This window comes from Protopterus annectens, chromosome 2.part1 (assembly GCF_019279795.1).
Source record: "Protopterus annectens isolate FY-2018-M chromosome 2.part1, PAN1.0, whole genome shotgun sequence".
NCBI lineage: Eukaryota > Metazoa > Chordata > Ceratodontiformes > Protopteridae > Protopterus > Protopterus annectens.
In genome coordinates this window covers 1,435,439,143-1,435,511,231 of record NC_056729.1, presented here as the reverse complement: position 1 = coordinate 1,435,511,231, position 72,089 = coordinate 1,435,439,143, and positions in this window count along the sequence as shown.

Below are 72,089 nucleotides of genomic sequence, written 5' to 3'. Positions count from 1 at the left end.
CTTGTATGTCAGGCACATGTCACCTCTGAGCAGACGGTATGCGACTGAATAGAGCTGGAGTTTCTTTAATCTGGCAGCATATGACAGATTTTGGAGTCTCTTTATCCTTTTGGTGAGGAACTTTTGGGGTCTCTCCAATTGCTGCAGATGTCGGGTGAGATACATCCCGAATGGGGCATTGTACTCGATCATTGGTCTGATAAGTGAAGAGTACAGGGGAACAATGACCTCACTAGATCTGGATGTGAATCCCTTCATGATCAGGTGGGCAATGTAGAAGGTCTTTCTAACCACTTTAGCAACGTGAGTGTCAAAAGAAAGGCCACTGTCAACCTGGGTCCCCAGGTCCCTGATAACCTCTTCTGTGCTTAGTGGTTTGCCGCCTATATGGTAGCTTGGGGTTACCTTGTTTTTCCCAAAGGGTATGACTATACATGTTTTGGCGTTTAACTTCAGGCCATGGCTCTGGCACCAGCTATCTGTTTCCGTGAGTCCCTTCTGAAGGATATCCGTGTCCGATGCACTTTCCACTATGGCGCCCAGTTTGCAGTCGTCTGCAAACTTTGTCAGCCAAAGTCCTCCCATGTTGGCCTGTACTTCTGAGAAGTAGATGCCGAACAATAGGGGGCCAAGGACCGAGCCCTGTGGGACACCACTTGTGACCGGCTTGGAGTCTGACATAGCGCTAGCAACTCTAACCCTGTGGGTTCTGTCCTTAAGCCAGTTTGCAACCCATCTTGTGACATATGGGTTTACATTTAAGCTGGTAAGTTTTCTACAATACCCGAGTGGGGTATTGTGTCGAAAGCCTTTGCAAGGTCAAGGTAGGCTGTATGGACTGCCTTTCCCTCATCAATGGCCTTGGTGACTGTTTCGAAGAAGTCGACCAAGTTCAAAAGGCATGATCTGCCCTTGACGAAACCAAACTGGGTCAGGTCCAATGTCTGCAAGTCCCCTATATCTTTGTTTATGAGCTCCATTATGATCCTCTCCATAGCTTTGCAGACTAGACTTGTTAAGCTTATGGGGCGGTAATTACCAGGGTCTGTAGAGGCACCGCCTTTGTGGAGTGGGACCACAGTTGCCATATGCCACTCCTTGGGCACGTATCCTGTGGTAAGGCTGAGATTAAACAGCTGCCTTATGTGCGGGTTTAATTCCTCATTTAGCTCGTGTAGCACACAGCCGGGGACACCATCTGGTCCCATTGATGCTGTGTTTTTAGCTTTAGAGAGAGCAGCTTTCACCTACGCATTTGAGATGTCTGGGAGGCTACACTCCGCTGGGATAGTTATCTCTCCTTTAGGGGAGAGGGGTGAAGTTTGCACTGAACCTGTCTGCCAGTATGTTGGCAATGTCTGTGGGTTCAGTGATTTTTGTATCATTTTGGACTAATTCTGAGCATATCTGGGAGTTTCCACCCAGGTTCCTAACATAGCTGAAAAAGGCCTTATGATTGTCCTTTGAATCCATGGCAATTTTTCTGTCAAAATTGGCCTTAGTTGATTTTATGAGTGCTCGTATTTTTTTACTAATAATGATCAGGGGTGACTTCCCTTTTATGGATTTTGTTCTATCATGTAATAGCTTTCTCCTCTTATAGTAAAGTTTGTTAATGGCTGGGGTCCACCAGACTGGACGTTTGCCCTTTGTGGAAAGAGTCTTGGTTTTATTTGGGATTGCCTGATCCATGCAGTCCTGGAGGTGTTCATAGAAGACATTTGTAAGGGCTTCCGCAGCTTGGGTTGTGGTTTCCACTGGCTCAGGGGCCTTGAAGGATACCACACCAGTCTTGAGTAGTGTGAAGTTTGCTTTAGAGAAGTTCTTCACTGTGGTCTTTTTTGTTTGAGGTGGGGGCGGGATGTGGATTTCCAGTGAGATTAGTTTATGATCAGATCTCACCAATGAGGGATATACTTCGTGTGGAGCATTTTGTCCCCATGTTTGTGATAATGAGATCTAGTATATTTTCTCCTCTCATGGGAACAGTGACTAGCTGTTCCATGGCATTTGAATTTATGAACTCCAGGAACCGTTGGGCTAGAAAGTTAGGGCTTGAGTAATGTTCCCAGTCTATATTCGGGTAGTTGAAGTCACTCAATATGATGGTGTTTGGAGATACATTTATACCCTCCAGTGTCTTCAGGAAGGCTGTGTGGGGTTCCTGAGTTTGAGAGAGTGGTCTGTAGCATGCTACAATTTGTAGAGCAGTTTTGCCTATGGTTAGTTGCACCTGGATGGTTTCTGAAGCTTCGTGCGTTGCCACCAACCTGGAGGTGTGGGTATCCTTTATGAATATGGATACACCCCTCCTTTTGTGGTGTGGTCCGGGTTTTGGGGCCGGAACGCATGATATGAGGTAAAACCTAATAGTGCCGGGGTGCTCTCAGGAGCCTTGAACCAGGTTTCAGTTACAGCACAGACATCAATGTTCTCCATACTGAGAAGGGCCTCGAGTGCGTGCATTTTGAGATTTAGACTTCTGGCATTGAGCAGCATTACCCTCAGTTTCTTCCCATTTTTGTTTTCTAGGGTGGTAGGTTTAGAATTTGAGCCTTGCCTAAAAAGGTACTATGGGGTGGCAAGAGCCTTAGCCAATATCCGAATCCCAGGGGTGACAGGTGCAAGCCGTCCCTTGAGAAGCAGCGTGGCTTGTCAAGCATGTCATCCCAGGCAGACAGACACTGGATCCCCTTTGAATGACACCAGACATTAAGCCAATTGTTAAAGCTGATCATCTTGTCTCTATATTGTGGCATCATTCTTGGTGAAGGAAGGATACTGCTCATGGTCAGGGTCATACCTGCCTGGGCTACATAATCAGAGAGCTCCTCTATGTCTCTTTTCATGTAGTCCAGGGAGGTACATCTCAGGTCGTTCACACCAGCATGGACAATGACTGTGTCATATTTGTACTTGCCGTGGAGTGACCCGAGTGCTTGTGTTATGTGGCGGATTCTAGCGCCCGATAGGCAGCTTACTGTGACCCTCTCCTTGTTCAGCCTGGTGAGTGGGACGTCAGTGTGTCTGACTATGGAGTCACCTATGACAAGTATGTTTGGTGTTGTATTTGGCCTTAAGGGCTGTGACTGCTTTGCACACTGATTTTGTGGTTTATGTGTTGCTTGTGGGGTGTCTTGAGGTAGCAGTTGTTTGGGTGTCTGCTTTGGAGTCCTCTGCTGTTTAGGTAAATTTTTACTCAGAGCCTCCGAGTATGTCTTTGTGTGTTTATGTGTTTGATTCAGTGGTGTGGTAGCATTATGTGAGGCTGGTTTTGTGGTGTGTATTGTTTCCTTCTCCTCCTGTCTGGTCTTGCCAGTCCTGAGTTGAGAGAGCTCAGCCTCCAGTTTGGCTAAATAGCTGCATCTCTCGCAAGTATTTGTGTTATGTGGGAGGAGGAGAGGGTTGTCTGTGTACATGAGGCAATTGTAACATTGCCTCAATATTCCCAGATTCACCAACTGGGCAGGAGAGGACGCCAGCATCTGGCACTTCGACATGCTAGAAAAATTAAGAAGTTAGGTATGAGACTGAATAAGAGAGGACTTAGTAAGGAAGTGGGTACTCCTGGGGGGGTTTCACAAGTGAGGGACTTTGTATAATATAGAAGTGACAAGTGCTGAGCTTTTTTTTTTTTTTTTTGAGAAAAAAAAAAAAAAACTTTTAGGAACAAGTGCTGCGCTTTTTAGTCAAGGGATATACTGTTTAGGTTACTAGTAGAGCAGTTCTAAGGGAAAAAATGAAGAACAGACTTTATGGAGCCAGAAAAAGTTTAACCTTGTTAAACCGGCGCTGCCCGATGCTGCTCTAGTGGCAACTCCGCTCTAAATCCCGTTAAAGCACGCTAAAGCGTGCTTTATAGCAGGGGGCTGGAAAAGGCAGGAAATGACCCAAAATGGCCACTGAACTACAAGTTACTGTCTTAAACCACTCCTCTGAGGACAAACAGGCAGCTCAGTACTCCCCACTCCCACTCCCACTGGTGAGTAAAGAAACTTCCCCGTGACCAAACAAAGAAAATGGAGAAGTACAGGAACCAAGACAAAGCCCAGGGATCAGCAAAATCTGATCACTGGAACAAACTAGCCAGGAAAGTTAGGAGAACAAGAATATATATTTTTTTTTTCAAATTTTTTTCACAGACAGCACAGAAAACACAATAAATGCTTTGCTTTTCGATTAAATGCTATCAAAAGCTAGTACACTTGAGTGTATTAGCCTGTAGTTTAACTTTTAAGCAAACTTAAACTAAGAAGTGCAACCAACAATTAAAGCTTATAAAAACAGGAAAAACAGGTAATACCACTATAAAATAGACAGAAACAGTCGTTGAATAACACAAATGGTCGAAAAATGCAAGAAAAAATACTTAAAATCTGGAAAGTTGCCTTTTTCTTTCTCTGCTGCTCTAGGAACTCTGCTGGATGCCACGAGGAACTGTGCTGAGTTCTCTACAGCCAGAAAAGCCTGCCAAAGCGTGCTTTATAGCAGGGGGCTGGAAAAGGCAGGAAATTACCCAAAATGGCCACTGAACTACAAGTTACTGTCTTAAACCACTCCTCTGAGGACAAACAGGCAGCTCAGTACTCCCCACTCCCACTCCCACTGGTGAGTAAAGAAACTTCCCCGTGACCAAACAAAGAAAATGGAGAAGTACAGGAACCAAGACAAAGTCCAGGGATCAACAAAATCTGATCACTGGAACAAACTAGCCAGGAAAGTTAGGAGAACAAGAATATTTTTTTGTTTTTTTCAAATTTTTTTCACAGACAGAACAGAAAACACAATAAATGCTTTGCATTTCAATTAAATGCTATCAAAAGCTAGTACACTTGAGTGTATTAGCCTGTAGTTTAACTTTTAAGCAAACTTAAACTAAGAAGTGCAACCAACAATTAAAGCTTATAAAAACAGGAAAAACAGGTAATACCACTATAAAATAGACAGAAACAGTCGTCGAATAACACAAATGGTCGAAAAATGCAAGAAAAAATACTTAAAATCTGGAAAGTTGCTTTTCCTTTCTCTGCTGCTCTAGGAACTCTGCTGGATGCCACGAGGAGCTGTGCTGAGTTCTCTACAGCCAGAAAAGCCTGCCAAAGCGTGCTTTATAGCAGGGGCTGGAAAAGGCAGGAAATGACCGAAAATGGCCACTGAACTACAAGTTACTGTCTTAAACCACTCCTCTGAGGACAAACAGGCAGCTCAGTACTCCCCACTCCCACTGGTGAGTAAAGAAACTTCCCCCTGACCAAACAAAGAAAATGGAGAAGTACAGGAACCAAGACAAAGCCCAGGGATCAGCAAAATCTGATCACTGGAACAAACTAGCCAGGAAAGTTAGGAGAACAAGAATATTTTTTTTTTTTTTTTCAAATTTTTTTCACAGACAGAACAGAAAACACAATAAATGCTTTGCTTTTCGATTAAATGCTATCAAAAGCTAGTACACTTGAGTGTATTAGCCTGTAGTTTAACTTTTAAGCAAACTTAAACTAAGAAGTGCAACCAACAATTAAAGCTTATAAAAACAGGAAAAACAGGCAATACCACTATAAAATAGACAGAAACAGTCGTTGAATAACACAAATGGTCGAAAAATGCAAGAAAAAATACTTAAAATCTGGAAAGTTGCCTTTTTCTTTCTCTACTGCTCTAGGAACTCTGCTGGATGCCACGAGGAACTGTGCTGAGTTCTCTACAGCCAGAAAAGCCTGCCAAAGCGTGCTTTATAGCAGGGGGCTGGAAAAGGCAGGAAATTACCCAAAATGGCCACTGAACTACAAGTTACTGTCTTAAACCACTCCTCTGAGGACAAACAGGCAGCTCAGTACTCCCCACTCCCACTCCCACTGGTGAGTAAAGAAACTTCCCCGTGACCAAACAAAGAAAATGGAGAAGTACAGGAACCAAGACAAAGTCCAGGGATCAACAAAATCTGATCACTGGAACAAACTAGCCAGGAAAGTTAGGAGAACAAGAATATTTTTTTTTTTTTTCAAATTTTTTTTCACAGACAGAACAGAAAACACAATAAATGCTTTGCATTTCGATTAAATGCTATCAAAAGCTAGTACACTTGAGTGTATTAGCCTGTAGTTTAACTTTTAAGCAAACTTAAACTAAGAAGTGCAACCAACAATTAAAGCTTATAAAAACAGGAAAAACAGGTAATACCACTATAAAATAGACAGAAACAGTCGCCGAATAACACAAATGGTCGAAAAATGCAAGAAAAAATACTTAAAATCTGGAAAGTTGCTTTTTCCTTTCTCTGCTGCTCTAGGAACTCTGCTGGATGACACGAGGAGCTGTGCTGAGTTCTCTACAGCCAGAAAAGCCTGCCAAAGCGTGCTTTATAGCAGGGGGCTGGAAAAGGCAGGAAATGACCCAAAATGGCCACTGAACTACAAGTTACTGTCTTAAACCACTCCTCTGAGGACAAACAGGCAGCTCAGTACTCCCCACTCCCACTCCCACTGGTGAGTAAAGAAACTTCCCCGTGACCAAACAAAAAAATGGAGAAGTACAGGAACCAAGACAAAGCCCAGGGATCAGCAAAATCTGATCACTGGAACAAACTAGCCAGGAAAGTTAGGAGAACAAGAATATATATTTTTTTTTTCAAATTTTTTCCACAGACAGAACAGAAAACACAATAAATGCTTTGCTTTTCGATTAAATGCTATCAAAAGCTAGTACACTTGAGTGTATTAGCCTGTAGTTTAACTTTTAAGCAAACTTAAACTAAGAAGTGCAACCAACAATTAAAGCTTATAAAAACAGGAAAAACAGGTAATACCACTATAAAATAGACAGAAACAGTCGAATAACACAAATGGTCGAAAAATGCAAGAAAAAATACTTAAAATCTGGAAAGTTGCTTTTTCCTTTCTCTGCTGCTCTAGGAACTCTGCTGGATACCACGAGGAGCTGTGCGCTAGGTATGCAGAAAATAGTTGCAAATTTATGAAATGACATCCGTAATGATGTGCTAGTTATGGTCATTTACACAATATACAGACTAACATGAATATATACTGCTATGGGGCATCTTACTTCCGGATTCAGCTAATTAGGAAATTTTGAGACATTTAGGTCTTATGAGGTACATTAGTGTGAATCAACCTCATCAGTACAAAACTGCCCAGAAAAAGCATCCAGCATTGATGATAGATTGCCATCGCTGTTTTTGCTTGCAAGCAAGCTGAATATATACCTCTCAACCTCTTAGAGCAAGAGATTCTGGCAAAGTCATAACTAATGGGGAGACAAAGGTCCAAAACTGGGACAATTTTTAAACATTCCTCTTAAAAATGTAGGAAGTTGATATAATAACAGGTTTTGCAATAACATACATTTTCTGAGGAGTGCGAAGTCTGAAACTCAAATATCTGTGAATATTTTCTGACTTCAGTCCTCAATGATTTGTCAAAGACTGGCCTGAAAAACAACATTTTATGAGGAAGTGAATAAAAATATGAGGCAAAAATCTGGACATTTTGTGAAAATCTGGATAGTTGAGAGGTATATACGGCTGAATATTACTTGAATAGTTCAACATATTACCTAATACTGTGACTGTCTACCTTCAGTTTTATCTCACACTCTTACTCTTATTTGCCATTGTAGTGTTCTGATAATTATTCTGAGTTTGTTCAGATATCCTTTTAGTCATTTCTAGGGCCATAAGGCGGACACAAGACATACAAGAATACAGGTTCATAGGTTCATAGGTTCATACTAGGCTATCTGCCCTAGGGCATTTATAAGCCTAGCCAGAGTGTGTATGGCTTTCGCCACCCATTTTAAATTTATTTTGCTATGCCCTTTTTCAAGGTTAGTATACTGTGCCTCTGTCTAACAGTGACACAGAAGTGATACCCGGGGTAAACCTACGATCTCCCGTCCACTCATCAAGATTCCTCTTGAAGAGAGTCAATGAGGAACTCTGCCTAACCTGGCCTGGGATTTTATTCCAGAGTGAATGGAGCCTCTGGGTTATGAATCTGTCCCTCCAGCATGTCCTATTTATTTCAGTGCTGAGGTTTAAGTCCCTCGAGCGTGTAGCTCGATGGGATTTGGATTTTCTGAGGTGCAGCATGTCCATTAATTCCGGGTTGGACATGGCTTTATACATCAGGCACAGATCGCCTCTGAGCAGGCGGTATGCCACTGAGTAGAGCTGGGGTTTCTTTAACGGGCAGCATACGGCATCTGTTTGAGCCCCTTGATCCTCTTGGTGAGGTACTTTTGGGGTCTTTCCAGTTGCTGCAGGTGTCTAGTAAGGTACATCCCAAAAGGGGCATTGTACTCAATTATGGGCCTGATGAGGGATGAGTAAAGAGGCACGATGACCTCCCCTGATCTAGATGTGAATCCCTTCATGATTAGGTGGGCTATATAAAATGTTTTTCTAACCACTTTGGCCACGTGGTTGTCAAATGAGAGATTGCTATCAACTTGGGTCCCCAGGTCCCTAATTACTTCTTCTGTACTTAATGGATTACCACCTATGTGGTAATTTGTGGGCACTGTTTTGCCAAAGGGGATAACTATACACTTTTTGGTGTTTAGCTTGAGGCCATGGCTCTGGCACCAGTTGTCTGTTTCTATGAGGCCCTTTTGGAGGATGCTTGTGTCGGCTGGAGAGTCTATTATGGCACCCAGTTTGCAGTCATCTGCGAACCTGGTCGGCCACAGTCCTTCCATGTTAGCCTGTACCTCCAAGAAATATATACCGAACAAGAGAGGTCCAAGGACTGAGCCTTGTGGGATGCCCCTTAAAACTGGTTTGGAGTCTGACATGGCTCCAGCTATTTTAACCATGTGGGTTCTGTCCTTGAGCCAGTTTGCAACCCATCTAGTGACATAGGGGTTTATATTTAAGTTGGTGAGCTTATCTATAATGCCCGAGTAGGGTATTGTATCAAAGGCTTTTGCGAGGTCCAGGTAGGCTGTGTGGACCACCTTCCTCTTGTCAATGGCCTTGGTGACTGTTTCAAAGAAATCAACCAGGTTTAAGAGGCAGAATCTGCCCTTAACAAAGCCGAACTGGGTAGGATCCAGTGTCTGTAGGTCCCCAATATCTTTATTTATAAGGTCCATGATGATCCTTTCCATAGCTTTGCAGACCAAGCTAGTGAGACTTATGGGGCGATAGTTTCCATGATCCATTGAGGCACCACCTTTGTGGAGAGGGACCACTGTTGCTGTACGCCAATCTTTGGGTATATATCCTGTAGTAAGGCTGAGACTGAACAGTAGTTTTAGGTTTGGGTTTAGCTCTTCTTGGAGTTCATGTAGGACGCAGCCCAGGACACCGTCTGGTCCCATTGCTGCTGTGTTTCTTGCTTTGAAGAGGGCAGCTCTTACCTGAGCATCTGAGATGTCAGGGGGGCAGCACTCTGCTGGGATAGATATTAGCCCTTTTGGTGGGGAGGGGGGGGAGAAGTTTGCGCTGAACCTGTCAGCTAAGATCTTGGCAATGTCTGTGGGTTTGGTGTATTTATTGTCATTTTGGACTAATTCTGAGCATATCTGGGAATTCCCACCCAGGTTCCTAACATAACTAAAGAAAGCCTTGTGATTATCCTTAGTGTCCTGTGCAATTTTTCTCTCGAAGCTGGCCTTAGACGATTTTATGAGTGCCCATAGTTTTTTGCTAATACTGATCAGAGATGCCTTCCCTTTTTGGGATTTTGCTCTATCATGTAGTAGCTTCCTCCTTCTATTGTATAGTTTGTTTATGGCTGGGGTCCACCAGACAGGACGTCTGCCTTTGGAGGATTGGGTCTTGGTTTTATTTGGGATTGCATGATCCATGCATTCCTGAAGGTGTTCATAGAATGCGTTTATAAAGGATTTTGTGGTCTGGGCAGATTATCCACAGGCCGGGGCTTTGAAGGATTCCACCTCGGTTTTGAGGAGTGTGAAATTTGCTTTAGAGAAGTTTTTCACTGTGATTTTCTGGGCATGGGGTGGGGTCGGGATGTGAATATCCAGTGAGATTAGTTTATGGTCTGATCTTACCAGTGAGGGATACACTTCTGGTCTGGAGCATAGGGTCCCCATGTTGGTGATGATCAGGTCCAGTATGTTTTCCCCTCTTGTGGGAGTGGTAACAAGTTGTTCCATAGCATTTGAGTTTATAAATTCTAGGAACCTTTGGGCTAGGGTGTTGGAGCTAGAGTAATGCTCCCAGTCTATGGTTGGGTAGTTGAAGTCACCCAATATAATGGTGTTTGGAGAGACCTTCATATTTTCCAGTGTTCTCAGGAAGGCTGAGGGGGGTTCCTGGGTTTGGAAGGGTGGTCTGTAGCAGGCTATAAACTGGAAGTCCAAGAAAAATACTGCTAATGCTCTTGCCAAACACATAATTGATAATAGTAATCACAAATTTTTATTTATGATAGTTCAGAAAATTACCAAAGATCCTAGAGGAGGACCTTGGAATTTGTTATTAGAGGAACAAGAGCTGCTTTGGCAGCTAAAAACTAATGCCTTTGTTCCCCCAGGTCTCAATGAGTCCTGTTCCATAAAATGTCTTCTGAAACTTAAAGCTCTTTTAAGATAAATTTAGAGCTGTTCACAACCGTACAATAAGTATTATTTATTCATTTATATACATATTTTTTGTGGCCATTATATGAATTGTGTAGCATTTATATGTTTGAGTATTTATTAATAATGTAAAGTAAATATATATTCTATATACAATGTAGGAATTTTTTGTAGGTGTTGTTTTGGTTATTGGAACATTTGTTTTTTTAATACGAGGTTTTTATTTGTTTAGTTGAATAATTGATTTATGAATTTAATTATCTATTTAATTGAATGATTGACACTCTCAAGTATATATGCTGGATGTGCTTGGTTTGTCAAATGGTCTGAAGAAGTGCGAGGATTACCCGCATGAAAGCGCTAACCATTTACCATTTTAATAAAAAGTCTTACGTCTTCATCTTGCCTGCAGTTGGTACCGGTTATTTTGTTTTACTTATGTGTTGCACATGTTTTGTTTTGGGGTAGCGGTTGCTTGGGTGTCTGCTTTGGAGGTCTCTGCTGCTTAGGCAGATTTTTATTTAGAGCCTCCGAGTATGTTTTTGTGTGTTTATGTGTTTGGTTTGCTGTCATGGTAGGTCTATGTGAGACTGGAATTCTACTGAGTGTGGTTTCCTTCTCCTCCTGACTGGTTATGCCAGTACTGAGTTAAGAGAGCTTAGCCTCCAGTTTGGCTATATGGATGCATCTCTCACATGTGTTGGAATTTGTTGGGAGGAGGAGAGGGTTGTCTGTGTACATGAGGTAGTTGTAACATTGCCTCAAGATTCCCATATTCACCAGCTGGACTGGAGAGGAGATTGACAACTGACCTTTGGACATGCTAGAATAGTATTGGGAATTTCTTTATAATTGAAAAAAAATGGCCAATGGGGAGCAAGGTACTCCAGGGGGAGTTTGGTGAGGTGCATTTTTAGTTTTTGTAATTTAAAACTGTATTTAAAGATTATTGTTTTTATGACTGCATTTGACTGTTGTGTTGAATCCAGATCCATCCTGAATATTTACTCCACATTGCCGAATTGCACTTTATCTTGTAAATTAACAGTGCTGTGTCCTTACTCTCTGCTTAGTGCCTTAGATTATTGCCAAAACTGTTTACTATAAGTTCCCATACTTCTGATTGGTTTTATATTAGTAACTTAGTTAATGTCTGCAGACTGCGTTTTTACATTAATAAGACTTTGGCCTGCCCTGCAGTGGCAGTAGATGGTAGCCTGGTTTCTTCTGAGCAGGGAATCACTCTTTGTGATCCAAAGTATGTGATTGCTATTGGTGAGAGACTTAGCTTGTTTGGTGGTTGTTTTTCTCTTCCTGGATAACGTTGGGACATTTGTGCGATATTACTCATCTTGCAATGGTGATTAACAGTGACCTATATAGATTCAGGTGCTTAGAAATGCAAATTCCTTATAAAAACTACCCCCTAAGAGTTCCTAGCATGTTGTTGCTTGTCAGGCATGAGGTTTGCATGAAGAGGAGCACCACTCTGTGAAATTTGTAACCAACTAACACCCCAGCATATCTGTTCTTCCTGACAGTGGTTACACAAGAGGAGCATAAATGATGCCGCACCCCTTGAAAAACACTACATTAATACCTGGAACCATGGATCAGCACTTTCCTATCTCTGTAGACAGTGGTAGAAATGGGAGCAGTGAGACAATGTAGCAATTGTCTTACATTTTCTGACATCCAATTAATTCTTAAACAATCTGATACAATATGTGAGAGACGTACTTATACTCTGTCTCTGGAGGTAAAGCTCTTAAAAGTAATCTGCCCAAACCAAAACCTCAAAGGTATCCCAGACACAGTAATTACAATAAATATATTAATAGAACATTCTTGTTACAGTCACATGGATTAAAAAAAAAAGAATTGTTTTCATTATGTATGTCTTTTACTGGATTAAGTGCATCACATGTTTGGTGGTGCTTGATTTATAAGGAAGTGGAATGGGGTGGATATAGTCTTGTAAGAGTGGAATGCAAGAGAGCACGTAATGTAATTAAAGAACTATTTGGATTGACAGTTGTTCAGCATGGGTTTTTTGATATTTAAAATGCAGTCTAGTGGAGAACAAATAGAGCCACGAACAAATGATATATCCATATTATATCATATATGGTGTCACAGCTATATGCCAATGGGAGTTTAATCGGGTCTATATCACATTATCAAAATTCCAAAATGTCGAACACCGTAAGCTCGACCTTGGAATTTCGAAATATGATATACTCGTACGCTCAGAACAGCGAATTTTTTCCAAGGGAAAAAATTCACTGTACTGAGAATACACAGACACAGCACAAGCACACCAATATACATAATCCACACATACACACTTCACAGAACCCTACACTAAACCGTACATACACTACTAGCTATCCACTTACCTTAACCCAACCCTAACCCTAAGGTCCCTAACTAGCGCACACTCACCTTACCCACTCCCTAACCCTAAGGTCCCTAACTAACGCACACTCACCTTACCTACTCCCTAACCCTAAGATCCCTAACTATCGCACACTCACCTTACCCACTCCCTAACCCTAAGGTCCCTAACTATCGCACACTCAACTTACCTGCTCCCTAACCCTAAGGTCCCTAACTATCGCACACTCACATTACCCGCTCCCTATCCCTAAGGTCCCTAACTATCACACACTCACCTTTCCTCGATCTGTTCGCACACTTACATTAACCCGGCCCGTCACATTCGCACCACAGTCGAGGAAATAGTGAAGCCACAGAAATGGCCCACCGAATACTTTCCCTAGAAAAATATTCGGTGTTCTGCAGCTTCTCTGAATTGGGGTCAATATTATAACATTCAAAGTTTTAAGACTTCGATGTTATAATATAGACCCGTTTAATCAACACTGTAAGGCTGTAGAGAAAGAATGAAATCTAAGCATTTAAATCACATTATTCCAATAAAATACACATGATCCCAAAAGTCACTCTATAAGGTAGAAGGTTGGAATGGCTCTGGAGAACAGAAGGGGCTCTAGTAAGCTTGTTTTTTATATGTACACAGTTGTTAAATGTTTTCAAAATCTAAATATCTACAGTATTAAACAGGCCTACATTATGCAAAGACACAGTGAAAATGGACTACAAAACTGTTCTGAAGTGATTCACAAAAAGCAGGAAAACCTTATCTTGCAGAGGCAGAATTGGTGACCTAGGGGCCCATATTGTAGTTTATAACTTCTCCCAGAATCTAATCATCACTGGGCAGTTTCAGAATAGATAAACATAGACAACCCTTCCTTATTAAACCTCTAGCAGGCATTCTCCTATGAAAACTCTAGTCTTCTGAGTCTAACCAGGGAATTATACTGTGTGTATATGGTTTTAAAGGAGCAGAGAACATCTTAGTTTAAGAAGCAGTTAATGATTCCCATTGGGTTTCTGAAAGGGCAAGGCCTACATCAACCTCCAAGCCATGCTTCATATACTGTGTAGAAACATATTGTATATCCATCAGAAGTTAAAAATAGAACTTAAACCTTTAATGGTACCTTAAGCATGTTGTGTATATACAATAATTTGGTTTTAGGTTGTTCTAGAGGAAAGCGTTCAGCCCCATGGAAAAACAATAGACTTTAATTTTAAGAATTTTCACATTAGTGGCATACTAAGAACTTTATCCTGCAATTTAAAAAGGATTACACTACCCAAGAGTTGATGTTGCATAGGTTTTTATAGAATTCCCCTGTAGCCTGTCTATCCATGTAATCATACTCCTGTCCAGTAAAAAAAAAGCATATTGAATTTCATTATTTAACAAATACTCAAGAAGAATCCAGGGTCTCATCTCCATGTAACCTGTGTCTTATGCCCTGTCCTCATCCCCATATATCTTTAGTTAATGTATGGAAATAGCCACTTGGATGTTGGCTGGCAGCCAGATAAGTCGCTTGTGTTTAGCACATACTAGAACACTTAGGAAAGAGGTCAAACTATGCATTTTAAAGTTTGGAAAATCCAGTCTTCCTATTAATGTAACCACCACTTCTGAAGCACAACAGCACCACCACAGTCCCCAAATACAAGCAATTCCACTACACGAAAACTGTAAAACCAGCAATAAATTTATTCCACTCAGTAACCACCACAGTCCCCAAATACAAGCAATTCCACAACACGAAAACTGTAGAACCAGCAATAAATTTATTTCACTCAGTAATGTAACATTTTACTGAGTGGAATAAATTTATTGCTGGTTCTACAGTTTTCGGGTAGTGGAATTGCTTGTATTTGGGGACTGTGGTGGTGCCGTTGTGTTTCAGAAGTGGTGGTTACGTTATATCGAGTTGAACTGAAGCACAGTTACTTTGTTTTCAGTCTTCCTATTAAGAATGGCATCATCAATTTCCCATGGGAATGTCAAGGCCGACTGAAGTCCCAAATAAATCCAAATACATTGTTTTGTAACTTGTTACATTTTTCTTTTATGCAAATTTGGAGAATGTTTCTGCAAAGGAAGATGAAGTATGGAAGAAGCATTATTTTTGTTGCCTTGGTTTTCAACAACAAGAAAAGTTTCAAGGTTTTTCATCCATCAAATTTCCTTTTGGTTTCTTCTATAAATATGTCTGAATTCTTAGTTCATATGTTAATGCTAGGTTGCTTATGCAGTGGACCATTTGTAACCTAGCTATAAGATCCCATTTCAAGTAGTAAGTTCAAATAGTAAATGTTTGTCTAGACATAGCAGATACCTACCAATTTATATGCTGTGGTAATTAAGGGCTAGGTCTTGGTTAACCCCTCATATAGTATTATGCTTTCAGTGTTTAAGGTGAAGAGATGAAGCTTAGTATTACTTTCTTGACCAGATACCAGACCAAAATCCTGCATTTTACTCCTGACTATTCTGAAATTATGATTTGTGTGGAAAAGCAAAATTATGCAATAATCTGCAGATTAGATTGTCAAGAGTGCTTCTCTTGAGCCAAAGGAAATACCAGTATATGGAAGCAACTGCCTGAAGTAAATAGTAAGTGTCTGTACTACAAGAAGGAATAGAAGTGGGAAGGGGGGTAGTGGACACTCCTGTATACTTCCTCTGTGTAGGGTAAATAGAAGTGATGTGAATATATTGGTGCAAATCTGAAATATAAGATTGCCGTTGAACAGTTGTTATCATTTCTGAAAATCCAGTCTGGCCCTATATTTACCCAAAGTCTGAATGGCCACTTCATGGGGTCAGAGGCCTAGCCAAAGTTAAAAAAGAATGTTACCACTGGGGCATTGTTTCTCTGTGATACTTGGAAGGTGTGTAACCATATCATTATTGGGATTTAATCAACTTTATTCCCTTTATAAAGCAATGCTGTCTATGATGCATCAGGGAGGGGGTAGTCTTCAATTCTCATGGCCAGTATCTTGGCTAAAATGATAATATCCAATGGCAAGAGAGAAAGAAGGCAATAACATTTAAGATGTCCAGAAGGTCTGATTTCTTGCAAAACAGGATGGCATTTTCCTTACTAGCCAAGGCATGGAGGTGGCTTTTCATTTCCACTAATTGATATAATTGTTACATTGTATGAACCAGTGTGGGGGTGTAGGTCTTTGTGGATAAAGACTAAATTGCTCTAATCACATTGGAAAAGGTAATACATTTGGCCAAACCATCCTCTATGATGTGAGAAAGTATTACAGAGTGCAGGAAGATGGTCATGTACTCCTGAGATGTAGGGAGTCTTGACTGGTAGAGTGCAGAATAGCATTCTTTTCCATTTAATCATGAGGGTACTTTTCTTGGGTATCCTGCAGCACCAACATGTACAACTCAGCTGTCCTTTCATAATGACATTAGGTCAGCAGCTTAGCCAATATTATATCCTTGGGTCAGAGAAAAATGCTGCATCATCTCACATTTCTTGTGAATAGACTGAAAAATATTTTATTACACCCTGCACATACTGTTATCCTGTTAACAGTTAAGTAGTAATGGGACAAAATGCCAAGGGGGTAGCTGGTGAATATTCAGCCTTTTAGGTCTATCTTGTCTATGCTGTAGTCTGAAAGAGAATTTTAAATGGCTTCATCTTCCACATTTCCAGTAATTATTTTGGGATTGACAAACCAGTAGTCAGTAGCCTCTTGACCCATGTAGGCTCAGTGCCATTGTGCTAGATATAAGATCCTCTGTGAATCCTGTAGTACAGGTTTCTAGATAACACCATGAAGATAAGGGGTAATCTGGGAGAGTGCATTCTTCATGATGGGATAAGGGCAATATTACAGTGAACTGCTATATTAAAATCAGCACTATAATTAGTGGACATTGATCCTGAATTAAAGAGAGGAGGGCATTGGTCATGCATAGAAGTGGTTTGACATCATCAACATTAGTCATATAAAAGTTGGCTAAAAGAAGGTTACCCACAGGAATTTTAACATTACATATCATCAATCTCCCTGGTGTGTTTACACTAGTTGGAACTCAAAACTATTTTATTGAAGTGTATGTTTTGGATTTTTTGATTAAGTTAACTGAAGATACTACACTCCTTATTTTGTTTAAGCAGTTTCTCTGTATTACACTTCTTCAATTTTGTTTCTTTCAGAAAGAAATCTGAAAGGGCATTTTTGTTATTGTGCCTCTGATGTACGGCAATTTTGCAGCCACATCCAAGTCCTTAGTATTCCATGCAGCTAGCTGATATTTATGGAGGTCATTGCAGTTAGATGAGGTCATGCATAGTTTCCTAAATTCATAGGTCAGTACTAGACAGAGAGTTTAAGTAACCATATGTAGCCTAGCCATGCACCCTAGGAAGTATCTCTTTAGTAGGCTTACCTCATTTCTTGAGATGGGCCATACTGGTAATCTCCAACATAACTTTATGTAACTCAGTGACCACAATCCCACTTTTATCCTTAGTCATAAACTTAAATCAGTAAACATCCCCTCCCTACTACAAACCCGTTGCCACAAAAACTTCCCCACAGACCACTTTTTAGAAGCCTTAGAATCCTTCAACTGGTCTCCCATCAAAACCCTTCCACTAGACAATGCAGTAGAATATTTCAACTCCACATTTCTAGACATCCTCAACCATCTAGCTCCAATCAAAACAATTAGAATATGTAGCAACCCTGCCCCTGGCTACAAAACACCACAAGCGCCTTACTAAAAGAGAGGGATAAAGCTTGGAGAATCTGGCATCAACATAAAACACCCACAACTAGGCAAGCCTTCCTCGAACTTAGAAACAAAGCAAAAAAACAAGTTAAGGCTGACAAGCCAAAACACTACACTTCCCTGCAAAGAAAACACAGTAATAACCCTCAAAAATTCTGGGCTGCAATAAACAATATCCTCCAGCCCAGTAAAGCCAGTACATCCCCACCTAATATAAAAGGCTCAAACTTAGACATAGCCTCTAGTTTCAATGACTACTTTACCTCCTCTATACTTTAACTCATAAACAATACAAACCCCACCAACCTCCCCCAACCCCCTAAACCCCAGACAAATATTACCCCCTTCACACTCAAGCCAGTATTAACATCGACCATCCAAAAACTTTTAGCAAAACTTAAACCAACCATTCTTGCTGCTGACAGTCTTCCTGCCAATTACCTCCAACTCGCATCCAGGGCCATAGCTTACCCCATCACATACTAATAAATAGATCTATTCTAAACACTCCATTCAAACCTTGTGGAAAACCTCTTTCATCATCCCCCTTCACAAGGGCAGTCCCTCTACTGATCTTTCCAACTACCGACCCATTGCAATCCTCTCACCCCTATCCAAAATTCCAGAAAAGTGCATCCACCATCAATGCCTCACCCAGCTTCTCTCAAACAACCTTCTGTCCAATTCACAACATAGCTTCCACCCATCCACAGCACCACCACAGCCCTAATTAACTTCACCAACACCATAAACACACACAGGAACCAAAGTAAACTTGTCTCTGCCACCTTTCTAGACTTATCCAAAGTATTCGATACAGTTTCTCACAATACACTCATAAGCTGCCTCTCAGATCTCAACCTTCACAGCCCCACCCTGCTCTAAACAACTGCCATCAGACTGTCAAATGGCTTATTTCTCTTTCACTCTCACTCCCAGTCACAGTTGGCTTACCCCAATTTTCTATCCTCGGCCCCCTCCTGTTCAACATCTTTACTAACCAACTCCCCTCAGCAACTGCAAAAGCCAATATAGTCCAATACACCGATGATGCAACCCTGATCTGCTCCGTATCAAACATAAAACATCTCCAACATAAAACCCAACAATACTTCACTGAAATAGAAATCTGACTAAACAAATCTCAATTAATGTTAAACCCAAAGAAAACACAACGTATGCTGTTCCACCCAACAAAGACCTATGATACTACCTTCTCCATATCCTTAGCTAACAAGACCCTCATCACTCCAGTCCCAGAAGCAAAAGTGCTAGGATTTACAGTAGATCAACAACTAAAATGCAACAAACATATATCCCTCACTGTCTCCAAAGTCCACAAGAAGCTAGGGACCCTCTATCTCTGTAAAAATTACCTAACATCCGAAGCTTGAATCGCTATTGCCAGAACCCATCTGCTAGCAACACTACTGTATGCTTGCCCAGTGTTAACAAACCTAAATAAAACTGACCTTAATAAACTCTCCACATGCTATAACAAAATCAACAGGTTCACTACCAATGCCAGATCACTCTCCCACCACTGCCAATCTCTATATACACTACACTGGTTAGAATTCCCAAATTTGCTGTGATATCACCAACTCCGTCTAGCACACCAGATCTTGTATTATCCTGAAAAAAACCCTGCCCTGACCAACCTCCTAAACTTCTACAATTTAAACAGACAGTTATGCTCCAGTAACAAAGCTCTGATAGAAGATATCCAGTGTAAAAACAGTTCTGGGTTATCTCTCTTCCCTCACAAAGTTGCTAAAACATGGAATACCCTGCCTCCTGACCTCAGACTGCAGAAATGTATATCCACCTTCAAAAACCTTCTAAAATCTTATCTATACACCAACCTTTTATGTAACTGCAATGGACCCCTCCCTTAAAGTTGCACCATGCTGGAGGAAGTTTGGTATTGATGCTTTAGTCAAACAAATAATACTGTGTTCCATTCATTCTCACTGTACATATTGTAAATATTGTCTATAAGTCTATACTGTACTAATGCACTGTAATGTAATAACACTGTACATACACTTGACTATAAAGTGTATAATCATACATCTATACTTCATCTCTGTATTAATACCCTGTTAACCTTTCTACATGTGTTTCCTAAACTTTGTCACATTGATTGTTATTATTAATTGTTCTCTACTCTGTAATTGTTTGGAGATTTTCTCCCCAGGACTCTGCTGAAAATGTACACCATCTGGCCAACCGGACTATCCTGGTAAATAAATGTTAAATAAACAAATAAATAAAGAAATAAATGTGAATCTATTAAATCATCAAGACTCAGCTTGAAGGAGGCTATGGTGTTAAACCTCTGGCATACTTGTCAAGTCTGTTCCACAGGTATGGGATCCTTTGGGTAATGAACCTAAGAAGCCTTATTTATGTTGCAGTGTAACTTGGGAATTTTTGGAGTCAGTATTCCTAACATTATTAGTGCTTTAGAGATGGAAAAGATCTAGTAAAACAGGAGCTGTTATTGTTCAAAAAGCAGATAGGATTCTTTACAAGATGGAAAAAGTGAAAGCTGTTTTACTCTATATAGATGACTAAGACCCCTTTGTTTGGTAAGGTACACACCAGTCAGAGCATTGCAGTTAATGCTTGGTCTAATAATGGTAATAAGGGACTAAGCCCTGTTGTATCTTGAGCATATACCTTTGATAATTAATGAGGCAATGCAAAAAGATTTCCTTACTGTAACTGACACTTGATAATTGAAGGATAGTTAATTTTCAGTGAAAGTGCCTAGATCTCTAATGACCATGTTGACCTTACGTTGGGTTAATTTTATGTGATAATCTGTGGGAAAGACTTATCTCTCAAGCTGTACACCATTGTCTTCATTATGTCTAAGACCATGCTTACAACATGACTTCATGTAGCCCTTCGTGGAGCATATGAGAGTCTATGGGGAATCAATAATGGCAACCGGTTTGAAGTAATCTGCACACTTGGGCAACCATAAACCTCGTACATATGTCTTCACATTAATGAAGGAGACCTAGAACAGGGAAATGAGGGACTCCACTAATGACTAATCTATTATATGAAAAAGTACCCTTAAGTCTCACTTTTTGTGTATGATCAGAGAGCCAATTGGCAAACCACTGAGCAATATAAGAGTTAATAGTCAAGATGGTACGTCTATCAGCAACGCCTGCAAATGGATCCATATGCAATGCCTTAACAAGTTTAAGATAAAATAATGAAGCCCAACAGAGCCAATGAAGTTTCAGTCCCCATCTCACAATATTTGTCTTTCATAATCTCATGTCCAGTTGAATTACTTTCTCCGTCTGGGTAACAGTTACTTCTTTATTATCTGACTGTTACAACATCCAATAAACTTTCTTTCTCCATTTAGATGATGGTTCAATGTCCACCATCATTAGGGAAACTTTCTAGTCCGAGCCATACAATCACATGACTTACACTACTTGCTCATCCTGTCAAATATGTTTAATAAATGGAAAATAATTATACTTCCCTGTCTGTACTTATGTAACTTAACTATATACCTAACAACCTTTCTTTTCATGAACTTTTAACAATGTTACTACCCTATGCATTGCTCATACTGCAGCCTAGCACTGTTACTTCTAACAAAATCTTTATTCACATGACAGCTTAACAACATTCCTTCTATGAAAGCCCTGTTCATCTAACAATGACTTATTCATTTTGCAGCTTAACAATACAGTTATGCTGTTCTACTTTAATTTACTATAGAGGTAGCAGCAGTATAATGTCTAAAACAATTATCTCCTTTTATTATAAAGTTATTTATTAGACAGCAGCACCACAGGACTTTATCCCTGAAATTTTCAGTATAGTTATGTTTAATAGGAACTGTCTTATCTATACATACTTTGAGATGACAGTTAAAATTAGGGCTAAATGTGGTACCTTGGGTACCTATCATTTCATCGAAGCTTCAGTTCGCCAAACGTCTATTCATTGAACTTAAAGCATTGAATACCATTTCAGCGAAGGATTACATCAATGGCATTTTTTTTGACAATTTTTTGCAAGAATAGGTGTTCGGTGAATTGGGGCATCGATGAAATGATATAGACCCAGTACTTTTATTAATTAGTCAGGTCCCAATGGAATAAACCACTTTTAAAATTCTTTAGGTTCTCAGATAGAAATATACTTTTTTGAACTGGATTCTGATTGTAGTTAAAATTTTGGGTAATTTAGAACTAATTTTGAGGAAGAAGATGACAGTTTGGGAATAAGATGTAATTATGGAGAGGATAACATCAGTAGGTGTATAGGCAAATGCAGCAGACATATGTAAAAGCTATTATATATGTCTTCCTTTACCCTGTGATGGAGAGGAATAAAGCCCTGACTATGCTTCAGATGACCCATCATGTTCAAGTAGTGACATGAGTGCTGGATGGACCGAACTGAGGAGTAGGAGGATAAGAGTGAGTGGACATCACTGGCTTGCACATCCTGATAAAGGGAAGCAGACTGGCTCACTGCTATAGCAGTGTGAAGAATGTGGAAAGTTCTGTGCTGCAAGTGTCATGCTGTAATGGGGTAGTGGATTAGGACATTCTTACTTGCTGGTAGTATGACACTAATCTCCTGACTTATTCTGGACGTACATGAGGTAGAACCCTGGAGTGGCTAAGACAGGTCTCATTGACCTAGTGAACGAGGACAGGAGGTGGTGGCAGCTGATGGTCAGCTGCAGGGAGCTGAAAAAAAAGTGTGTTTCTTCTTTTCTTGGGAGTTAGGGCAATTGGTCTACTGAGTTGGTATTAAGGAAATCTAGGAAATCATAGCTGCATTAGTGGCAGTTGGTGCAGAGGGTTAAGGCTGTGAACCATAGTTCCTGTGGTATAGGGTTTGATTCCCTTACTCCTCATTTACCTATTTTTAGACCTTGAGCAAGTTGCTTAACCAGTCAGTGCTCAGAGGCAACTTGGGATTTGGAATATGCTCCTCACTGGTCCCCTGGTCTGCAAGCCTAATAACTATCTATGAACCTAGGTATTGCTAGATATGTAAGACTCACAGTTGATGAATGGATAGTTGAAATTGACTAGAATAAGGATATTGGGACTAATACCTATGGAATCCAGGTTGCCTAGGTATTTACTGTGGCCCTCAGATAACACTGAAGGGTATTTATAGTTGGCAATGATGCGATAACTGATTTTATCAAATATGAACAGAATTCCCAGGTGTTTAAGTATTGGTTCAAGTTAAAATTTGAGTGGATAAAACAGATCCTCTTCTGCAGCCCTGAGGTGTTCTGAAAGAGTGATCATGACATACCCTGTTATAGAGGGTATGCTATCAGAACAATGAAACCTAGTTTCTGTAACAATACATAGAGAGTGTGCTTGATTTATTGTTCAGACTCCTAGCATTGAGCCGAGTCACCTTAATTTTGGCAGGATTAGAATTTGCTAGGATGGAATGACTTTGCCTAAAAAAGGGACTATGGGGCAAAAAAAGTCTTAGCCAGTATGCAAGACCCCTGAGGAGAGAAGTGAAGGATGTACTAGGTAAAGTAGGCTAGCTTATCTATCATTACCTTTCCTGTTAATACATATTGGATCCCCTGGAATTATAGCATGTAGTAGCCATTTGTTGAAATTAATTAGTGTTGTCTGAAATGGTGGCATTTTTCTCAGAGAAGGTAATATACTCCGCACTACAAGTGTCTTACTTGCTTTGGAAACAAGAATACAGAGCTCAGCTGTATGTCACTGCATCTCCTCACAGTAGAGTATCTCACGTCATTTACTCTGAAGTGGGTGACAACGGGATTATACTCATGCTTTTCAAAGGGGAGATGTGCAGAGGGTCTTCCTAATGGGGGAGATTGTTAGTTTCCCACAGCACTGAGTGATGTGGCTGAGCTTCTCAATCTCCTATGGCCATGCGCTTTGTACAAACCCATGAACCTGTGAACCTACTGGAGTGAAGGAACATAAGGGTTCTGGTCACATTCTGAATCCTGGCTTCAGAGAGACAGCTGATCATGGCCTATCCCTGCACAACCTGATGTATGGAGTATCAGTGTGCCTAACTATAGAGCCACATTTTACTAATGCATTCTCATATGTGAGTACAGACTCTGGAGTCCTCATGGAAGTATGTTTGGAGCCAAAGTGATTCACTTTAGTTGTGGGGAAAGTGGAACTGAAGACATTTTGTAGTGTGAGGTGCTACATGGCTAATGTTTGTTCAGATGAGACCCTGGTTGCTTACATAATGATTTCTGAAAAAATCTCAGCATAAGTGCATCTATCAGTTTAATTTCTGCAAGTATTTTGGGTTTCTAATACCATGATGGGAATGGACCCCATTCCTACGTCAGGGTATGATTGAAGTTCTTGAAGTTAGTATTGCATCATTCTTTGATGTTACCCAAGAGTGCTCCTCCCGGCACCTACAATGTGCCCAGATTTGCTTCCTTTTGTAGTGCATATGGGGTTACATGTATTGGCAGCAAATTTAACTACAGCTGTAAATTATTTTTTATTAGACATGCTGTTTCTACTACTGTTGGCAGTATATGGCTGTATTTCTTCTTCATTGCACTTGTTTCTGCCTGTAAATCTGTTTTTTTTTTTTTTTTTTTTTTTTTTTATGACTTTCCATTTCTCTGTACATAAGACAGTGGAATCACTGGGTGTAGCAATTTCAATGATCAATGCCACTTTTGTCTTTTTCTTTATGGACTACTTTATTTGGTTTTCTCTCAACTGTTTTTTGAACTGTTGGTAATGGGTGACCCCACATGATGTAGAAGTCATCATTCCTTATAATGCTTTGTGGTTTATGTTTCCAGTGCTTCTTGGCTACTTCTATATTGTATTGTTTGCACAATTCCCAATGCAGCCTACAGTATTATGCCTTTCAGTGTACAGAGCCTCTGCCATGAGTAAATTACACACAGCAACAAGGTGTGCAACTGCTTCCAGTTTGTTTTTGCAGAACCTACATGTGTCTGTTTCTCCCACATGTCAAATGGACTTTGTAAACAAATATGTATATAGTCCACTATCGTGAGTTTCCATTATCAGCCTTTCATCCTTTGGTTTCAACTCAACTCTCCTTAACCATTCCTGTGTCAGATCCTGATCAATATGAGGTTGTTCCAGGAGATCCCTACACTTGCAACTTTAGTTATGGCTTTTCCATCCTTTTCCTTCTCATCTGATCCTTTTCCTTAAATTATTTCTTTTGTGTTTGACAATTTCAGTTGCTGTCTGGATTTTGTATACGTCTGTTTTTATTCCATTCCCACTTGACACCAAAATACTTCTGATAGACTAAGCGAAGATGTTGTCTTAGACTTCTTCTCCTCCTTTTTAAAACTTTCGCTATGTTTAGATCTGATGAGGTCAGTACATATGTATGCAGTCTCATTGTTACAGATCTACACCTGTAATCAATTTTAAGGAGGCCCATACACCCTTCAGAGCAAGGAATATATATACTTTCGCTGTACTCTGATTTTTATATATCATTTGATAAGCATGAAGCATTTTTCTTGTTTTCATGTCCAATCGATCCATTACTTTTTTGGGTCTGTCAATCACTACAAAATGTAAGTTAGAACAAGAAGAACAAATTGATTTATACTTCGGACTTTATTCCTAGATGTCAAGGTAGTTTGAATATCATGTTTAGTCCTCTATAATACTCCTTACCATGCTTTATTCACCTTTTTAATGTTTTATTGTTTATTCTTCATCTTTTCCCAAATATCCATACACTCCCTTCTGTTCAAGTTCCTTTATATCACATTCCTGTTCCAGGTTGATATTTTCTCAGTGCCACAAAATTCCTGTTTTAAATGTTGCTTTCACGTATTTATCAAGACCAAATATCATTCTTATATCATCATAGAAAGTTGTAACCATTTGTAGTTTTGTTTTAGCTCCAATTCTGATGATCTATATAGTTTTAAGTCATCCACAAAAAATAGATGAGAAGTGTTTAAACACGGCTGTTTTCTGAGAGCCAAATCATAGCCTAATCTGTTAAGTAAACAGCTTAATGGGTTAAGTGCAAAACAAAATACCAGAGGTAACAAATACTCACTCTGGAATATCCCCCTTTCAATATTTAACCTTGGATAATAATTTTTTTTTTTTATCATGGCTCAACTGCAAAGTGGTTTGCTACTATTTCATAGTCTCTGCAATGTAATTGATTGATACAGTGTATATCTTATAAATCAATAAGCCCTCCTTCATCCATGAATATGGGAAGCTATTAAGTGCTATTTTGTTATCTATTCATGCCATACGTAAAATTCTTACCCTTTTTAAAATTCTCTATTATGGCTTTATTTATCAACAAATGATCCTGTGTAAAGATATTAATGTTTTTAGCCAGAAATTAGGTACTGAATGTGGGCTTGAAGTTTTCCACTTAGAAGCTTTTCTTAATTTTGTCTCAGTTTCTCTGGTTATTACTTCATCCCATTTCATATCCTCTACATTACAACTCTTTATTCTTTCTTTCAATTTTGCTATCTATTCAGAATCTTTGTTATGTTCAACAGGGTCTTCCTAAATATTTCTCCAAAATATCAATATCTCTTCTTTTTTTTGACTGTTTCTATTCCTTTCTCAGTTCTGTATAAAGTCTTTTTGTGTCATCGATGAATTGCTTATTTTGTACTTTTCCTTTATCTTTATCTGCCTACCTTCTAAGCTTTTCTGACTGTGCTTTAGTTTTAGTTTATTATTGGTAATAGTATACAATAAATCTTGGTCTGTTTTGATACTGTACGATCCTTTTACCACATCTGTCTTTTTAAGTTTTACCGATAATCTCTTCTGTTTTCAAGATTCTTCTACCAGTGATACTTCTTGTCTTAATTAGGAACCAAAAGAAATCAGAAAAAAGGAATGTTCAACCGCTTTAAAGCACTTTATTACACAACAATACCTCCAAAATCTAAGCGCTTTCACCATACAATGGCTTCCTCAGACTTCTTGTCTTAATTGCTTTATAAGTTTTTCAATGTGATGTTTCCATGGTGGCATTTCACTTGTTTCCTTCCTTTCCTTTGTTACTCTACATTTCTGTGGTAACACTTTTATCTATTATTAGTTTAGCTGCCCAGTAATATATTCTAGTTAATTCTATTAATCACATTACTTTCTCTTAATACTATTGATTACTGTGTTTACTTTCTGTAATCTGTCTTTGACATCTATCTTAATATGTCTATCCATGTCTATTAAATCAAGCAGGTCTTCCCTTAAGTCATTTTTTTCGGGATTGAGGGTGTCTTCTTTGCTCTCTGTTCCTGTAAGTCATATACAGAAAGTTCCAGAAAATCTTCATCTTCTTGTGAGATATCGTCTTTAGATGTACCATGCTTCATCTGCTGCTTCTTCATATTGGAACATATTAGCCCATCACCCTGCAGCATTACCTGTGTTAGCATTGCCACCATTTCCTGCTTCTGTCCTTGCTTTGCAGCTTCAGTGGAACATTTGTACTGGTCTCCTTTTTTTTTTTCACTGTAAAACCATATAATAGACATATAAAGTGCAGTGAAAAGTGATATGGCCTGAATAAAATCTATTACTTTTCAAGTTAACTGAGTAACTGTTATATTTCTCTTCAAATCTCTTTAAAGCGATTTTTTGTATTTAATAGTTTGGCTTTCTCCTTTGCATAAATATTACACTATACCAAATTTATTTTTCTTTCCCATGGCATCTTTCATACCTTTCAAAAATCTGTGTTTTTTATTCTTTATGTTTGTGTACTTCCTCTGTCACTTCTTTTTCCAGGTGGCTCAAAGTTTCTTCATCTGTGTAATATTTGTCATAAATCTGTTGCAGTAGTGAATATAGGGTAGGGTGAGAGGGGCAACTGCCCTGGCGCAAAGTGTTAGGGGGTACAATTGGCCAGCCATCATCCTGATCGCTCTTTAGTACAATACCGACATTTAAACTGTAGCAACTGCTTACTACAGTTTAAAAGAAAGCAAGACTTTTTTAAGTAAAAACCAGAATGATGTAGTGCACTGTGCAGGGTGTTCACTGTAGCTGTAGCAACTGCCTGCTACATTTGTAGCAAGCAGTTTACTACAATTTAAAAGTAAACAAGACAAAACAGACTGGAGATATGATGGTAAGTTATACATTTCACATTCAATTTAGACATATAAAATGCAGTGACAAGTGATATGGCCTGAGTAAAATCTATTACTTTTCAAGTTAACTGAGTAACTGTTATATTTTGTGTACCATAGTTAGAGTCAGTAGTTAGATAACTATGATAAAACATTGGAACCCTTATGCCCTTTGACAATATTTTCTGAAAATGTTGCCTTTTGAAGATTTATATCACTTGATACCTTATGAAGCCATGTTTTTTTTCTTAATAATGTAAATTTAATCATTAGGTGTTTGCATACTTTTGATTATCTGTGTAGTGTTAAATGTTGAATAGTCCCCCATTATCCTGTCTGTTATATCTAACTTTGTGATTTGAAATGCTGAGTTTGGTAGAATTGTTAATGTTTTCATAAAAATGTTTTAGTCAGTAGTAAGGTTTTATAGTTTTTAAAACAGTTTTCTCTTTATTAAAAGGGCTGTATATTAAATGTTAAAAGTATCAGATGTTTTACATACACAGGATTGTATGCTATAGTTTTGCCTCCAAAGTGGTAGTTTTTATAAATGTTAATACTAAGACAAAAGTCTTCTATAAGTTTATTATGCATATATTTAATTGAATGTTGTATGCTGCATAAGGTATAGCTAGGTTTCCAAAATCTTAAGAACAAATAGCTTAGTATCAGTATTGGGTTACATTGGTGATATATGAAAACTAAGGTTTTTGATACCTTAGATCTACTTTGGGCTGATTAGCCATGGCAGAACAAAATAGAGGTTAAATGCAATGAATTAGTATACATTTACATGAAAAGGAAAATTTGAGTCTGATAATTGTTGGATGAGAATTTGAAAATGTTAGGGAGAAGTTGGTTGTACTCACCTAATGTGGTAGTGGAGCACAGGACTGATAAACTGGTCAGATACCATTATGCTGTCTATGGTTAGCTTAATGCTGAGTTTCACTATATAATGTACAGGTGAACACAGCAAAGAAAATCTTGCCTATTTTTGCTTATAGTTTATTATCCTACAATGATGGATTGAAGGTTATCTGTTTAATTTGTAAATTATTCTCTTTAACTGATATAGTCTTTAATTTATTGGGTTTTGCACTAAAGTGAAAAAAAGATGTTGGCATTAATGTCGGTGTGAAAAATAGATGCTGGACAGGGGCATTGGGTGCTGACTTGTCTAAACATGGGCTAGACTCTTGGCTAGGCTTATAAGGGCCTCATGGCCAGTAGCCTAGTAACTTCCTTTGTGTGGCAAACCGTTGCTAAGGTATAACAGAACCATTCTGCTTGTAGAATGTTGAATAATATTTGCTTTCTTCCTTCCCAAATGGGAATGGGTGGTGTGTCAGTAGATGATTTATTTGTGTGGACAAGTATCCTGTGTTTTGCCAATGTCTTAGTTTTGTAATCCCTGTTTTTAAGGATTTATTGATTTTATTAAATTTGCTAGGATGAGGATAATGACTGATGTGACATTCTTTCAGAATTCACCAAGGTCAATTCTTTCTGATGAGCATTGTTTATATACTTACGATGATGCAGTCTTCTGGGCGATAGTACTAATGCTGGATTATTAAACATGGGCCTGTATGATAATCCTGCTCAGAGGAGTAGAAGGAAATTCAGATCTCAATATCTGATTTTAACAGAAGTAGTATTTCCAGATAGTTTTTATTTGATTAGTCTCATCATACAGAATTGTTTAAATATTTCTGTTTACCAGACAAGGTATATAGTTAACTAAAATTTGACCTGAAATCTATCATGTAATTCCTCTTAAGGTTAGCTTAGTCTAGCTGGACTGTGGTGTTTTTCTTGTTTCAACTGAGTGGCATGTAGACTTAAGTTTTCCTTCATAACGAGGCTGTTATTGGTACTTTGGTAACCTAAGTTAGATTTTTTTAAGTGGTAAAGGATTGACTAGATTGAAGAAAGCAACAACTAGCAAGCCAGGCACAGGATTTGCCAGCAAGCTGGAAATGGAAGGTTAGTGATAATGTGATGGATGATATTTTGCACTGACATGCAGCGATATACACTGAAAACTAATTTTTATTAGTTTGCGATAAGTTGATTATTTTCAATTTATTCTTATTTCCAGTAGCAGTAGAAGGATTTGTGTAGCTTTAGTGAAGCTGTGAAGTATACTTTACAGTCAGATATGGAAGAGCTGTACTCCAGTCAGGAAAGACCAAGACCTCGACTGTGACTCAGACCATCACCTTCTTATTGCAAAGTTTAAAATTAAAGAGCCTGACAATAACTTAAGCTCAGTACAAGCTCAACAATATTCCAAATGAATATGTTATATAGATGAAAAGCCTATAAGAGACCTGATGGATAGAGTGCTTGAAGGGCTGTGGACAGAAGTTTAGACACTGTCCAGAAGGTGGCAGCAAAATGAGAGAAAGAGAGAGAGAGAGAGAGAGAGAGAGAGGGAGGGGGGGAGAGAGAAAAAAAAAAGGAAAAAGGCTGACAGACTATAATTTGTACTCAACTAAATGACTAAACACAAAGTGAGCAATAACAGTGAATTTGATATAATCTCAGTGGCTGTATTTTTTTTATTGTGAGTGGAACAAATAGTTTATAAGAATCATTTGACTTAAGATGTATGTCAGGTTTCAAGATGCTTATTTAAGTGAACATGAAGGAGTGTATTGGTCCTGATTCATGTAGTAACTGTAATACTTTTATGTGTTGCTAGACATGACTGGATAGTTAGTTTTGTTGATGTTATTGTTGTTGTTGTATTGTGATATATTTTTACAGGATATAAAATAAAGACAGGTATTAAAAATAACTACTAATTGGTGCATTGTGTGCATTAAACAAACCTTGCGCACAGAAAGCTACAGAACCAGAAATAAAATATACTGTCTAAAAAGGATTCAAGGGAAGTAGTTACACAAATGCACTTCAGCAGGGGAGGAAAGTTTGTGGTAGAGATCTTTCCAATTATGCATAGCAATTTCTGTGATATATAGAATACTCAGTCTACCTCATCCACTGATAAAAGAATCATAAAAAAGGTCTAAACACAGTTAAGCATGTGGTATGTAAGGGGGCTGGTGATTACTCATGTCACTGAGTAGTAAGATTAGCCAAAATGTATCCCATATGTATGTGCGTAGTTTGGTTGCACAGAAGAGCACAGCATTCAAGCTACTAACTCCAAGAGATTCTGTGCAAGAATGAAATGAGAGAACAGCATGTAATGTTTAACAAAACATACCCTGTGCAGGCTGCTTTATGTGTACCTATTACCCAAGCAGGCACAACAAATTACAGCATGACTATAGTAACCACATCCACTAGACTTACTACCCTGGTAACAGTTTCCAGCTGCTAAACCCATTTTATTGACTGCTGCATTTGTTTTAGCTTCTGTGGTGATGGAGCAGTCTTCTCTGTCTCCTTACAGTGACTGTAAAAGTCCATACTTATTTGTTGTGAGAATGGATGAGCAGAAAGGCTCTGTTTTCACAGGTGACTTCTTAAGGGATGTGAATATGTCTTCTTTTTTCAGTATGATAATTATAACCCTTTGTTCTTCAGGGTACCTTCAGTGGGTCACAGGCATTGACCAATCTCTCCACTTTGACTTCAAAGAAGTTGATCTAGACTTTCTGGGAAGGATGGGGTCTGGGGAGGCATCTATGATAGTGGAATGCAGATAGAAGTCTACTTTTTTTCAACCAGTTTGTCCGTAAGGGTCTCAGTCAAGGAAATGTTACTGATGTCTGACACTGACACAGAGTAAAGCTTGAAACTTGAGCTAGATATTCAGGCATAGGTCACCAGAGTATTTGATTGCAGGCGCAATCACCACCCTCGTATTGAATATGGCATTGCTATAATTGGGTACAGTCGTGACCAGTGGAGGACACACTTCCTTATTCTTCTCAAGGATAACATCTTGGATGTTATAGTCTGGGAGTTTGATAATTAAATATACTGGATGATTATTATTTCTTGTCTTGGGAGTAATGCTGTTACCGTGCTTCAGAGACCACTTCTACTCACTGACATTATGCAATTCTTCTCACTTTGGCTGCCATCCATTTGGATGAATTTGGAGTTAGGGCTAGTTATAATCACCCAGAGGGGTCTGGAGTAAGACCGTCTTCATGCATACTACCTCTCAACCTCTTAGAGTAAGAAATCTGGACAAAGCCATAAAAAAGAGATACAAATAGGGACAATTTTGAAATATTGCTCTTACAAACTTAGAAAGTTGATAGAATAACAGGTTTAGCATTAGCATGACTTTTCTGAAAGGTACTGAAGTCTAAAACTCAAATGTCTGTCATTATTTTCTAACTTCAATCTTTAATGATTTGCCACTAATTTGCCAGAAAGCCAAAATTTTATGAAAAACGGACCAAAAATATAAGGCAAAAATCTGGACATTCTGCGAAAATCTGTACAGTTGAGAGGTAAGAATTCCCTCAGACTTTCAACAAATATAGAGAGATTCTTCAAAGGGAACCCTTGTATAAACCAGGGGGCCATAATCAGGCCCAAGGTTATGAAGGTGTAATCAGCAAGGCAGAAACAGTAGATTAAAGTGTCTGTTATTATAGGAAGGACATGTGTCAAGGAAAGGAAAGGAAATAGTCACAGTGAGATTCAGAAGCACAGTGAGTAGATTTATAACAGAATTGTTTGCATTTACCCTGGTGGGTCCTACAGGGATTTACTAGATCATAAGTAGTACCCAAGTCCCACAAAGCTTAGGCACTGTTGGCATATTTAGAAAGTTGTGGACTCTTATGGCCAGGTTGTGGACACAGAATAGCATTCCAGCCCCCTGCTAAAGTGAAAGAAGAATACTTGGGCTTGTCCAAGAGGGTCCTGTGTAAAATAATGAACTCTATTGTACCAGTAGTAGGCCCACAGCAAGAAGCAATCAGGATGACAATACAAGTAAGAAAGTTTGCTGGAAAGATAATTCTGTCAGCTTCCTCAATTAATGATGTTTTGCAACACCAACCACCTTGGGTATTAATAAAGATGACCACATCAGATCTAAATTGATTACCTAATGAAATACACAAGATTATTCTTTCCAGCAGACACGTCTCCTGATTACAAGCCAGATGTGTTTGTTGCATAAGGCTTATCTGAATCTCAAGATCTCTCAGTAATGCTGCAGGTTTCTTCATTTTGATTTTGTCTCCCCAGTCCATTCAACTGATAAATGTATACAAATACATTATCCTAAATGAGTTGCTATCGTTGTAGTAATAGATGATCTTGTCCATATATGGGATGATGTTCTCAGAGCAAACCCTCCCCAAAAACTGACCCAAATTGTATATACACACATATATATATATATATATATATATATATATATATATATATATATATACATGGAAATGCTGAGGGGTGGAGAAAGGATGCAAGTCCAAACCATACAGCTGAAATTAAATCACCCCCCCCCCCAACAGAGTAGTTCATATTTGATCAAACCCATGGTGGCCTCCCTTTCAGTCTGACATCAGTTCAGAAAGAAAGCAATAGCACGTGGTGCAGATGATATGGCAGTTGTTGCCGAGGATTAAGAAACTGTTAAGGAGCTTTCCTATGGTCCAGTGGTCCAGTGTTTGATTCCCCAGCATACACTGCCTAACCGTGTGACTCTGAGTAAATCACTTAACCAGGCAGCACTCATAAGCTGAGTTTGAAAAAGGTTCATGGAGACCAGTGCTCTATCTGGTAATTAAATACAAATAAAACAAATAAGTAACAATTAAAACATAGAAATGTTTGGAAGATACCTTTATCAGATGTTCTAAAGGCAAGCAATCATTGTTACTAAGTTAATAAGAATATAGTTAATAGTAACAAGGGAAGGTACCAGCTTCACTAATAGAAAAAAAATATATATATATTATCCCTGTAGACTGGCATTTGGTGAGACCTCGCCTGGAACACTGTGTGCATTTCTAGATACCTCATTTCCCAGGATAAAGACTGAACAGAGGCAGTACAGAGAAGAGCAACTAGCAATTCTACATAGTCTTCAGAATAGGATAAAGACTGAACAGAGGCAGTACAGAGAAGAGCAACTAACAATTCTACATGGTCTTCAGAACAGGATAAAAACTGAACAGAGGCAGTACAGAGAAGAGCAACTAACAATTCTACATGGTCTTCAAAAGACGTCACAAAAGAGAAAAGCTACAAGAGATTAAGATGTGCAGTGTTATTGAAAGGAGGTAAAAGAGTGGATATAATATAAATAATTCAATCCCTCAAAAGTATCCAAAGATTCCAGATGAGTATATGTTTTCCAAAAATGATACATTTTGAGGTATAATGTTTCAGGGAGATACAATAAAGTTTTATTTTTTTCTGCTAGCCCACTTCCAGTAAGCAGATGGTAAAGGAATTTATAGACACCTACTACATAGAATGTTCTAGGGTACAAGGAATGTATATTTGAAAGGGAGACGGGAAATATGAAACATATACTGTACAGGCATACATGCCATAATAGGCATTCCTGTGGTGCAGAAACGTGTACATTCGCACATATCATAAAGGATAGGCTGGTGGTGTAGAACTGAAGACAAATGATCAGAAAAAGTAAATGCATACACAACATCTTAAAGAGATTTAGGACTACCATCAGGAAATATTTCTTCATGGATTGTGGGCTTCTGGACTATTTTGCCAGAGAGAATGATGGACTCTAGATCTGTGGAGGGGTTTAAAATTTTTAGACAGGTGAGTAAAGTATAGAAAACTATGAGGGACATCCACAAAGGGCTAAGAGCAGCAAAGGAGTAGATAACATAGACCAAGATCCTTCTTCTGTTGGCATCTGCATATGTTTTTATGTGTCATGTCAACAAGCCCATGTTAGCACTCAAACACACTCAAATACAAGAAAGATATATATAATAGAGCCTGTTAAATAAAAAAAAAATGTTCTGTCATATACTTTACAAGATAGTTCACTATGCAAGACAGTCTTTAAGTAAGTGTTACAGCAAAAGTCCACAGTACAGTACAGTTTTGTTTTTTCATTTTAAGTAACTGTGACAAAAGTGGAATGATTATGTTTCCTCTGGGTTGTAATTCATAATGGAGTTTCACACTTTGTTTTCAAGAGTATTTTGATGTAGAAACCTCACAGTCTAATACTTTCTGTTTTTAATACAGTTATTTGACAAATAAGTGCTATACGTTGGTTGTCTGAACTGTGTATTAATACTGGCCATTTGTATTTTAATAATGATAATAATACCCGTTTGTTAACCAGGTGGGCCCACTGGACACACAGTCCTTTTTCGGGGCAACCAGGCGCAATGTCTGGTTAAATGCCTTGCTCAAATTCACAGAACAGGTCGATGAAGACTGGAGAAATCAAACCCTGTGAACTGCAGCTCACAGTCTTAACCCTCTGTGCCAAATGGCATTTGTATTTTAACCATCGCTTATATTAACTGATTTGAAAACATTATTATGTTAGTAATTACTCCACTAAATCATCACTGTGCATTATGTTAGAAAGACTAATACACATTTATGGCCCCAGAGTTTGCTTCTTAAGTCTCTTCTTTCAAATACTGTTTCTGTTGAATCATATAGGTTCATAGGTAGGTACTAGGCTATCTGCCTATTTATAAGCCTAGCCAGAATGTGTTGGCTTTCGCTGCCCCCTTAGATTAGTTCCCTGTGCCACTGTCCAGCAGAGCCACTGAAGTGATCCCTGGGGTAAACTTTCTGTTTCCCATCCACTCGTCAAGGTTTCCCTTGAAGAGGGTTAGCGAAGAGCTCTGCCTAATGTAGATTGGAATCTTGTTCCAGAGCATTGGAAGTCTCCGGGACAGGAATCTATCCCTCCAGCATGTCCTATTTATTGTTGTGGTGAGGTTTAGATCCCTGGAGCGTGTGGCTCGAGGGGATATGGTTTTCTTTAGGTGGAGCATGTCCATCAATTCTGGGTTGGACATGGCCTTGTATGTCAGGCAGAGATCACCTCTGAGTAGGTGGTATGCAACCGAGTACAGCTGGAGTTTCTTCATTCGAACTGCATAGGGCATCTGCTTGAGGCCAGTGATCCTCTTGGTGAGGAACTTCTGAGGTCTTTCCAGTTGTTGCAGGTGTCTTGTAAGGTACATCCCAAATAGGGCATTGTACTCTATCATGAGTCTGATGAGTGATGCGTAGAGGAGCCCAATGACCTCTTTCGATCTGGATGCAAACCCTTTTGTGATCAGGTGCGCCACATAGAAGGATTTTCTAACCACTTTAGCAATGTGATTATCAAAGGAGAGGTTACTATCTACTTGGGTCCCCAGATCCCTTATTACGGCTTCCATATTTAGGGGGCTACCACCTATGTGGTAGTTTGTGGGCACTTTGTTTTTTCCAAAGGGGATGACTATGCACTTTTTGGCATTTAGCTTGAGGCCATGGTTTTGACACCAGGTATCTGTCTCAGTGAGACCCTTTTGGAGGATGTCTGTGTCAGCTGGAGAGTCAGTTATAGCCCCTAGTTTGCAGTCGTCTGCAAACTTGGTCAGCCATAATCCTCCTGTGCTTGCCTGTACCTCTGAGAAGTATATGCCAAACAGGAGGGGTCCTAGGACTGAGACCTGGGGAACGCCACTTGTAACCGGTTTAGAGTCAGACCTAGCTCTTGCAACTCTTACCATGTGGGTTCTATCCGTGAACCAGTTGGCAACCCATCTCATGACAAAGGGGTTTATGTTCAGGCTGGTGAGCTTGTCTATAATACCTGAGTGGGGAATGGTGTCGAAGGCCTTTGCGAGGTCTAGGTAGGCTATGTGGGCCAACTTTCCCTTGTCTATAGCCTTGTTAACTGTCTCAAAGAAGTCCACTAGGTTTAGGAGGCATGATCTGCCCTTAACAAAACCGAACTGGGTAGGGTCCAGTGTTTTGAGATTTCCAATGTCTCTGTTAATGAGATCCATGATGATGCACTCCATAGCTTTGCAGACCAAGCTAGTCAGGCTTATAGGGCGATAGTTCCTGGGGTCTGTTGTGGCTCCACCTTTGTGGAGAGGAATAACCGTTGCTGTGCACCACTCTGTGGGCATGTAGCCTGTGGAGAGGCTGATTTTAAACAGTGTGTTTAGGTGAGGGGTTAGTTCATCTTTGACCTTGTGTAGGACGCAGCCTGGGATACCATCCAGTCCCATTGATGCTGTGTTTTTGGCTTTGGAGAGGGATGTTTTAACATGAGTATCTTTGATTTCAGGGACACTACATTCTTCTGGTATAGTTATGGGTCCTTTTGGGGGTGGGGGGGGTGAAGTTTGCACTGAACCTGTCTTCCAGAATGTTGGCTATATCGGTCAGGTCAGTGTATTTTGTGCCATTCTGCACTAACTCCGAGCAAATCTGAGAATTGCCACTTAGATTCTTGCCATAGCTAAAAAATGCCTTGTGGTTATCTTTGGAGTCCATGGCAATTTTTCTTTCGAAGTTAGCCTTGGATGATTTTATAAGGGAATGTAGTTTCTTGCTGATACTGATCAGGGATGTCTTCCCTTCTTGGGATGTTACTCTTTTCTGTACTAGTTTTCTCCTTCTATTGTATAGCTTGTTTATGGCAGGGGTCCACCAGACTGGTTTCCTTTTCTTGGAGGAATGAGTCTTGGTTTTGTTTGGGATAGCACAATCCATGCATTCTTGTAGGTGCCCATAGAGTGCATTAGTAAAGGATTTTGCAGCTTGGACAGCATTATCCTTTAGCATGGGGGCTTTGAAACTTCCCACCTCGGTCTTAAGTAACGTGAAGTTTGCTTTTGAAAAGTTTTTCACAGTGGTTTCTTTGACCGGGGGTGGTGGTGGAATGTGAATATCCAGAGTGATTAGTTTATGGTCAGATCTAACCAGCGAGGGGTTGACCTCTGGTGTGGAACACCGGTCACCCATGTTGGTGATGACCAAGTCCAATATGTTGTCAACTCTGGTGGGGGTGTTGACCAGTTGATCCAGGGCATTTGAGTTTATAAATTCTAGGAAATGTTGGGCAAGGGAGTTCATACTTGAGTAGTTCTCCCAGTTAATGTTTGGGTAATTGAAATCACCCAATATCAGGGTGTTTGGTAGGAGCTTTATGTTTCCCAGTGTTTCCAGGAATGCCGAGTAAGGGTCCTGGGACATGGTGGGTGATCTGTAGCAAGCTATAATTTGAATAGCAGTTTTGCCCGTTGTTAGTTGCACGTGAATGATCTCTGAAGCATCGTGCTGTGCCACTAACCTGGAGGTGTTGGTATCCTTGATGAGTATGGATACTTCCCCGCCTTTTGTATTTTGGTCCAGGTTTTGTGGCCGAAATGTATGGTATGAGTTGTAGCCTGGTAGTGCTGGGGGGGCTCTCTGGAGCCTAAAACAAGGTTTCTGTTACTGCACATATATCAATTTTCTCCATACTGAGGAGTGCCTCGAGTGCGTGCATTTTGAGGTTTAGACTTCTGCCATTGAGCAGCATTACCCTCAGTTTTTTGTTACTTGTGCTATTTACGGTGGTGGGTTTGTCTTTTGAGCCTTGCCTAAAAAAGGCACTATGGGGGTGGCAAGAGCCTTGGCCAGTATTCGAAAGCCTAAGGGTGACAGGTGCAAGCCGTCTCTAACAAAATAGTGTGGCTTGTCGAGCATGTCATCCCAGGCTGACAGACACAGGATCCCCTTTGAATGACACCAGAACCTTAGCCAATTGTTGAAATTGATAATTTTTTCTCTATACCATGGTATCATTCTTGGTGAGGGCAGGATGCTATTAATGGTCAGGGTCATATTCAGTTCTCAGTGGTCTTTGAAACATCCCAAATTTCTCCCATCATTCGTAACTGTCATTAATTATCCTATAACAAAAAAAACACGAATCAATCTGTAAAACTAGCACCATCTTCACTCCTTAAGAAGCCTTATCAGTGGCTTCCAATGCTTCTACTGCATACTAACCCCCATTATACCTGTAACAGTCCAGAATTTTGCAAAACATCCAGATTATTGCCCAATAATTTTTTTTGGTTTATTCAAATGTGTGGTTTTCCAGAAAATGGATTTTATTGTATTTTATTTTACATTTGTTTACCGGGATAGTCCAACTGGGTTGATTGCCCGTTTTCAGCGGAGGCCCAGGGAGAAAAGCTCCACAAAAAATGCAAACAGAAAAGTACAAATGAGAAATACATCGAGAGACACATTTGTAACATGAATTAACACTATTACAATCTAAAGAGGAGGCAGGAGATGTTTAAAATTGTGCAAAGTTATATACATGTAGTAACTGTTATAATTTAGTACAGTCGAAAATTATATAACAATATTACAGATTGCGTTATCAACTGATACATAGATTCAGGTAAAAACTACTGCCAATATGACTGCATATAAGAGAAGGTAAGAGGTAAGCGTCATATAGGGAGAAAACATGATTTCTGGGTATTCAATGTGGGTGTACTCTGGCCAGGGGTAGAGCAAAAGTACTTCCAGTTGTTGTTTAGGTGGGTCCTAATAAGTTGTTTGAACATAGTAGAGTTGGTGGTGTTAAGGATGTTTTGAGGGATGGAGTTCCAGACTTTGGAGATGCAATTAGAATAAAGGGCATCTCCAAAGCTGTTATAAGATTTAGAGACTGAAAGAATGGATTTATCTGTGGCTCTTAGTGTTCTAAGATTAGAATATGGCTGGATGAGGTTTTAAAGTGCAGGACAGTTTCCTGGATTGGTAATGATATTGTGGGCAGTGGATATTTGATTGAAATACAGGAGATTGGGCAGTTCTAGCCATTTAAGCTGAGTGGTGGGACCTGTGTAGGGAATTTGTGGCAAATTTGGCTATTTTGTTGTAGCATGTCTCCAACTTAGATAGGTTAGATTTTCTCAGGTTAGTAAAGATTGGTGAGGCGTATAACAGGGTGGAGAGAAGATGGGTTCTAGCAACAGCTTGCCTGGTGGGATGGGTAAGAAATTGTTTGGACCTGTAGAAAGTGCCAAGCTTAATCTTGATAACTTCAGATATATGCTTGTCAAATTTAAGGTTACTATCAATAGTGATGTCTAGAAGATTTGTATGAGATGTGGGTTTAATTTTAGTGTTATCAGCTGAGAAGATACAAAAGGAGCTGTTGTGTTTTTGTTAGAGAAAATAGTGAGTTTAGTTTTCTTGGGATTCAATACAAGTTGTTGGCTAGAGAGGTAAGATTCTTTTTCTGTGAAGGATTTTTTTTTTGTTGTAGCAGGGACAGTGAGGGAACAACACAAATTAGAGTTGAATCATCTGCATATTGAATAGTAGTAGCCAGGTTTGTAGTTGGTAGCAGTATACAGATTGTTGGTAAAGACTGTAAAGAGCAGTGGGCTGAAGACTTGAGCCTTGAGGAACTCCTACTAGTACTGGGAGGTTGGAGGATAGGTCATTATTCCATTTGACTGCTTGGTGGCATTCTGTGAGGTAGCTTTGAAACCAAGTTAGTGCGGAGTGGGATAGGTTGAGTGAGGCAAGTTCATTTAACAGTTTTTAGTGTGACACAGTGTCAAATGCTTTGGACATGTCCGAAATGATAGATGCTACTTGTTGGCCATTATTTCTTAGGTGATTAATAGTGTCCATGAAACTAAGGAGGGCAGTGGTTGTACTATGGTTGGGCCTGAAACCATGCTGGGAGTTAGTTAAGAGTTTGTGATCAGTTAGGTAGCCCATAAGTTGGGTGTGGATGCATTTTTCTAGGACTTTTGACAAAGGAGATAGAATAGCTATTGGTCTATAGTTTGCAAATTCAGTTTATACACCATCCTTGTGTAGAGGGATGATGTGTGAGGTTTTCCAAAGTTTGGGAACATACTGTTCTTTGATTGATCTATTAACTAGTACAGAAATAGGATGGGCTATGGAATTAGCAGCTAGCTTGAGGGATGAGGCTGGTAAGTGGTCAACAGCAAGGGTTGTGGGTTTTAATTTATGTACCAGTTTTCTTATGGTGGATGCAGTTACTATGGATTGTAGTCACTAAATAATGACAGACATTTAAGTTTCAGAGTATATATCCTTCAGAAAATACATGCTAATGCAAAACTTATTATTCTGTCACCTTCTTAAGAGTGATTGTTGAAACACAGGTGCCCAGTAGGAAGGTAGCTGGAATAAAGAAGCTGATCCACGACAAAGTAAAATCTTTTTTAATACAAAATGGTGAGCGCTTTCGCAATGGTAACCATTGCTTCATCAGACAGTTCATTCAAACAGCAACAGCACTTAAATACTTTAATTCATTACTAAAACAACCAATCCTACCACTCAAAGTAAATTTTTATGTATTTATTTTATATTCATCCACATGTTCTTGTTTGTACATTTTGTGCATGTGGTTTTTAAACAGTGTTCTTCTGACTTCAGCAATTAACTAAGGGCAAAACGTAACTATAGTAATTAATTGATTGCTGAGTGCTGAATTAACTTTGAGTGGTAGGATTGGTTGTTTTAGTAATGAATTAAAATATTTAAGTGTTGTTGCTGTTTGAATGAACTGTCTGATGAAGCAATAGTTTCCATTGCGAAAGTGCTCACCATTTTGTATTAAAAAAGAAGATTTTACTTTGTTGTGGTTCATCTTCTTTATTCCAGCTACCTTCCTACTGGGCACCTGTGTTTCAACATTTTCAACTTCTGGGCTGGTTTGGATTTATTTGTTTGCTGCTTGTTCTTAAGAGTGATGTTTAAAATCTGTCCTGATTTTGGGCCTTTATCCCCCTTATTATGCTTGGCTTTCTCCAGAACACTTGCATTAAGAGGTTGAACTATATACTCCCAATCCAAGATTCTCTGTGCCCCTCAACTTCAAACATTCACCATTAGTAAGTTGCTATTCAAACATTAGTATGTCATTTATCACCTAGTTTTTAGAATCACCTTTGCTTTCTGCTAGTGATAAACAAAGTAATTATTTCTGAGAAGGGAAAACACACACACGCACACACACACACAAAAAAAAAAAAACTGGTCTGACTGCATTCTACTGTATGCAGACTTTACAGTTATGTACACTGACATTCAAATCTGTTGTCTCCAGGAAGGGAAACTTTGCTTTCTACTAGTGATAATAAGTCCTTTAAACAAAGTAATTATTTCTGAGAAGGGAAAACACACACACAAACACACACACACACAAAAAATGGTCTGACTGCATTCTATTGTATGCAGACTTTACAGTTATGTACACTGGCATTCAAATCTGTTGGCTCCAGGAAGGGAAACTTTGATACAGATTTTCAATGTTTAAGATCTGGTTTAAAGGTATTAAATGTGTTTTTCCATGTTCCTGAAATAAATATGGCTATGAAGTAATTGCTATGAAAAGATTTTTCCTGCACGTTATACTTTGAAAACATACTATGTTAATCAAAACAAGTGAACTATTTACAAGGGTGATTAAGCCCAGAACCAGCTAATTTTGCAGTCTACAGAAAAACTGGCTAACAGGTAAGCACAATGCTTCCTAGATGTTATAATACCATGACTATTTAAAGAGTTTCTGGATTAAATTAGATTTGGGGCTACACATAATCACCCGGGAGTGGGGGGATTGATGAAAGCCTGTCCATATGTCTAGCAGATATTCCTTTAGACTTTCAACAAAGATGGAGAGAGTCTCCAAAGGGAATCTTTGTTCAAATCAGAGGCCACAATCAGGCCCATTGATATGAAGATGTAATCAAGGCGAACACAGTAAATGAAAGTGCCTGCTACTTTATGAAGAACATTCACTAAGAAAGGGAAGTGGATTGTTTGCATTTACACTGGTGGGTCCTATAAAGGTTTACTAGTTCATAGGTATCACCCAAGTCCCAGACACCTTAAGTACTGTTAGCATATTTACAAAGTAGTAGCCCTTTATGGCCAGGTTGTGAACACATTACAGCATTCCATTCCCCTGCAGAAATGGAAGAGGAGCACTTGGACTTGTGAAAAAGCAACAGTAAGTAAAATAATGAACTCTATTTTACCCATATTAGGTCACCAGCAAGAAATAACCAGGAAGTCAGTGCTGGTAAGAAGGTGTGCCACAAACATAATTCTGCCATCTTTATCAATTAATGAAGTTCTGTAATACTAGCCATCTTGCATATTTATAGAGATGACCACATCAGAGCTAAATAGATTCCCAAATGAAATGCACAAGAAAGAGGATTTCTTCCAGCAGATCCAGGCATTCTGGTCATGAGACATATGCATACAGTTTTGCAAAGCTTATATGAATCCCAAGATCCATCAACAAAACTGCAAGTTTCTCTGTCTAGATCTTGTCTCCCAGTCCATTCAAACTGAAGAAAAGATAATTTAACACAATTGCATTATCCTAACATGAGTTGATACAGCTGTTGTAAAAGGTGATCTTGCCCATATATGCGATGATGTGCTCAGAGCAAAAAAAAGATTATAATAAAAACAGAGTAAATAAAATATTTATACATGAGTTCTCAAGGCTGGAGAAAGGATGTGTATTCAAACCATACAGTTGACATCAAATCACTCTCAACAGGATGTTTCATCCATGATCAAACCACTGATGACATTCTGGGTAGGATTAGAGGACAGCAGAAACTCTCTAAGCCCACCTAAGAGATACCTTATCCTTCAGATTAATGAGCAACACAGGAATAAACACAGCTTAGGCTCAATTCCCAAAGCATGTTATGGAACTACTGATGCCTGGATTCCTGAATAGCTTATGTGATCTGCTCCTTGCTGCACGGACGTTTGTTGTTCTTAACAGCCTCCTGAAATACTACTCTAAATGAAATCTTATACCAGTCCCAGTTTTCTGGTATGTTTATCCTACCCATCTCCACATTGGCTGAAAGCATCCAAGCCAGGCAGGAAATTAAAGCTGCAGTGCAATACTTTATTTTTTTATGTCAAATGGAGATGCTTTGATGCTGAGCAACAGAGGAAAGAGAAAAAAAAAAAAAAAAAAACAGGAAAGGAAAGTTTATATATTTTTTTAAACTAAAATTGTGGCTAGGCCTTCTGGCCATCACTGGGCCCTAGGCAGCTGCCTAGGTTGCCTAGTGCTGGATCTGGCCCTGACCCAGACAATATCACTTCATTAATTAATCCCCACTTCGACACCATAAAAACAGTGTTTAACATTGACACTAAACATTTATCCCAGCTTCACATCCAGGTAAGTGGCAACCATAAAACTTTCTCCATCAACACTTTCCCAACCTCATTCATTAAAAAGCATCTCCTAACACTAAAACCTACCACCTTAGCTACAGATAACCTAACCACAGAATAACTGAAAATTGCAGCAGATGCTATTGGTTACCCCATCTCAGTACTCCAGCCAACAATCCTTTCTCCCTTTGCTATGTTAGAAATAATTCATCCTGCTCCTGCAAAAATGGGGAAATACACATGTTCTTTCAAACTCAAAATCCAGAGCCATTCTTTCACCCCTATCAAATATCTTTGAAAATGCATTCACTCTCAGCTCCTTAACTGCATTCTTGGCAATAACCTCCTCTCCGCCAATCAGCATAGCTTTAGACCAATCCAGAGTACCACTACTGCACCAATGGACCTGTCTAACAGTGTTAGTCATAACTGCAATACAGTTAATATTGTATCTGCCCTCCTCTTTGACTTATCTAAAACCTTTATTGATGTCTGTCTTAAACTGCTGCATCAGATAGTCTCTCTTGATCTGTCCCACCCCAGTCTTTCCTGGTTCCCCCTCAGCTACCTAATGACAGATCACAAACTGTTAAATGGAATGTATCATCTCTTCCTTTTTACAAGCATACCTCTCAACTGTACAGATTTTAACAGAATGTCCAGATTTTTACCTCATATTTTTATTCTGTTCGTCATACAATTTGTGATTTTCTGGATTTTTTTTGGCAGATCAATGAGGAGTGAATTCATTAAATAATGACAGTCATGAGTTTCAAACTTCATATCCTTCAGAAAATGCATGGTAATATAAGACATTTTATTCTAGCAACTTTCTAAGTTTATAACAGCAATATTTAAACATTTTCCCTATTTTTGAGGCTTTGTCCTCCCATTATGAAAACCTTCTCCAAAGCTGACTTTGGACTCCTAAAAACAGAGGTGGCTAACTTCATGGCACCCATGCCAATGGAAAATAGATGCATGACTGCTGAATCATATACTAGTGCACTGTACGAACACGTATATAAATTCATGGAACTAACCATACCCAAGAGAACCAAGATGCTCTCCTCCAAAAAAAGGAAGCCAAATCTGGTGGTTCTCTGCCATTAATAAACTCTACAACAGAAGGAAGAAACTGTTGCAGAAAAAGGTGAAGTCCCAAAACTGGAAAAATTCCAGTATCAGCCTCAACAAAAAGTTGAGATCCCTCATTCAAACTTCCAAAGTCAGCTATGAAGGCAAAATTGTGACAGACACTAAAAACAACCACAAAGCCTTCTATAGTTATATTAAGAATCTCCATGTCAATACCCAGATTTGCTCTGAGTTACTGCACAATGGTACCTCCTATACTGAGCCAACAGATATTACCAGCATACTGTCCGACAGATTCAGTGCCAACTTTACCCCTCTCTCCTCCTAAAGGACCAGTCTCAATACCAGAAGAATGCCAGGCACCAGCATTACTGCAGCACAGGTTAAAGCTGCATTGTCCAAGGCCAAGAACACAGCCTCTATGGGACCTGGCAATATCCCTGGCTGTGTTCTACATGAATTACAAAGTGAACTGGCACCATATCTGTGTGCCCTGTTCACTCACAGCTTCATCTCAGGCTTTGTCCCTACTGAATGGCACACTACTACAGTCATCCCTCTTCATAAAGGAGGAGCAACTACAGACCCTGGAAATTATCGCCCCATTAGCCAGATGAGTCTAATATGTAAGGCTATGGACCGCATCATCATGGACCTAATTAACAAGGATAAAGGGAATCTCCAAACTCTAGATCTCTTGCAATTTGGTTTTGTGAGAGGTAGATCATACCTGCTGAACCTGGTTAACTTCTTCGAGTCTGTCACCAGAGCTGTGTATGAAGGTAAGGCAGTTCATATAGCCTGCCACGATCTGGCCAAGGCCTTTGATACCATTCCTCACTCTGGAATTATTGATAAACTTACCAAACTAGGCATCAACCCCTATATTGTTAGGCGGGTTACAAACTGGCTGACAGAACCCACAGTGTGAAAGTAGCAGACTCCAAGTCAGACTGCCAACCAGTCACGAGTGGAATCCCACAGGGATCGGTCCTGGGTCCTCTTCTGTTTGGCATCTACTTCTCAGAAGTCCAGGCTAACATGGAGGGACTCTGGCTGACCAAGTTTGCAGACAACTGCAAGCTGGGAGCCATTAGTAACCCTCCAAGTGATGCAGACGTTCTCCAGAAAGGCCTCACAGAGACCAATGACTAGTGTCAAAACCATGGCCTTATGCTTAATGCCAAAAAATGCGTTGTCATCCTCTTTTGGAAAAACTCAGTTTCCACTAATTGCCACATTGATGGGAGCTCATTGAACACTGAAGGCATTATAAGAGATCTGGGGACACAGGTTGACATCAACTTCTCTGTTGACCACCACATTGCCACTGTGGTCAGAAAGTCCTTCTGTGTGGCACATCTCATTACCAAGGGTTTTGCATCCAGGAAGAAAGAGGTCATCATTTCTCTCTACTCTTCCCTCATTAGACCAATCATAGAGTATAATGCCCCATTTGGCAAGTACCCCACTAGACACCTGCAACAGCTGTAGTGGCCACAAAAGTACCTCACAAAGAGGATCCTAGGCCTTAAACACATGTCCTACATTGGCAGACTCAAAAAACTCCAGCTATTCTCTGTCTCATATTGTCTACTAAGAGGTGATCTTTGCTTGATTTACAAAGCCATATCTGACCCAGCTCTGTCAGAAATTCTCCATCCAAAGAAATCCCAATCCCTCCGCAGCACATGCTCCAGAGACCTCAGCCTCATTACCACAATCAGCAGAACATGCTGGAGGGACAGGTTCATAACCCAGAGACTGCCCATGCTCTGGAATAGACTTCCCATACATGTCAAGCAGTGCACCTCATTGGCCCTCTTCAAGAGAAATCTTCATGAATGGATGGGAAATAGAAAGTTCACCCTGGGGATCATTCCACTGGCTCTACTTGATAGAAGCACTGGGAACTAATGTCGGGTGGCACAATGCAGGGCACTTCTATGGGCTAGGTTTCTAAAGGCTCCAGAGTCATTAGCCTAGTACGCACCTATGAACCCTTGAACCTATTATTTTTGGCTGTGTCCAGATTTTTTGTTCTACGAGGTTGAGAGCTATGTCTACAAGTCTCTGTCAGTGCTCCCCAAACTCCATGCTAGGACCACTCCTGTTTGCACACTGTCACATAATACAATAAACTAGTCCAGTACACAGAGATGCAGCTCTTATCTACTTCTGCACAAAATTCCATTCTTCTCAGACAAATCATACAAGTTTCCTTCTCCTCCACAGAAAATTGGCTAGCAGAATCAAACTTAATACTCAATCCAAAAAAGACAAAACATCTCCTTTTCATTCCTAAGCCTTGTACCAAATGCAAAGCTGTCAAATCTCCAATGGAAATAGCACAAATATTGAGGTAGTCTCCAATACTAAATTACTAGGAGTTATAGTAGACAACACCATGACATTCAATCTCCATTTCTAACAATCAATCAAAAAACACATCAGAAATTAGGTATATTACACAGAACCAAACAATATTGACTGAAAGCACCTGGATAACATTAGCATCCACCTACCTGCTGCTTATGTTTTCACCATCCTCCAGTCTACCCTGACAACTAAACTAGAGTAACACTATAACATAGCCAAATTAGCTTCCAACAAGCCATGTTCCACATATCAATGTGTTGCCCTCAGACACAAGAGATGGCTTGAGCTATGTCACCTCCTCACCTGCTCTCAGCTTCAGTTTGCACACAGACTAGTCTTTCAACCTGAAAAATATCTTGCCCTAAACTGTATACTGTAATTCCATTCCACCAATACAGCTCTCCTCTCTACATTTTCTCCTTCAGGTAACTGGTTAGACTCTTGTTGCTGCTCTCTCAACTTAATTTAGTTTGTTCCACTCCTCTCTGCAGACTTTCCTACACTCAGTTTGTTTGTTGTGAAACTTTAACTCTCTGAGGAAAACTCACCTGTAGATTCATAGTGTTTTGCAGAACTTTACCCCTTCTAAACAACTGTACTGTTACTGCAGTCTCAAGTAGCATATCATTTGTGCTTCCAAAGCATGTGTTAGACTAAAGTTCCTATTACATAAAATTGTTTCACTGACAGTATATAACAGGTAATGACTCCTCCCGTTGGTATTGGACTTGTTTTCTGCTACACTCCCATCCCACCCCCAATTCCCCACCCACCCCTCATGGCATTACAGTTATAGGACTTGCCCTCCACCCAAAACTCCACCTATTTCACATCCCTTTTAAAGGCATACACATAAATATAGATACACGCTGGGCACAAAAATCCACCCACAATTCCTAAACCATCAGTCTGCATTTAAGCACTTTAACTTTCTTTCCTCTCTTGTATTTACTAACTAACCAAAGTGATCACAACTTACGCCATCCACCTCACTCAGCTATCTACTCCTACCCCTTCTTTATTCATACCCAGTGTTTTCTCTCCTATTTCTCTGACATATCTCTCTAAAAAGCTACATACAATACTGCTGTTAAAAATCATTACATTCTTACTCTTCTTGTTTTGTCACCACCTTCACCCCTATCTCTATAGATTCTCTGCTCATCTCCACTTCTTCATCTTCCCCTGGTTATTCTACTCTCTCTATCACTTTACAATACCTTATCATATCATCCCCTCCCTATTTATACTAATATATCCTAATCTAACCTTTATATTTACCATTGAGCTAAGCACATGACTTTTACTTATTACTGCTGTGAATTGCCAAAAGGATGCTCTTCAGAACTGTATATAATGGTATACTTAGCTTTATCTTGTTGTTCTTTTTGACACATATTTTTAGTATATCTGTTCCTTACAATATTGCTGATTATTTTTGAAATGTATAATTTTCAGTTGTTTCTTATGAATTGTGTTTGAAAATTAGTTTATTTTCTCTGTTAAGTGGAACTTTTCTCCACAGGGCTCTTCTGAAAATGGGCTCTTGTGACCCAGTTGGATGTTCCTGGTAAACACATGTTTAAAAGTAAGTAAGTAAATACATAAATAAATCACCTTACAACTTACTGTGAAGCCCGTGCCCTGGCCCAGCAATCAAGGAGCCTCGGTCCTAACCACTAACACCAGAGAGGGCATCTCATATATGAGGAAAGGATAACAAATACACATAGTAAAGTGCAATTTCCCTTAAGAGCACACAGACATCACAGTGAGTTTGGGGCTGGTTGCTCCCTTGCTCCCCAGGTCCCCAATAAGACTCCCCACTGGCACAGCTATAGGGTCCAGATCGTAGCCTAGCTGGGCAAGCTAAAATCTCCAACACCCTCTCTGTCCAACCAATGCTTTGTGTCCCTGCCCAAGTAGCTGACACACACACTTTGAGATAAGAGTTTATACAACCACACAGACACTTCTGGGGAAGGCTGGCACAGGTTCTCCAACTGTGCCCCTTTTACCCAGACTATACGGTAGTAATCACTTGCCACCACCCAGCTAATATTATCAGCTACCCAAAGGCCCTTAAAAGGGTGTCCAATTATTACTGTGCAATATTATTATCCAGTTGATAGATGTGACTAAACAGTCTCAAGGCTTACTAGAGTGACTTGGTCAGTGAACTCTATAAATATGCAATGTACTCTACAGCTTAAATTATCTCTACACAAAACCAGCCACAGTTACAAGGTTTTAAAATATTTAATAATAAATAATTAAAACCACAAGACAATATTTTCTACTACACAGTGCTAGTCAAGAGAGTTCAGAGATCACACAGAAATACTTAAAATAAATCAGTAGTACAGTTCTGATATCACAGAAAAACACTTAGTCTAAACTTTCTAATTCCTAGCTATTGCTACAAGAAAACACACTTCTAAAATAGCTTACTTACATAGAGCAACAGGCAGTGCTGTGAGTTGGATAGTCAGACAAAAATGCTTCATAATCTCTGGTTCTCACTGTTTAAATTGAAACTACAGTTCTGACAAAACATTACATAATCTTTTACACTTTCCTGGTTTTCCCAGGCTGACAGAAATTGCATTTACATTCTTTTACACTTAAAGCAATAAAGGATATTCCACATATAAATTCTGGTCATTGACTTTAGCCTTAAAACAATAGACAGGATGCTTACTCCAGACTCATCAACTCCAAATTCTAACTTCAAAGGAACAGGCATAAAGTAATTTTAATTTCAAAGGACCAACAAGAAATGCTTGACTTAGCTTTCTTTACAGCAGAGGGCAATGTTGCCACATTGTTTTAAGTTCAACATTTTACAGTATTTACAAATGATAGAATCATATACCAAATCTATTTGACTAGGCTGGCAGCCTTCACCCATCTCTACCAGTCTTCACATTTCTCCCCCGGGAGAACTCAAGCTAGTTTTTCAAGTGACCCTTTAGAAATGCCACTTGAAAGGCTTAGGTCTATCTGAATGTACCTTACCCCATTCCCTGTCTTGAGAGCCCATCTGCATTGGCATTGCTACTCCCACTGCGGTGCTGCACTGACATATCATATGCTTGCAACCCCAGGCTCCATCTTAGCAACTTGGCATTTTTCTGCTTGGCTCTGTTTAACCATGTTAGAGGGTTGTGATATGTCATAACAGTGAATTTTCTTCCATACAGATAAGGCTGAAGTTTTTGCAGTGCCCACACTATGGCTAGACATTCCTTTTCTACAGCTGCATAGCATTCCACCCTGGGTTGGAGCCTATGACTGAGATAAACCACTGGGTGCTCTTCCCCCTCTGAAGAAATGTGGCTAAATACAGCCCCCACCCCATGGTTCAAATCATCCACCTGCACAACAAATTATTTGCTGTAATCTGGACTGGCTAACACAGGGGGCCCTCACAAAACTTCTTTAAGCTTCTGGAATGCCTGCCTACATGCTGGGGTCCACACTACCTTATCTAACCTGTTCTTCCTTGTCAGGTCTTAGAGGGGAGCAGCTATGGTACTATAACTAGGGACAAACTTTCCGTAGTACCCTGCTGTCCCTAAAAATGCCCTCACCTGCTTTTTAGTAACAGGTGCAGACCATGCCTGAATGGCTTCCACTCTGGCAGGTTCTGGCCTTATCTTACCACTCCCCACTCTATGTCCAAAGACCTCCGCCATACCCACCTGACATTTGCTTGGCTTAATGGTCAACTCTGCCCTCTGTAGTCTGCCCACCACCTCCCTGACATGCTGAAGGTGCTCTGACCAAGAATGGCTGTAGATGGCAATATCATCCAGGTAAGCAAGGGCAAACCCTCCTACTCCTGCTAGGATATTATCTACCAGCCTCTGGAAAGTCGCTGGGGCATTCTTCATCCCAAAGGGCATCTTTGTGAGCTTATACAAGCCAAAATGAGTCACAAAGGCTGAATTCTGTCTAGCACTGGGAGTCAAGGGCACCTGCCAGTAACCCTTGGTAAGATCAATGGTTGTAAGATACTTAGCCCCACACAGCTGCTCTAGGGCCTCATCTGTCCTAGGCATGGGGTAAGCATCCGACTCTGTGTGACTATTTTATTTTCTGTAGTCCACACAGAACCTGGTGCTGCCATCCTTCTTTGGCACCAGCACCACTGGGGAGGCCCAGGGACTGTTGGACTCTTGAATCACCCCTAGTTCCAACATCTCCTGTACCTCCTCCCTCAGAGTCTGTTTGACTCTCTCAGGCACCCTATAAGGAGCCTGTGTAATAGGCCTTTGGAGTCCTGTATCCACCTGGTGCTGCACTAGGTGGGTGCACTCTTGTTTCCCAGTGAACATGTCCCCAAATTTCTGCATCACTGCTCGGATTTCTCGAACCTGGGTAGGAGATAGCTGCTGGGACATTGCTACCCCTTCCACTGAGGTGTCAGCCCAAGCCTCACTGAGGAGATCAGTCCCCAGATCTCCCTCAGACTCCTCCTGCAATCAGAACAAGGGCCTTCCTGTCATGGTAAAGTTTCATCATGTTAACATGGTACAATTTGTGCCCCTGCTGTCTGCCTAGCAGTTCCACCATGTCGTTAACATCACTTACCTTTCTTACCACCTTGTAGGGTCCCTCCCAAGATGCTTGCAGCTTGTTGTGTCTGACAGGAATGAGAACCATTACCTGCTGCCCCACAGCATACACTCTAGCTCAAGCATTCCTGTCATACCACACCTTTTTCTGTTGTTGGGCTTCTGCCAGGTTCTCCTGGGCCGAGCCTGTGAGTTCCCTGAGCCTTGTCCTGAGGTTTAGGACATATGCCATAACAGACTCCTTGTGAGACTTGCACTCACCTCCCTACTCATCTCAAATTAAATCTAGAGGTCCCCTCACCCTATGCCCATACAGCAACTCAAAGGGTGAAAAACCTGTGGATTCCTGGGGAACCTCTCTGTAAGCAAACAACAGATGGGGCAAATATTTGTCCCACTCCCTCCTAAACTGGTCTGTAAATGCCCGTAGCATGGACTTGATTGTAGAGTTTACCCTCTCAACAAGACCATTAGTCTGGGGATGACAGGGGGTGGTCTTCATGTGCTTCACCCCACAGGACTTCCACAGACAAGCCAGAAGGTCTGACATGAAACTGGCACGTCTGTCAGTCAGTATTTCATTTGGGAAACCTACCCTGCTAAAAATCTCTAACAAAGCATTTGCCACCTTCTCTGCCTCGATGGAGGACAAAGCCACTGCCTCAGGGTATCGTGTAGCATATTCCACTACCACTAGGATATACTTTTTCCCTGCGGAACTTGGCATACTCAGAGGACCCACAATATCCATAGCTACCCTCTGAAATGGCTCCTCAATCACAGGCACTGGCATCAAAGGAGCTCTCACCTTGTCACCTGCCTTGCCTACCTTTTGGCACTGCTCACAGGTCCTGCAGTGCCCTGTTACATCTCTGGAAATTACAGGCCAATAGAAGTTCTGCATAATATGCCTCTTTGTATGTTTTATGCCCATATGACCTGCAAAGGGAATATCATGAGCTATGGCTAGAAGCGCCAGATGGTAGGCTCTAGGCACTACCAACTGCTGTACTCTCTCACCTTCTAGCCCTCCCTCAGGGGTCCACTCTCTGTATAGTAACCCTTTGTCCCAGTATACAGATTTCTCCTTTCCTTGAGAATCAGGTGCCTCCCTAGCTACCTGCCTCAGGCCTTGCAATGTAGGGTCTAAGAGATGAGCCTGTCTCAGCTCTCTCCTTGTAACCCTTCTCAGCTCCTCTTCCACAGGAAGTCTGGCATCCTTTGACAGTGGTGCCTCACTGTCAGCCTGGGTACTCCTACTCACCTCTACCTTTGCAGCACTCTGTCCAAGGGACCATCAGTACACACAAGCAGCTGTGGCTCACATTCAGTCTCAATGCTACAGAGTAGCTCCCTTCCTGAAGTAACCACCTCACCAGTCCTGCCTGTAAGTATGCAGTCTGTCTGGGTCTCCCCCAGGCTATCAGACCCACATGCTTGTCTCCAAGCCTGACCGCGTGTAACTGCATAAGCACATGGTACAGCCACATCCAAATCCTTCCCTCTCAGGACATCTGCAGGATGGTATCTCGTACCCCTGTTGTCTCAAGACAACCTACTATTGGCATTTTGCCTTTCCCACTTACTGGCTCCCTCACCTTTGGTTCCCCACCTTGCCTCAGTGGACACCTATATGCAAACATTTCACCCTAGGTCCTGGAAGGGTACCTGGACTAGTGGCTTTCCCTGCTACTGGCAGATTATGTTGTGGTAGCCTGTGCTGCCCACCATGGGTTCCTATAGACCCATGAGCAGTACTGGGGTCCCCTTCCTGTGCAGGGCTGCCCTGCTTGCCAGGTATAGGTCTTCCTTCTTCCCCAACTTATCTGAAGTAGCACATTGTCTATCAGCCAACCAGATCCTCATTTCCTCAGGCAAAGTGCTAAGGGCTTGTTCCCTCACCAAAAGGTCTGCCAACCCTACAAAAGTGGTGACCTGAATTCCACTCGCCCACCTATGGAAATAAGTGCTCAATTCAGCAACATATTCACACACACTTTCATCTGCCTTGCTTCTATGCTCACAAAACTTTTTCCTATAGATTTCAGGTGTTATCTTAAACAGTTCTAAAATACATTTCTTAACAGCAGTATAATCAAACATGCAACGTCAGACATTTTAGATAATGCAGTTACAGCTTTACCATGGAGTAAGGAGGTCAAGAACCGTACCCAGTGCCCTTGGTAACGTCATACTGTTTACATACCCTCTCAACCATATGAATGAAACTATTAAACTTATCCCCCTCTTTAAACTGCAGAAGTAATTTACTGACCTTTTTGCTTCTGGGGTCCAGTTACTCCCTTCCCCATTAACCTTCATGACTCTGGCGAAGAGTTAGCATCTCCTTCTCATGCTGCCTCTGTCTTTCTTGTTCCTCAGCTTGCAGACATAACAGTTTCTCATTCTCCTCAGCCTGCAAATGTTGTGGCCTCTCATTTGCTTCTAATTCCACCTGCCTGGCTTCCAACTCAAGTTTCTTTAGCTCTAGCTGGATTTTTAAGTCCATGGCAGAAAGGTTGAGCTGTTCATTCTCTGAGGGAATTATATCTCCACTGCCAGTCTGATTGTCCTCTTGGTTTCTGTTTTCTGTTTTCTGATGCAACTGTAACCAAGGCTGCAGTCAGGTCTGCCTTAGTCAGGTTTCTGTGCACCAGTCTCCCAGCCAGGCACATCTCCACCAGCTGGCTCCTTGTCAGCTTTCCATACTCCTCTGCTAACATGCTGCCTGCTCACCCTGACTAACTAAGCTAACAAAAGAAATAAAACAATTGTGATCTGAACTCTGAGTATTCACTGAGTGGCTGATTTAGAGTATAAAACACCTTCAATGCTCACTGTACACAAGCTACAGGATTCACTCTACCCACACCACTACAAGCCAATTAGTATTTGCCAACTAATTAATATGTGATGTGGATATCCCACTGAAGCCAAACACAAATGTGAGGATATCCTAACCACTGCCACCAACTAATATGCGATGCCCGTGCCCTGGCCCAGCAATCAATGAGCCTCAATCTTCACCACTAACACCAGAGAGGGCATCTCATATATGAGGAAGGGATAACAAATACACACAGTAAAGTGCAATTTCCCTTAAGAGCACACAGAGATCACAGTCAGTCCGGCGCTGGTTGCTCCCTTGCTCCCCAGGTCCCAAATAAGACTCCCCACTGGCACAGCTATAGGGTCCAGATCTCAGCCTAGCTGAGCAAGCTAAAATCTCCAGCACCCGCTCTGTCCAACCAGTGCTTCATGTCCCTGCCCAAGTAGCTGACACACACTTTGAGATAAGAGTTTATACAGCCACACAGACACATCTGGGGAAGGCTGGCACAGGTTCTCCAGCTGTGCCCCTTTTACCCAGACTATATAGGAGTAATCACTTGCCACCACCAAGATAATATTATCAGCTACCCAAAGGCCCATAAAAGGGTGTCCAATTATTACTGTGCAATATTATTATCCAATTGGTAGATGTGACTAAACAGTCTCAAGGCTTGTTAGAGTGACATGGTCAGTAAACTCTATAAATATGCAATGTACTCTAGAGCTTAAATTAGCTCTACACAAAACCAGCCACAGTTAAAAGGTTTTAAAATATTTAATAATAAATAATTAAAACCACAAGACAATACTTTCTACTACACAGAGCTAGTCAAGAGTTCAGAGATCACACAGAAATACTTAAAATAAATCAGTAGTGCAGTTCTGATATCACAGAAAAACACTTAGTCTAAACTTTCTAATTCCTAGCTATTGCAGCAAGAAAACACACTTCTAAAATAACTTACTTACATAGAGCAACAGGCAGTGCTGTGAGTTGGATAGTCAGACAAAAATGCTTCATAATCTCTGGTTCTCACTGTTTAAATTGAAACTGCAGTTTTGATAAAACATTACATCATCTTTTACACTTTCCTGGTGTTCCCAGGCTGACAGAAACTGCATTTACATTCTTTTACATTTAAAGCAATAAAGGACATTCCACATGTAAATTCTGGTCATTAACTTTAGCCTTAAAACAATAGGCAGGATGCTTACTCCATACTCATCGACTCCAAATTCTAACTTCAAAGGAACAGACATAAAGTAATTTTAATTTCAAAGGACCAACAAGAAATGCTTGACCTAGCTTTCTTTACAGCAGAGGGCAATGTTGCCACATTGTTTTAAGTTCAACATTTCACAGTATTTACAAATGATAGAATTATGTGCCAAATATATTTGACTAGGCTGGCAGCCTTCTCCCATCTCTACCAGTCTTCAGACTTATCATACATCACTCAATCTTGTGCACATTTCTTCCATTATGTGCTCCACATCTAACCATTCAAATTACCCCACTTCACCACTGATCACTTCCACTATATACAAAGACTCACTCATTCTTTGCTTCAAGTCAAATTACTATACCCTCATACCTGCCACTCCAAAATAAAAATAACTGCTGCAGTTAAAACAAAACAAGCTTACCAAACATATCCATTTTCTGTATCTTACCAGTCTCTAGGGATATTCATCCCAACCCTGGTACCTCCTCCATCCTGAGTCCCCAGTAGCCTGCAAAACTCATCCAAGCCAACATCCCCAACTCAGCCCACTCATCTCCTTCAGAAACAAGTACCATGCAACCATCAGCAAAACCATCAAAACCCAACCTGCCTATCTCAAACTTAACCCAAACCAGCTTAAATTCATTTCCTTAGATACCCACAGAATTTATAACAAAATGTTAGAATGCCATGCTTGGATCTCCCATACCTGAGACATGGTTAAAACCCTATATATTTGACTTTGAAATATCACTCCCTGATTATAATATCATCAGGGCTGACAGAGCTCAAAAAAGAGTGGTGGACTATCTTTAGTATTCCCTGACTATCTTGAAATCCTACCCTCCAGTAAACTTATTCCCAAATTATATAACACTGAGCTCATCTCCCATCTTAAACTAAATAACTTTAAGCAACTATGTATTATAGTTTTCTATATTCCCCAGGTAGTAATGTTACAACCTTAGAAGTCATCCTAAACTGGATCTCACATACAATTTCTAATAAAAAGATAATTCTAGGTGACGTTAATATTGATTGGCAGATTATCTCCACAAAATATTCATCATCTAGCCTAAATCTATTTGGATTGACTCAGCTCATTTCCTCTTCCACACGTTATAACTATCCCAAAAACTGTGGTTCTTTTCTTGACTGGATGTTGGTGTCATCAGGCCACTAATAACACTCCCTTTAGTATGTTCCTTTCCAAACATCTGCAGCAATTGGAGAGACCACAACGGTTCCTTACAAAGAAAATTCATGGTCTTCAAGATCTGTCTTATGCAGACAGACTGAAATCATTGTCACTTTACTCTGTGTCATGCAGACTTCTCAGAAGTCACCTGTGCTTTGCATATAGAGCAATCTCTGAACCAGCTTTAATGGAAATGTTGCACATTCACAAGTCAAATGGCACATGGGTCACTCACTCAAATGACCTTAACCTGGTACTTGACATCAACAGAACTAGCTGGAGAGACAGATTTGTCTCTCAGAAGTTGCCCCACCTTTGCAACAAGCTTTCTATTCAAGTTAAACAAAGCCCATCATTGGCCCTATTTAAGTGTAATTTGGACAATTGGATGGGTAACCGAAAATTCATCCTGGGTTTCCACCTGTGTCCCTGTTGGACAGGGGCAATAGGTGATGATTTTAGTGTCTGCTTGAACCAGACTCCATTGGGAACATGGGTTGAACTTGGCTAGGCTTGTAAGGGCCCTGGTGCCGTTAGCCTAGTAACCTCCTATGATCCTATGAACCTTCTATGATTCCACTAAGTATGTCACCAGTTGTACCCTGTTTGAGTGATCACCTCTGTATATATGCAAACTCAGTACCCATAGTGTCAAACAACACTCAAGTAGAACTTCCCATAACCTCACTAATTTTAACACTAATACATAATTCTAAGTTCATTTAACTGGTCTATCCTGAAAAATATTCCACTCGATAAACTGTGCATAAATTTTACTCACTTTTCCTGGAAATCCTCCATAGTCTGGCTCCAACTAGAACAAAAAGACTAAAGAATGGCCTTACTCCTTGGTTATCCATTCAAAGCAGGCACCTAATGTATTAAAGGGATAGGGCTGGGAAAGAATGGTTAAAATACAGCTCTCCCAAAAACCTACACCACTTCAAAGAAGTACATAATCATAGTAAAAAGCAGATTATCACAGACAAGAAAATCTACTTCAGTAACCCATTCATTCATTCATTCATTCAGTCTTCCAACCCTAAAAAACTCTGGTCTTCTGTTAATAATATACTCCACCCTGGAACACCCATCAGTCCTGATCCTGCCACAAATAGCACTCCCTCCGAAATAGCTTCTAAATTTAACACACATTTATAGAAAGCATTAAAGCCCTTTCTAAAGATTTTTCTGCCAACAAGTCTAACATGGCATCTCCTCAGACAGCAAACGTCTCCAATTTCACCCTAAAACCCATCCCAACCTCCTACATCGCTACTTCTTAAACGGAAACCCTGTTCTCCTTCAATAGATCATCTCTCCACAGAATACCTCAAGCTGTCTGCCAGTTCCACAGTATATCCTGTCTTTCTTCTAATTGACAGATCTATAAAGGAATCACGTTTCTTCTGTATAGAAAAAAATTCTTCATCATCCCCCGTCATAAAGGAGGACCCTCATCTAATATAACCAATTTCAGACCTATCACCATATTATCCCCTTTGTCAGAAATTCTGAAGAAGTGCATTCACAAGCAAATTCTTCAATATATTCTTCAGGAAAAGCTCCTGACCCTGACAATGCATAGTTTTAGGCCCGCCCATAGCACTACCAGAGCCTAATTAACTTTCACAGATACTATTAACAAAGCCAGTAATGAAGCCAAACTTATTTCCTCGGTATTCCTCTAAAGCTTTTCATCTAGTTTCTCACCAAAAACTGTTCTACCAACTATCTTCCCTCAGGCTGTCACAAACCACACTATTATGGTTTAACGAGTACTTAACCAATAGATACCAGTCTGTTAAATGTCGCTCCATTTTTCCTCCTTTCCTTCCTGTCAATACTGGTGTGCCACAGGGCTCCATTCTCAGCCATCTACTCTTTAATATAGTCACTAACAATTTACATAAATTGTCTCAGTTAGCTTCCCTCATACAATATGCTAATGATTCTACCCTAATATGCATTTTCAACAACCTAACACATTTTCAGAGAATTATTCAAGAAGCCTTTAACTCTGTTGAATGTTAGCTACAGGATAATCACCTACTATTAGGTTCATAGGTTGGTACTAGGCTATCTGCCCGAAGGTATTTATAAGCCTAGCCAGAATGTGTTGGCTTTCGCCGCCCCCATAGATTAGTTCCCTGTACCTCTGTCCAGCAGAGCCACTGAAGTAATCCCCGAGGTAAACTTTCTGATTCCCATCCACTCGTCAAGGTTTCTTTTGAAGAGTGTTAGCGAGGAGCTCTGCCTAATGTAGATTTGGATCTTGTTCCAAAGCATGGGAAGTCTCTGGGACGAGGGGATAAGGTTTTCTTTAGGTGGAGCATGTCCATCAATTCTGGGTTGGACATGGCCTTGTATGTCAGGCAGAGATCACCTCTGAGTAGGTGGTATGCAATGGAGTACAACTGGAGTTTCTTCAGTCAAGCTGCATAGGGCATCTGTTTGAGGCCAGTGATCCTCTTGGTGAGGTACTTCTGTGGTCTTTCCAACTGTTGCAGGTGTTTTGTAAGGTACATCCCAAATGGGGTGTTGTACTCTATGATGGGTCTGATGAGTAGAGGGGCACAATGACCTCTTTTGATCTGGATGCAAACCCTTTTGTGATTCGGTGGTTCATGTAGAAGCATTTTCTAACCACTTTGACAATATGATTATCAAAGGTGAGATTACTATCTACCTGGGTCCCCAGATCACTTATTACATCTTCCGTATTTAGGGGACTACCACCTTTGTGGTAGCTTGTGGGTACTTTGTTTTTTCCAAAGGGGATGACTATGCACTTTTTGGCATTTAGCTTGAGGCCATGATTTTGACACCAGGTATCCATCTCAGTGAGACCCTTTTGGAGGATGTCTGTGTCAGCCGGAGAGTCAGTTATAGCCCCTAGTTTGCAGTCGTCTGCAAACTTGGTCAGCCATAGTCCTCCTGTGCTTGCCTGTACCTCTGAGAAGTATATGCTGAACAGGAGGGGTCCTAGGACTGAGCCCTGGGGAATGCCACTTGTAACCAGTTTAGAGTCGGACCTAGCTCTCACAACTCTCACCATGTGGGTTCTGTCCGTGAGCCAGTTGGCAACCCATCTTGTGACATAGGGGTTTATGTTCAAGCTTGTGAGCTTGTCTATAATACCAGAATGGGGAATGGTGTAGACGGCCTCAGCAAGGTCTAGGTAGGCTGTGTGTATCACCTTTCCCTCGTCTATAGCCTTGGTAACTGTCTCAAAGAAGTCCACCAGGTTTAGGAGGAATGATCTGCCCTTAACAAAGCCAAACTGGGTAGGGTCCAGTGTTTGGAGGTTCCCAATGACTCTGTTAATGAGTTCCATGATGATATGCTCCATAACCTTGCAGACCAAGCTAGTCAGGCTTATAGGGCGATAGTTCCTAGGGTCTGTTGTGGCTCCACCTTTGTGGAGCGGAATAACTGTTGCTGTGCGCCACTCTATGGGTATGTATAAAATACCCAAAAACTAAATTACTTGTCTTTTTTCCAAAATCCCATTTCCATGAAAAAAACTTTAAAATTTCTTCCTGAAGTAATTCCATGATTGAAGTTTCCCCACATACAAAAGTACTTAATATGACAAACGATGACAATCTTAACCATCAAGAAAACCTATCAAAAACTAGGCACCCTACATAGAGTAAAGAAATTCCTTACAGATTCTGTCAAGGTAACTCTAGCTACCACTTATCTCTTACCCTCTCTCTGACAGGGAGCCCCTGTCATCATCAATCTACAAGCCTCACTAGTTCTAAACCTGAAAAGTGCTATAACAAAGTTGTCAGATTCGCTTGCAACAAACCTTACCCGACCCACCACTGTTTACAATTAAAACACTTAGTTATCTTATAACTAGCTCACCTGATCCCATGAAATCATCCATTACCCATCTGACTGCCCAGCAATTAGACCTCTACTTCAATACTATCTTCCAAATCATTCACTTTGGTCAAATAATAAACAACTGCTTACCATCTACAAACCACAAAGAGCTTCTGTGACCAGTCTGTATTCCACTAGTGCAGTAGAACTTGGAATAAAATTCCTATATCAAATAGGTTTATCACATACCTTCATCATTTCAAACCATTATTTAAAGACTTCCTCTCTGCCTCCTGTCTTCCTCCCTGCTCCTCATCTGGGACATAACTCTCTACAACCCTTCATCACCTTTTTTATATCTCTCTTTAGAGCACTAAATTACTTAACTTGCTTATCCCCTTCTAATAACTCCTTTCACTGTACTTCTTAAACTACTTTAGACAATGGGCAGACTGTACGTCAGTACACTGATTGGAGAATGAGCATTTTTCACAGGGTATTAATGTACAAGTAATGCCCACTGAAAAACTTGTCTGCTGCTTCATGGCAGCATATCAAGCCGCCATGGAGCTCAGACTGAGAAAACAGAATGGCCGCCATTATTTTACACTCACTAAGCAGCGCTTTTACTGATTACAGAGTGCAAAATAAAAACAAAATTTTAAAAATTAAAATAAAGCATGTGTGAGAGTGTATGCATGTATGTGAGTAAGAGAGACAGAAAGAGAGAGAGAGAGCAATCGATCGAACAAAACAGAAAAGTGTGTGTTTGTTTCTGTCTGCATGTGTGCGTGAATGCATGCATGAATGCAGAGAGACTGTGTGTGTGTGTCTGCTTTCATGCATGCATTCACGCATTCATGAAAGCAGAGAGACTGTGTGTGTGTGTGTGTGTGTGTGTGTGTGTGTGTGTGTGTATGATTTTGTGTGAGTGTGTGTATGAAAGCAGAAGAGTCTGTGTGTGTATATAAATGTGTGTGAAAGCAAAAGAGACTGTGTATGTGTGTATTAGAGAGAATGGGCTGTATGTAAAATTGTTGTTTCACTTGCTTATTATTTTTTATATACGTTTGATGTAAAATGCTTCCTCCAACACTATTAACATATACTACAGCAAGTTTGAAACAGGAGGAGGAACTATTTTACATGAAAAATACATAAAAATAATATAGTACTTAAAAAAAAGTAAATAAGCAAGTAAAACACAATTTCACAGAGAGCCCATTCTCTAAGCACAATAATGCCCTCCCTAGGTGGGAGTTAATTACACATTAACACACACACTGGAGGGCATTATTGCTTGCATACCTACTTCTTACTGGCACAACCAAATTGCTATTCCATCACTATTTCTCTGGTAACAGTCAAACAGGAGTTAACACATCACCAGATTGTCTTAATATCATATTATGGTAATAACCTAGCTCGGCCTTTATCCCTAATAGTGAACATTTTTTGTGAATCACTCACAGGCATGATAACAGAGTACATCACAGTATGGGTGAACTACTTATTAAGGTTTTCAAGTCTGCTTTGTTGTGCTGAGATGAGCTTCAGACATCGTCAAGGATGAATTTGGCACCAGGGAGCTAAGTCCACCACAGTGTAATGTGTGTTTCTGTGAGCATTTCAAAGAATAGAGTCTTTTGTATGCTGACATTAAGGGTGGTGAGTTACATCTAGGAGTCATGATTATAAATGGCAGTATACTAAATGTAGTAAAGACAGTGCTTGTGTGCTTATGCCAAATGTCCCTAGGATTCAGGAAAATGCTCACCACTCCTGCTAATTGTCCAGTGTGGGTTGATTAATTAGTGTGACAGACAGAAAATACAATTCCAAAACAGACATGGCTACAGTGAGAAAGTGCTCATTATCTGTTTATCAGCATGTCTCAGAATTGCCCATAAACACTGTCAAGCCTGACAATGTTAATGTTTTCCCTGGTGGCCCATGTATCACAGTTGAAAAGGCATCCCCTACATTTACCCCCCCCCCCGCACACACACACAGACATACAAATTCCCAGACATTTCCACACCTTCCATATCTACTCATCAAGAAACAAGTACCCCAAAAGTCAGTTACACTCACAGAAGTACTTAACCATTCACCCACACTCATGCTCCAACATTTGCACAGACATCCAGATTCTTAATTCCCTACCTTCATGTTTTGTGCAAGCACCCAGGTTAACTCAAGAACAATCACACACAAGTGTGGCTCACGCACACATGCACAGACACAGACACATACACGCACACACACACACACACACACACACACACACACACACACACACACACACACACACACACACACACACACACACACACACACACACACATTTATTTATTTTATTTATTTTATTGCAGTTGGTTTACCAGGATAGTCCATTGGGCCTTGAAGAACCCATTTTCAATGGAGTCCTAAACAGAAAATAGATATACATTAACATTTGATAGTAATTTCTAGATACATTGAACTAGCAAAACATAATGACATCATAATTTAAACAGTAAAAGTATTGGTACAAGCAATTGAAGGAACAGAATACAAAAACATAAATGCAGAATTAATGAACACACATTGAAGGTGAATAAGGTAGATTATGGTATTTAAGGGCATTTAGCAGAGTTGGTTATGAGGGTGGGAGCAAGAGCATTCCCATTGAGATGCTAGATGTAAGAAAAGTGACTTCTTGAAGGTAGAGTGGTTAGAGGTAATGCGGATGTTAGGTGGTAGAGAGTTCCAGAGGCAGGCTGAAGGAAAGGAGGTTCTTGCCTGGGGATGAGTGGGTTTGTGCACTTCTAGTAAATTTTGATTATTAGACCTTAGCACTCTATTTGGTAGGTGCATTTTAAGGGCAGAAGCAGGGGAGAGGACACTTGGAGGGGTTTAGGATTAGCTTATGGGCTAAAGTTAGTTGAGTGTAAGTAAGATAGTTGGGAAGTTATAACCATTTTAGTTTATGGAGGGAGAGACAATGGTGAGTGGAAGACCTGTGAGTGGTGGCGATTTAGCAATTTTATTATAGCATGAAGTGAGCTGTTTTTAATGAGGACTGAAGATTAGTAAGTAGTGGAGCACCATATAGAAGGGGATGAGAAAGGAAGTAGCTAGAGTGGTTCTAGTGGTGGATGTAAGGTAGTCCTTTTGTCTGTACAGCATGCCAATTTTTGATGTGTTTTGATGTTTTTTGTAGGTGGGAATTGAATTTTAGTTGGTTGTCGATCTGAATAGTTTGGTGTCTGATACTATTCGAGAGAAAGTTATTTTGACTGGTAATTAAGAATGAGTTCATGTTGGGGAGTGAGTTTGGAGGTAAATAACATTAATTTTGTTTTGGTGGCATTAAGAGCTAGATGATTGCTAAGCATCCATTGCTCTGTGGAAAAAAAAAGTGCTAAGCATCCATTGCTGTGTGATGCCTTGAGTAAGTTTTTGTAGAGTGGGGATAGAAGAGGCAGAGCAGATGATAGTAGAATCATCAGCATATTGGATGATGCTGGAGAAAGGGATAGTGGTTAGAAAGGAGGAAGTTGCTTTTTTCACTTTTACAGCTTGATTTCTGTTGGAAAGATAGCTAGTTAACTAGTTCAAAGAGGAGGAGGCTAGGTAGAGTTTGGAGAGTTTAGTTAAGAGCAGGGTGTGTGAGATAGTATGAAGCTTTAGAAAGATCAAGGAGTATGGTGGAAACGATTTGTCCTGAGTCACGGGCTTTATTGATGATTTCAAGGAAGGAGAGAAGGGCAGTCATGGTGCTGTGATTAGGTCTGAAACCGTGTTGTGTGGGGGTGATAAGATTGTTGTCTAGGAGATGAGGGAGGAGTTGGAGTTGTACACATTTTTCAAGGATTTTTGCAATGGGGGACAGGATGGCTATGAGATGGAAATTAGTAATGCTGTTATTGTTACCACCTTTGTGTAGTGGTATGATATATGCTTGTTTCCAGATTTGGGGAACTGAGCCTTCTTGAAGGGAGCAGTTAATTAAGATGCTGATGGGGCAGGCAAGACTTTCTGCAGCGATGCTAAGAAAGTAAGAAGGGATATTATCAGGAGCATTGGTACATGGTTTCAATTTCTGAAGGAGTTTCTTAATGGTAGCAGTAGGAATGGGATTTAAAGTGAAGAGAGTGCAGTTATGGGGTGTTGAATGTTGGGGTGGTATAGATGAGGATGGAATTGGTATAGTGGGATTAGTGGGTGTAGAGTAGGGTGTGGATGAAGAGATACTGGGGGTGGGTGTAGGGTGTTAGATGAAGGGAAGAAATAGAAAGAGGAGGTTAGTTTGGAAATAGAGTCAATAAAGAAGGAATTGAATTGGGTAGCTAAATCTAGTCCTGGAGCATTAGGATCTGGGTTTGGAGTATCTGGTTTACTGGGGTAGAGGAGAGTGGAGATTTCTTTCCAGAATTTTTGAGGGTTGTTTTTGTTTTGGTTTTGGAGAGTAGAGTAGTAATTTTGTCTATCAGAGGAGATGTGGTTGCCTTATGTTTTTGGTAGCGTGCCCATGCTTTGTCTCTTTGTCTCATGGTAGAAAGAGTAGTTTTAGATAGCCAAGGGGCTGTTTTAGTTTTATTCTTTTAGTAGAATCAAGTACTTTTAAGAATGTTGAGTTAAAATATGAGACAGCATTGTCTAGAGGTAGAGTTTTAGACAGGTCCAATTTACTGCTTTTAGAGAGTTTGAAAAGGTTGTTGGGTTGAACGATAGTAATGATGTTGTGGGTCTGTTGAAGGATACTGTTGGTGAAATAGTGGGGATGAGAGACTAGAATCCAGTCCAATATGCTCCCATTTGATGGCAGGGTGAGTGGGCAAGTTGACTAGTTGAGAGAAATTGTAGAGGTTGATATTGGTGATGTTTGCAGGAGCCTGGATAAGGGCCCAGTTAATGTTTACATCACCAAGGATTATGGTTTCATTACTAATGTTACTGGAAAGCCAACAGAGTATAAGTTCAAGTGTAGAGATATTATCCTGGTGGGATATAGAGGAAGCTATATATATGTGCTTGTGATTATTGATCTGTAATAGAGTAAGGAGAAGTTCAGCGTTGTTAAATGGTGGGATAGGTTTGTTGTAGGGTGTAACTACTAGGGAGGAGGAATATATGAGAGCTACAGAGTCCTTAATATGAGGCTTTAGCCAGGTTTCAGAGATAGTCAAGATGTCAGGTTTATTGTGTATTAGCCAAGCATGAAGGTTTGGGACTTTGTTAACGATACTTTGTGGATTTAAGGAAGTGAATAATAAGGATTTAGTAGTGGTGGATATAGTGGCAGGGCCTGGGTTGGGATGGATGTCACCTGATAAGAGAGTACCAATTAGGTGGGGTATATAATAGTTTAGGTGGATAGATAGCAAGGTTGTGAGATTGGGTTTATTGGTAGTTATGGGAATGGATATTGTGTGATGGGAGATAAGTCTATATCGATAAAGAAGGAGGTTGTCTGAGGGGTATAAATAGGAAATAAGTGAGTATGGTTGTAATTGAGGTGAGTTGTGGTGGTTAGTATGTGAAAGGATTTGAAGGTGAAGGAGGTTTTACAGAGCATGATATGGAAGAGTAACAGTAGAGCAGTAATGGAAATGGTATAGTATGTTATATAGGAGATAGTTATGTGAGAAAGTGAAAGTTATTTTAGAAATAGGGAGAGTAGTATTAGATATAGAGGGGTGTGGTCTAGAGGAGAGACTGGAGTATGGTTTGTTAGTAGGTTGAAGTGGGGGGTGGAGTGACAGTTGGTTTTAAAAGGGAAGGTATGGTAGGAGGAGTGATCACTGATTGGAGTAGAATGGAAGTGGGAGTGGTGTTGGAGGGATAAATGTAGATGTGCTAGACAATCAGTTGAATGTAGTTTGCAGTGGGGTGAGTATGCAGAAGGACCTAGATACTTGTGAAGAGTTGATTATGAGAGAATGGGAGCAGGAGTGAAAAAAGGAAATATTAGAGGTGTAGAGAGACTAAGAGTATAGGAGAGATAGGGTGGCAAGAAGAACTGTTATAGCTCAGTGAGAATAAAAAGGTGAGTAAAATAAGTCTATTCAGTCAAGGGAGGATGCCACCTAGTGGACAAAAGCAGAATGCACCTTAATCCACAAGGAATTTCCTGGGACAATTTGGGCTGAAAGAAGAAGGGAGGTAGAGTGAGCGAAAGAATAGAGAAGCTGGGATACAGGGGGTTAGGCTGCTGGCTATCCTGGCAGGGGGTGCAAATACAGGAACACACCAATACAGGAACACATTCCAGGCATACTTCTTAGAGCAAGAAATCTGAACAAAGACTAAAATAATGGGGGGACAAAGGCCCCACAATAGTGACAGAATTTTAAATATTGCTCTTCTCAACTTAGAAAGTTGCTAGAATAGCAGCTTTTGTATTAGCATGCATTTTCTCAAGGATGTGAAATCTGAAACTCAAATGTCTGCCACAATTCAGTGACTTCAATCCTCAGCAATTTGCCAGAAATCGACAAATGTTTTGAGAAACAGATCAAAAATTTGAGGAAAAATCTGGATATTCTGCAAAAATCTGGCCATTTGAGAGTTATGAATCCAGGGCCCATCTTACTTACTCACCATCCAGACACAACATGATGTCAGAAGTAAAGAAATACTTGCTGATATGGAGAATTATATCTTAAGAAGTGAAAGTATATATTTACTTTCAATAGTTAACATGTTTGGAAGTTCAGAAATATACTTCTCTTGTTTCATAAAAAAATAACACTTTTATTTTACAAACAATGCATTAATGAATTACAAGCTCTATACAAGATTAGTATGGAAACATTGAAAACAGAAGTAGTAAAAACAAATAAATAAACATTGCGAGTTGAATAATACATGCCAGGGCCTTCACAGTGACAATATGACTTCCAAGAATTAAATATTTCATTATCAGCTATATATATATATATATATATATATATATATATATATATTTAGATGAACAAAATGTTTTAGTTTCCACCATCTGTCTGAGGCCAGGATCTCTGAAAAACTACTAATATATTTGTTATTCACTTTTGAACAGAACTGGTGTAACTTTTATATACAGACCTTTTAATGCTTATCATAACATTTACTAAATTATTTCCAAGCATTTCTTGAAAATTTCCTAGAGTAGTTTTCCAGTATTTAGATATAATATGAAGGAGAGCAACTTATGTTATTGTTTACAGTTCTTTCTTTCTTTCTTTCTTACTCATCCCTGCTTTTATCATAACCCTGAGGCCACAGTGTAACCCATATTTTAGCATTCGTGGGGAATACTTTTCCTGAAAACTTGCCCTAACAGTCCCATTAGTGTAATTCACCATCCAGCTATCTTAGGGCATATCCAAATGGCATGGAATGCTGAAGTCCAGCAAGTCATCAAAAGAAAGTTTGAGCATAGGAAAAGGTGGGTGATAGAAAAGATGGACCAGGCTAGGAAGGAATACTGGTTGGTTAACAAAGAAGCCAAGAAAGGAGTTGCTATAACAAAGAACAGGTCATTGGATGCACTCTACCAGCTTCTGGAAACTGACTCAGTAGGTGAAATTATATTAGATTCCAAGACAAAGACAGAAAGATAAAGAAGATAGTCAGACAACCTTCATAAGAGATGTCAATAAAAAAACCTGCTAACCAGTCCACAGGAAATCAAAGGCAGATGGAAGAAGTACTTTTGGCAGCTTCTGAATGAAGAAAATCCCACAGAAGTTGTACTGCCCTAGATACAGCCTATGATGAGAGAAAAAGAGGAACTCACCCTAGAAGTAAGAATAACACTAAGGAAATTGAATCCAGGGAAAGCAGCAGGCTCAGAAGAGGTCACAGCAGATATGATAAAGAAGCTGGGTGATACAGGGGATACATGGCTCTTGAGAGTACTCATAGCAGTGTGGAGAAAAAGCATATCCCGGATTAGTGGAGAATAAACATACACCTGCCAGTGTACAAGAACAAAGGTGACATCCACAACTGTGGGCATTACAGAGGTATCAAACTCCTGTTACATTGCATTAAAGTTCTGGAGAGGTGATTAAGAAACAGATACACAGAGTAGTAGAAAGTAAGATGGGAGATGAGCAGTCCTGATGTAGATCCGAATGCAACACAACTGACAGAATGTTTGCAGTGAGACAGGTAGTTGAGAAGAAGCTAGAGATGAGGAAAGAGTCCAACTGGGCATTCCGAGACTTGGAGAAAGCATATGACAACTTCCCAAGAAAGCTAATTTTGGCAGTGCTGTTGTGGTTGGAAGTCCCAGAAACATTAGTAGAATTAGTGCAGGCTATGTATAAGGACCCAATCGCCTAAGTATGAACAGTGTTTGGTCTTACAGAGGTGTTCTCAGTGGGAGTGTGTGTTCACCAGAGTTCAGCTGTGAGCCCACTGCTGTTCATACTGGTGATGGACTACATTATCAAACAGGATGGAGGGGACAGATCAACAAAGTTGCTGTATGCAGACAATGTGGCATTACAGGCAGACTCTGAGCAAGAACTTCAACATAGGACAGGGGAATGGAATGCAAAACTGAAGGCACATGAGATGAAATGAAGTGCATATAACACAGTGGTAATGGCAGTAAATTGGAGAAATCAGAAGCTGAAAATTGAGATAGAAGGGAAGATAGTGGAACAGGTTAATAGCTTCAAGTATCTGCGTGGGGTTATTTAGGAACGAAATGTGAATGAAGAGGCCAAAGCTAGAATCAGAGGGGCTGCAGCCAACTGGCATAAAGTGTCAGGTGCAGTGTATGACAGAAGAATGCCAAAGAAGCTGAAAAGTAAAGTGTACAAAACAGTGGTGTGATCAGTACTACAGTGGTGTGATCAGTACTACTGAATGGTATAGAAACCTTGGCAGTAAAGACAGAGCAGACGAGGAAGCTAGAGGTGATGGAGATGAAGTGGCTGAGAAGGGTAGTAGGATGCACACTGTGGGACAGACGCATAAATGAGGACATAAGAGCAGACGTTAAAGTAGCTGCAGTTGCAGAAAAGATTAAAGAGAACAAGATTATGATGGTTCAGGCACATGTGCAGAAAATCAACAGACAATCTGGTGAGGGAGATTTGCATTTCCTCCTGAAACACTCTGTCATCACTCACTAATCTAGATAATCTAACCATCTGCCCTTTCACTAAGTTCTTTTTTTGGAAATAGGGATGGCAGCTCTCATAGTGTAGGAATGAGTTTGAGTAAGTCTAACTTCCAAATTTCAAATATGCTAACAGTGTATATTATATACGTTTTTAATACATAGGTATTTGATTTTTAAACATTGTATTGACTGAAATATATATTCAAAATTGTATGTACATACTATTAGTCAGACAACAAGCATTGTTTAATGAGGATGGTTAACATATGTTATGGTAGTTGTGGTTATAAGTTTGTACGAGTTTTTTTGACACAGCAACTTCATCTCTGTTTACGTTTGGCACTTGTAATTAATATATAAGATTGGTTGAAGTCATTCATTGGTTTTAATATTAGGGCGTTGTGTTCTTAGTATATTTAAGGATGTATGTTTTAATGAAATTATACTCTGATGATGCCCAGAATGGTTATGGGTGAAAGCGCTTAGTATTTTTATTCATTTGTATGTTTTCTACCAGTTTTAATATACGGGACCTTACACAACACTGGTTTGCTTTCTTATTTTACCAGTAACTGTCTTTAAGTGTTACCATGTGGTATAGCCTAATCTCATTCATACTGCCATATGGCTACAGTGGAGTGTGATAGCCATGGGTCTGTCACTATTTCTGATGAATCTCTCACTATCTTCAGAAGACTCTCCCTTACCACAATTCCCACACCATTTTAAGCCATCCACCTGAGTAGTTGACTCTGGATTCCAAGCCAAGTGGCTTTGCAGCACTGCCCTTACCCCATGCCTCCTGGATATACAGGAAGTCCAGTCTACTCATTATCATGAGGTTATCTACTTCCAAGCTGCACCTTGTCAGTGAACCTATGCTCAGTGAAGCAAGCTGTATCTCCTTATTGGCAGGTTTATTGGTTTTATATCCAGCTTTTGCTCATCAGAGTTATCCCAGATATCTCAGTCTGGGCAATCAGACACTGGGTAGACTGTAACCTATTGACCCAGGGCCCCTAAGTTTTATTGTAATCACCCACTATCCAATAGAGGCACATAGATCCCTCTAACCATTAGCATGGTTCTTTGGCATAGGCAGGAGTAAGCTCAGTCATCTGGCCACTTATCACTAGTAAATAACTACTATCATTTTTGGCAACATTAGCCAATGTGACCATATCACCTACAGCCAATTATTACACCACTGAGTGGCTAACCCTAACATGTCACTCAGTCTTTGATACATTTAGAAGATACTCACATCACAGATGATGCCTACAGTTGTTGGTGTATACTACTTTTCCCAAATGCAAAACTATTATTTTATTGTAACTAGACCATGGCATGTTTTGTATCATGTTAAGCTTAATTTTGTACAACTAGTGCAATGGAATGAATGCTGCATTATGGACTATATAGTGATATCTCTGTATCAGTATATATATTTATGTTAAAATAAGAGGATGCAGAGTGTGAACTGCATGTCATTTGGTGCAGTCACTTTCTACAGAATTTAGACTAAGAGTCTAAATAAAGACTTCATGGAGGTTAGGCAACATCTTTAGTGCCTCTCTTTTATTTAGTTACCATCCAGACACCTAGGGATTACTGGAAGTCTGTGTGTTATATTGGTGAAATGAATTGCTTGTATTCAAGTTGGTATATAATTTTTTAGTGTTTGAGTGCAGTGGTACCCATCATCATAATTTTTAATGTAATGCAAGTGAGATATAACAGTTTAAATTCAAATTCAGCTCC